The sequence below is a fragment of the Solea solea genome, chromosome 7 (genome assembly GCF_958295425.1).
Source record: "Solea solea chromosome 7, fSolSol10.1, whole genome shotgun sequence".
NCBI classification, from domain to species: Eukaryota; Metazoa; Chordata; class Actinopteri; order Pleuronectiformes; family Soleidae; genus Solea; species Solea solea.
In genome coordinates, this window is record NC_081140.1 from 2,349,162 (window position 1) to 2,421,250 (window position 72,089).

Here is a 72,089-nt window from a genome sequence, read left to right on the forward strand (position 1 = left end):
ACTGTGTCCCTTGTTCTGAGGGAAAGATCAGCAATACAACTAGTGAGTGTAAAGTTTTAAACAACACAGTTCAGAGATGTTATATAAACATGTATCTCATCACTTTCCCTCTTTTCTCAGACTCCATGGAGTGCACCAGTTGTCCAGAAGATTTCTGGTCCAGCCCCCAGCGTGACCACTGTGTTCCTAAGAAAACAGAGTTCCTCTCCTACCATGAGCCTCTGGGTATCTGTTTGACAACCACCTCACTGTTGGGCACATGTATCTGTGTTGTTGTTCTGGGCATCTTCATCCATCATCACAGGACACCTATAGTTCGTGCCAACAATTCAGAACTCAGTTTTCTTCTCTTGGTGTCACTCAAGTTCTGTTTCCTCTGCTCGTTGCTCTTCATTGGACGACCCAGATTATGGACTTGCCAACTAAGACATGCAGCATTTGGCATCAGCTTTGTGCTCTGTGTCTCATGTATCCTGGTGAAAACCATGGTGGTTCTTGCTGTGTTCAGGGCCTCCAAACCAGGAAGTGAGTCCAGTCTCAAGTGGTTTGGTGCTGTGCAGCAGAGAGGGACAGTTCTAGTTCTGACTACTCTTCAAGCAGGAATCTGCACTGCCTGGCTTGTCTCTGCTTCACCAGTGCCTCATAAAAACACACAGTATCACAGTGACAAGATAGTTTATGAGTGTGCAGTTGGATCCACAGTTGGTTTTTCAGTTTTACTTGGTTATATTGGTTTACTGGCTGTCCTCAGTTGTTTGTTAGCTTTTCTAGCAAGGAATCTTCCAGACAGTTTCAATGAGGCCAAACTCATCACTTTCAGCATGTTGATCTTCTGTGCAGTGTGGGTGGCCTTTGTCCCTGCTTACATCAGCTCACCAGGCAAATATGCAGATGCAGTGGAGGTATTTGCCATCCTGGCCTCCAGTTCTGGTCTCTTGGGAGCTCTGTTTGGACCCAAATGTTATATAATCCTGTTGAGACCAGAGAGAAACACAAAGAAAGCTATCATGGGTCGAGACACCACAAAGTAACAAAGTTAATACTACTGTCTTTCTGTCTGATCCACCCTGTGTTTTTTAAATGGTTGGTGTAGTGGTTAGCACTTTTGCCTTTGCAATAATAAGACGCAACAGGAAGAAGGGCCTTTCTGCATGGAGTTTGCATGTTCTACCCCCGTGTGTGCATGGGTTCTTTGGTTTCCTTCGAGATTCAAAAATATGCAGATTTAGAGATTAGGCAAATTGGACAGTGACAGACACTGAGAGTGCACGGTTGTTTGTCTCTACATGGCCCTGTGATGGACTGGGGACTTGTCCAGGGTATACCCCCACCTTTCACCCTATGTCAGCTAGGAGTGGCCCCCCATGATCCTCATGAGGAGGATAAAGTGGTAGAAGATGGATGAATGGATGGATGATGCAGGCAATAAAAATATGTTAACAAATATTCTTCTTTCGGCACATAGCACATCTACAGTAGATAGGTCACTATCCCTCCTCTGCATGTGACCAAACAATCTCAACCTTGCCTTGCTTACTTTATTTCCACACCGTTCAATTTGAGCTGTCCCTCAAATATGCTAATTTCTTATCCTGTTCATCCTGGTCTCTCTGAACAAAAATCTCAGCATCTTCAGCTCTGCCTCCTGTCTTTTAGACAGTGCCACTGTCTCCAAGTCACACATAATAGCAGGTCTCATGGCCATACTGAAGATCTTCTATTTTACATTTGTCACACCCAATCCACCCTGCCTGCACTCTCTTCTTCACCCCTCTTGTGAACTGTCTATTGTTTTGAATGGTTGACCCCAGGCATTTAAACCCATCCACTATGTCTACCTCTACTACTTGCATCTTCACTGTAGCACCACCTGTCTCATTGTCATTCACACGCAGGTATTTTTTTTGTCTCTTACTAGCCTTCATTCCTCTTCTGTTCAGTGCAGACCACCACCTCTCCAGTTTATCTTCTATCTGTCCCCTACTCTCACTACCGAGTACAATATAATCTGCAAACAACATAGTCCACAGAGACTCCCATCTGACCTCATCTGTCAGCCTGTCCATCACCATAGTTGTTACAGAGTGAATGTGGTGTCACTGATTGTTTCCCTCTCCGGAACCTTTGTGGTATAGGTCCTTTGTTCTCGGGCTGATTTGTGTGTGACACTGTGTGTTATTCGGCTCCGTTGTGGCTGCTAGTAAGTATATGTAACTGCTGAGAAGTTTCAGTAAAGAGTATCAACTGTCCTCAACGTCTGCGTGCCTTATTAACTGTAAGTTACACCACTCGAGTTACTACATTGGCAACGAGGATTAAAACCGGGTTTTGGAAGGCGCAAAATTGCTGTGTAAAGTCGAAGAATTTACCGCAAAGTTACTTACGATGGCTACTGTCGGTTTACTCAGTGAGTTTGTTGAGAAGGATGGTGACTGGGTGGAGTATGTCGGGAGACTGGAGCACTTTTTCATCGATGAGGGAAAGCAGCGGTCAAGTCTCCTGAGTGTGTGCAGGGCCAGGACGTATACATTTATACGCAATATGACAACGCCCCGGAGACGGGGAGACATCATTTTCAAAGAACTGGTAACATTGGTGCAGGACCACCACAACTCCAAGCCATCTGTGATTGTTCAGCATTTCAAATTCCACACTCATTCATGCAAGCCGGGAGTGACGGTGGCTGCGTTCGTGGCGGAGCTGCAGCAATTATCGGAGTACTGTGAGTTTGGAGCGGTACTGGAGGACATGCTGCGAGACAGGTTAGTCTGTGGGATAATTGACGACACATGCAGCGCCGGTTGTTGGGAGAAACCAATTTGGCTTTTTTCACACAAACATTTATTGGAAAAAACTTTTTAATGGGTTACAACTGTCGTATCACATTTTATTTTATTTTAGCCTTATAACGTTTTGTCCTAGGCCCCCTAGACAGGGGCATAACATGATTGAGGGCTCGTCCGCTTTCTTGTCTCGCTTGTTTTTCGAATAGATTCGGTGAATATTTGTTTGTTCCTCTGGTTGGCGGGTTTTTTTTTTGGTGTGTGGGGGGAATTATGGAATTTTCACTGGATGAGTTTGTGATCAGTCCATCTTTGGCAAAACTTGAAAAATGTAAGAAAGCAGACTTGTTGATTGTGGCAAGTTGTTATAATGTGCATGTGCCTTACAGTATCAGGAAAGCAGAGCTCAAGCAGTTGCTGTGGTCAAAGTTAGTGGAGCAGGGCGTCCTACCTAGACCGGCTGGTGATGCGACTGACACTGCTGCTGCGGGTGACACGGCAGGGGGCGGACGTGAAAGTGGCGGAGGTTGCTGCCATGCTCGCTCCTGGTGTGGAGCCTGGGCTGGTCACAGATTCTCTTATGGGAGGTGGCATGACCACAGAGGATCTCCGCATAGCCCTCCAAATAAAGGAGGTCGAGAATAGAAACAAGCAGCTAGAGGTGCAAGCCATGCATCTGCGCATCAGGGTGCTTGAGCTGGAGAAAGGAGCCCCTGTAGCCTCCACCCCGGTGTCTCCTTTTGGCCGTAGCTCTGTTTCTGGACCTGCTTTTGATATTAGTAAGCACATTGCTTTAGTCCCTCCGTTTCGTGAGTCAGAGGTGGACTCGTACTTCTGCGCTTTCGAGCGGATAGCTGCCGCCCTTAGTTGGCCCAAAGAGTTCTGGTCACTTCTCCTCCAGTGTAAAATAGTGGGGAAGGCCCAGGAGGTCTGTGCCAGTCTGTCCGTTGAGGATAGTCTTGATTATGATAAATTAAAAAAGACTGTGTTGCAGGCTTATGAGCTTGTCCCAGAAGCTTATCGTCAAAAATTTAGAAATGGTGCCAACCAGACATACGTAGAGTTTGTGCGTGACAAGAGCATTTTGTTTGACAAATGGTGCCAGGCGTGTAATGTTAAATCTGTGGCGGAAATGAGAGAGCTAATTTTGCTCGAGGAGTTTAAAAAGTGTTTGCTGGAACGAATTGTCGTTTATTTAAATGAACAAAAAGTTGTGTCGGTAACCAAAGCAGCTGTATTGGCTGATGAATTCCTTCTAACACACAAAAGCGTTTTTTCTATGCCGACAGCACCTCGCGCCTCAAATGTAGTGCCTGAGCGCAGAAACCGATCTCCAAGGCTGATGCATAAAAGCCCCTCACCAGCTGCGGGTGAGAGCCGCGAGTGTTTCTACTGCCATGAGCCAGGTCATTTGATCGCTGTCTGTCCGGCTCTTAGAAAAAAAGGACAATTTCCTACCAATGTCAGGTGGTAGGAAAGCCAAACCAACCTGTTCGTCCAGCCCCCCTGCATCCGATCCCGGTGCTTGGGGAGCCGTTTGAACGAGTGTTGGTAGATTGTGTAGGTCCGTTACCAAAAACCTAGTCTGGACATCAGTATATTTTGACGGTGATGTGTGACGCGGTACCCTGAGGCTATTCCACTGCGCTCGTTAAGAGCAAAACCGGTTGTGAAAGCTCTCACTAAGTTCTTTTTGACTTTTGGTTTGCCTAAAACTATGCAGAGTAATCAAGGCACAAATTTCATGTCCAAATTGTTTGCACAGGTAATGAAAGAGTTAAACATGTAAAATCAAGTCCTTACCACCCAGAGTCCCAAGGTACGCTTGAGAGGTTCCACCAAACATTAATTCAATTCAATTCAATCCAATTCAATTTTATTTGTATAGCGCCAAATCATAACACACATTATCTCAAGGCACTGTACATAGACAACATCAAGGATAGCAGAGAACCCCAACAGTTCACACAATGAGCAAGCACTAGGCATCAGTGGAGAGAAAAAACTCCCTCTTAACAGGAAGAAATCTCTGACAGAACCAGGCTCAGAGATGTGCGGTCATCTGCCTCGACCGGTTGGGATGAAAGGAAAAATGGGGGACAGCGGAGAGGTGGGGGACAGAAAGGGGGGGAGAGAAAGAACAAGAGGGAGATGAGGTAGAGACAGAAGAGAGAGAGAGACCAGGAGCAGATACACAACAAAGTAACATTAAAATCCATGCTGTGCAAATACTGTCTCGAGTCCAACAAAGAGTGGGATGAGGGCCTCCCACTTCTGTAATTCGCTGTGCGTGAAACTCCCCAAGAGTCCTTAGGTTTCAGCCCCTGTGATTTAGTTTTCGGCCATACGGTGCGTGGTCCCCTTCGATTCCTTAAAGAGAAGTGGCTGTCAGAATAGCCCGGGCAGATATCATAGCTTTGATTAAAGGTGACACAGACCGGAAGCTCCAATTAACGCTGTGTTTGTGTGTGTGTATCTGCGTCATTACCTCGTTTATGAAACCCTAACGTTTCAGAACAAAAGGTTCAGCCACTGCTGAGAAAATAGGGTTTTATTGTTTTCCTGGGCTCTGCGAAGCGGATCGGCACTTTCGTAATTTGATGTCGTCATCAGAAATCCTCACCACTCCTCTCACCACCGTAGCGCCTCCTGGTGCGGCACTAGTCCAGGCACATCCGGTTGCGTACATGTATTCAACAGCAGAAGAAGAAGAACTAGCTGTGTATCTGAGAGCTGGCCTATCTATTACGTTACTTCCAGGTACCTGGCCAATCACAGGACAGTGGAAAAGCTCTCGTTGGCTGGCCAATCACAACACAGTACACGTTCTGGGGGTGTGGTTTTGGTCTGAAACAGCGCGGCTGACGAGAGCGTCAGTGAGGAGATATTTTGATCGGCTCGTTTGCAGCGACTAGTTTTTTAACCATGAAAACAAGTTAATATATGTAAGTAGACCTCCATAACTAAGATATATGTGTGATACAAGCATTCTATGTCGCCTTTAAGGATAAAATAATTTACACACTCTGTCCCTTATTTTCAGCCGTCTCTGTGAAGCTTCCCTCACATTAAACTTTGCGAAATGTGAATTTGGCAAGGCGACCGTTACGTATTTAGGTAAACAAGTAGGTCAGGGGCAGGTGCGTCCGTTAGCCGAAAAACTGCAGGAGATTATTGATTTCCCGGCCCCACAGTCCAAAAAAGACTTTTCTTGGGATGTGTGGTTATTATCGTGGTTTTTGTAAAAACTTTTCTGATGTGGCTCCACTCACAGGTCTTGTCAGTCCCTTGAAAAACTTTGTTGGGTCCCCCGCTTGCCAGGCTGCCTTTGAATCTGCCAATGCGCTTCTGTGTATCGTGCCCGTCCTCGCGGCGCCCCGCTTTACACGGCCCTTTAAACTCGAGGTTGATGCTAGTGCATGTGGCGCAGGTGCTGTGCTCCTGCAGGAAGACGAGCAGGCTATTGACCACCCGGTCTATTATTTTTCCAAAAAGTTTAACAAGCACCAGTTTAATTATAGCACTATCGAGAAAGAAGCTCTCGCCCTCTTGCTTGCCTGGCAGTATTTTGAGGTTTATCTTGGGTCTAGTTCGCAGCCTGTCCAAGTTTTTACCGACCATAATCCTTTAGTATTCATACCCCATATGCGAAACTCTAACCAACGACTTATGCGCTGGTGTCTTCTCCTGCAAGATTTTAATCTGCAGATTTCACATAAGAAGGGCATAGACAACGTAATAGCCGATGCTTTGTCCAGGTGTTCCTCAGACACTGTAGGGGTGTGTTTAATTCTTGGGTGTGGGGGTGTTACGACTGTTGTCGTTATTTTGCAGTCGAACTGCTGTGTGTGCTTCGTGTGTGCCCTGTGTTTTTTTTCTGTCATCAATCTCCTAGGAAAATTGCTGTGTGCCCTAGCCGTGCCAGGATTGGTGGAGTGGTTCTGGGCCCTGCCTCTCGATTGGCTGTACTCGATCACCACCTGATACATAAGGAGCCAATATGGTGGACGGCAAAAAGGCAAAGGGGCAGCATGGCAGATGGCAGCACGGCAGCACGGCAGCACGCAGCACGCAGCACGCAGCACGCAGCACGCAGCACGCACTACGCAGCACGCACTTCCTCATCCTCATCCTCCTCTTCTCCCAACTGGCCACACTTCAGCTGTAGTTTAGTGTTTTTGTGTAGTTTAGTTGTTGTTTCAGTAGTAGGGGTGGACTGCCAGTTTTGTTACAGCGTTTTGTCCTGTTTAATTAGTTAGGGAGGTAAGTTCCTGTCATTTGGTTTGTTTAAGGTTGCTTAGGTAAGGTTTATTGTTTTCAAGACAGGGACCTTTTTTGTTTGTTATTTTGGCCTTAGTCCACCCTGAAGCCTAGACCTCAGTTCATCTATTTTTTGTCATTAACCCTACTTTTGTAAATAAATCATTCTTTTTTTGGATATAAAGCTAAAAATCGTTTGTGGTCACTTGGGACTTGGGGAAGATGAGGCCTTATCACGTTATGTCCAAGGCCCCCTAGACTGGGGCATAACAAATGTCAAAGTACAAAATATGTCTGAAGCTGTTGAACACTTAATGGAATGTGTGACAATTGAAATCTGTGTGACGAAAGGCAGAAATATAGTGCTAGGCTGTGTTTACAGAGCACCAGACTCAAGAATAGAAGATTTCAATGAATGTGTGGTAAGAATGTTCTCGGGGACTAGCCAAAAGAGGGTTTTTATCTGTGGTGATGTGAATATTAAATTGCTCAACCCAAAACAAAATACGATGATTGATGACTTCACTAATATGATGCATACGATGGGCTTACAACCCCTCATTACACGACCGAGCAGGTTCACAACACATAGTGCTACCCTACCCTCCAGCTAGCTTGCTAAGCAAGTACCCCGGTGGAAGACAATTGAAACGGTAACCGTCTCAGCAACAATCTGCTCTAAAATATGATTTTGGCAAGTAATATTAAAATACCAATTAAGTTTACTGACCTTAAGCCGCTGTTCCTTCACGAATGTAATGTGCCTCTTTCCGTTAATTGAGCAGGAAATCACTTGGACGTAATGTAAATCCTGACGTCATTGTGGTGGGACGGTTGGAGGACATGAACTGAGGATGGAACATTAACTTGTTAATAAAAGATTTTTGAAACAAAACATTTACCATCTTAAAATTAATGAAATAACATATAATTGGCTAAATTGTGTGTTAAAATAATAAGTACAAACAATCGCATGAGTGCCCCGCCCCCCACCCCCATCCACCTCAGGGTCATCAGCCAGCTACAACAATATCGCCGCGCAAACCTGGCGCAAGCGGTGCACCTGCAAAGACGGTTTGGCATCATGGCAGCATGGAGGTGTATGATATGTTTCGTCTTTGTTGCTCAAAGTCTTAAAGTCCTACTAAGCCACATTAATGCAAGCCACAGTCGCAGTCCGGATTATTGGGTTTACTGTGGTATTGATGGATGTGAACAGGACTTTAGAGTTTTCAACTCCTTCTTTCGCCACATTAAACGGACGCACCTTCAGTATTTTAGGACTGTATGCCCACCAAGTGGATGAGGTACGACGCCTTCATCTCGCTCTTTGGGACAGGAAACATTTGGTGTGTTAGTTTTTGCCAGCTGTAGCACTCCTGCAGCGGACAGGACTGTGGCTGTCCCACCTGGTGCCTCTCTACCTGAACCGTCACGGCAGCCTGACACTGTCGGCCGCCTTGAATCCGTAAGTTTCCACATTCGTTTTGACCTCTGAGGGTCTATCACGCCAGTGAATTTGCTCTCTGTGTGATGCTGACTTGTGTAAAGGGTTTTATTTTATTTTATTTCCCACATATAATGGTGTATTCAAAGCGTGGCTTCCTTGAATCTATACCGGGATTGCTGGCGTTAATCATGCAGGATTTGAGTAGCCTATATGACACACTTTCTCTTTCATATACAGTAATCGTCTCCAGTGAATGCTAAGTTACCTCCGTAACACGACGTTTTTCAAGTCAAAACAGGCAACAACACTCGCAATGCATGTCCAATTTAATAAATTAATGATGTGCATTTTGCGCGCAGCTGGAGCTGTCCGCAAAACGCATTGAACGAACTCTTAACACTTACCTTGGATATAGACAATAGAGCTGCTCAGGTCCAAGTCCAGTGAAGCAAATGTGGGATTAAAATTATTAAAATTATGTCCTGTTCCTCATCAATAAGTTCGTCCTGCATTATGGCACGCTATTCTCCATAAGGAGAAATGGGGCAAAATGTTTTCAACTACTGTAACGTTATACAGAGGGCAATAACTGTGTGGAAACATTTTCTCATAAACTGTATTATGTATGTGCTTTAGTTATTCATTTAGTTTTTAGTTGTAAACAAAATAGTACCCAGTAAAGTTAAAGTTACCTTAATTAATTAATTAATTAATTAATTAATTAGAGCTGGGTAATTAGAGCTGGGTACTTTGCTGAATAATAACACTGCTGTCTGAGTCAATTTTACACACCAACCTCATTGTTTGTTGTAGTCTAATTTATAATCTTGAAAATACACTTTTCACTGTAAGAAAAAACAAAAAAACAACATTTCAAATCAACCCTGATTGTGTCTATCTACTCTTACTTATCACTTTCTGAAGGAGGAGGCTGTTGCTGTGACATCCAGAGCCAGACCTGATATTGGCAGATCTGCAGCGGCATTCGCCATCAGTGTCTGGGAACAGTGCCACTTGTCACAGGTAAATTTGTCTTGATGGACAAATGCTTTAATAGTACTCTTGATATCATATTTGTGAATAATGCCTTGATACAATGTCTATAACAATATAATTACCATAATAATTCCTTTCTATATTTTAATATTAACTATGGGCCTGTTAGCGATAATTATATGAGGGGAATATATATATATATATTTTTTTTATATATATTTTCACAGAGAACTGTCAACAGTGTCATCTCAGGGGTGAAACAGTACCAAGCTGCTCTTCTTGACACGCTAGGGGAGAATCAGAAGGGTGTTTGAAAAGAATCCAGAGACAACTGCTCAGCTCCAAGATGAGGCTTTGGCTACATTTGATACCTTCATGGATCCTTTCTCAACCACTGCATATGGACAGGATAAAACCATCCAGGAGTCTTTGTGACATTATTGCCCACAGACTTTAATCTGGAGGAACAATAAGTATGTATGGGTGTATCATGTATTGGGTGACCCAGTTTGCCTGTTTTGTGTTTCCTTTGCCAGTTTGCTGAACATCATCTGCTTGATACTAGAAATATAAACTATGGTTTTCAGATGATTTTTGTGTGAATCTTGAATCAAGCAAGTTGAGTTTGTAACTGAATCTTAAAACAAGATTTATTTGATGAGACTTTGGGGGAGAGGTGTAATATATCTTATTTAAACAGTTATTTAGCTCATTTTAAGATCTCCTTCCTATTTGAGACAAAAAAGATAAGATTCGCTTGATATAAGATTATAGTGTAAAGTTGAACACTTAAAATAAGAAATTAACTCTTAAAACAAGACAAATTATCTAACACTTCTAAATCCAAGTTTTTTTTTCTTGGTAAGAACCAAATGATTTGCAGTGTGATTATGAATCGGTTGGTGGTCGTCTGACTCTGTGGCTCCAGTTTGTGCAGATGAGCACTGGCACACAACCCTTCTTCTAATTAAAAATAAAGAAATGTCTATAGTGCTATATACATATATATCTAGCCTTTGGACTGAGGCTGGTATGCTTAGGTTAGGCTGGTGTCAGCCCAAGAGCCTGACAGAAAGCTTTCCATACTTGGGACATTACCTGCAGACCTTGTTCACACTGCAAAAACATACCAGCTAGATTTAAGAAATAAAGACTTGAGATAAGAAGATAAAGACTATAAACAAGTGAAATTATCTGCCAGTGCAGTAAGATAATTTCACTTGTTAAGATTTCTTAAAATAAGAAAAATAATTTAGGCTTTAGATAAGTGCAAAAACTCTTAGAATAAGTGCCATGCAACTCATTCTGAGAACTTTTTTTAGTTAAAAAAACTCAAAACTAGCTTGCCAATATTTGTTTTCCTTTTGTTTTGGTCTTAATTTGGGTGATCTTTAAACGAGATTTAAAAATAAGATGATTTTTCTTGATTCAAGATAGATGTTCTACCTTAAAATGAGACAAAGCATCTATGCTAGATAAAAAAACAAGCATTGATTAATTGCCAGAAATTATTTATTATACCTGCAAACAGTAGGTACATTTACGCTGTACACAGCACTTACAATTACTTTTTGATCCTCCCATCACTAGCAACATCATTTAGAACCACATCCACTTTAAGGGCTGCTGTAGAAAGCCAGCATCTTCTATGAACCACAAAAGAACGTAAACCTATCACAAACTTCGGAAGGGACATCCTCAAAAGCTGGGGGAACAAAAAATACCCCAGACAAACAATTATTGCCACCCTGAGCAACCTACTTCCCAATAAAATCCATCCATTCTGTCATGGTTCTTTTATATGAGGCTGTAGCGTCTCGCTCATGGATGGCGTCTTGTAATATTTCTGTCTGAATGACAGACAGAAGAGTGGCCACACACTTTGGATAATTAAGATGCATGGTGTAGTAGTAAGCCATCAGATAAAGCAGACCTTCACTGAGATTTTCCTTTGGGAATGTGGTGTACAGTGTTCCAATGGCAACAACACAGCAGGACCCATCAAAGAGTAAAACAGGGCTGGAGAGAGATCTCTTTTGGAGGAAAATGGCGGGATCTTCCGTTGGCTAAAGCATAAAGGGAAAACATTTTTTAATATCTTCATGAAAAAAAATTACTAGATTGGTTCTACAGTTGAAAATGTTGAAAACCACTGTGTGCATTAATTTATCTGCAAGTACAGACATTGTTAAAGTGTTTAGACCACACACACTTGTAAGACAGGATAGACTATTGAAATGTGAACAAACTCTCACCTGAAGGACATGGAGCAATGCCTCACTGGCGTGTCCCAGCTTTTTGGGTGGTGCCGCTGGTGATGGAAAGAGTGTGGGAAGTGCCCTGTAGAGCGCTATGACAGATTCCGCTACAACAGAATAAATCAATTATTAGTTCAAACTAAGTTACCTGTCCTAACCATGATTATTGAATAAATATATCTAAAAAGTCTAATAACATTGGCTTATTTTGTCACTCTGAAGGGAATAATCAGTGTTGGTTCCACAACTGTGGAAAGAGCTTGAGAGTGTATTTGTGACAAATGACTTACTGGCATCCAGAGTCATGGGTGGCTTCATAGCTTGATCAAGGACATGATCAAAAACTACACCCCAGCCCGCCCACTTCACTCTGCATCGGCAAACCGGCTCGCTGCCCCCTCACTGAGAGGATCGCAGAGGCATTCACAGAACTCGAGACTGTTCACTGTCCTCGCCCCCCAATGGTGGAACGAGCTCCCCATCGACATCAGGACAGCAGAAAGCCCCCACATCTTCCGCCGCCGACCAAAAACACATTTCTTCCGACTCTACCTCGACTAAAACGATGACGACGACGACGAAAAAAAAAACAAAACAAAAAAAAAACCGTATACATCGCACTTACGACTAGCACTTCATAGTTTGGTTTACTTGAAGCTCTTACTTACTTCTAGCTCTTATTTGTACCCAAATGTTTAAATGCACTTATTGTAAGTCGCTCTGGATAAAAGCGTCTGCTAAATGACATGTAATGTAATAATGTAATAGCTTTCTTCCAAACTGCGTAAAATTGCACCTTGGTTCAGAAGTCTTCCCATCTCTTCTTAACTTCCTCAATGAATTTGTTGTTACCATTGGCCATGATCCTCTGCAGCTCACCCATTACCTACAATACAGGCAATTAATTGTTAAAACCAGCAACCTTCTTTGCTTTGTGAATGTGTCTTGTTACCAAGCTAATCACTTACATGATGAAGATCTTTGAAACATGGATAGGCATCCAGGATCTTTGTTGGCCTGTCCTCTTCTTTTAGGGCACTGTCAATAAAGGCTCCGCGTGATTGAAACTCAAGATCAAGGATCTGGGAGACAGCATCTTGGTTGGGTTTTGGTTTCTTGTACATGTCCTGCAGAGTCTTGTAATGTCTGGCTTGAACTATGGGACTATCCTTGTCCGCTGAAATGACAGAAATTAGTAAAAGATATCAGACATGTTTATATGAATATATATGAATTTCAGCCAGCATGTGTAACATGAAACCATATCTAACATTCTTGGAGAACAGTATTACTAAAAAGATAAGATGACAATCTGCAAAATATATTAACATAGAGTAGTGTATGTTATTAGACATTGAGCCAAGTGTGGTCTTGGCCAAATGAAGATCTGTCACATCACAAAAAGTCCCTAATAAAAGCTGTAAAATATCTGTATTCTTACTTTCACTTCCATCATTATTGTCAAAACAACATGTTACTCTATACACTTACGTGAACAGTGGCCATCATCAGAACTGCTCCCAGTTTGATGCAAAATAATGGTTGATCCACCACTCGAGTCTGCATCATCTTCTTCCTGGTCAATTGTTGAGAAGTCAATGGACCGTCTTTTCTTAGTCTGGCCCCTCTCTGGTGTTGGCCCCTGCCTCTTTTGTGGGGACTTGATATTCTGCAGCCTCTTGTGAAGATTATTGTATATGGTCATCTGTAGAAAATAAAGTCACAAATAAACATCAGTCTTAATACAATAAATACATTTAGATTAGGCTTCTATAATAATCTTAAGAAAAAATATACCACACATTTTAGTCACTTACATGTTTTACAGTGTTGCCTTTATCCTGTAGCATAGGATAGTACTCCACAAGTCTTCTAGCCATTGCAGTTAGTTCATGCTTGGAAGGGTACCTGACCTCCTCTCCCTGCTGGCTTGCTCTCAAGATAGAAATCATACTGGTGACAGTGTTCCTCACTAGCCTGCATCTTAGCTCTTTGGACATCACACATTCTCCCTCTTTGCCAGCTTGGACCATCTCAACGTAGTGTTTACGAGCTTGCTCCAACTCACTGTCTGTGTAGACCACATATTCTGGTGGACTGGGAAGTTGTAGTGTCTTCTTTGGGCTTTTCTTCACCAAAGTAGTTGATGTGTGGGGGCTAATTGGTGACGCCCCTCTAGTTGAATGCAAAGTTGTTTCGCCACTTTTAGCTGGTAGGGTAGGATTCTCATCCTAAAGAAAGAAATTAGTTTAACAACATACATGATTGGAAACAACATGACTTCTGCAAGTTGTTTTCAGAGCAAAAAAGAAGACAAATTACCTCGAGGCTAATAAGAGCCCATACTTGTTTCCTCCTGAGAAAGTTTCTGGTCCAGGAAGAAGGTCTCTCAAGTCGTCACGACTAAGGGTGTGGAGCAAGGCCTCATTTATGTTGGCAGCTATACAGATAGTCAAATAAAAACATGTTTACATTTACACTTAGATGGGCTTCTTGCAATTTTATCTTTGTCCATGTATAAAATATTAACACATTAAATTGTATATGTTTGGTGTCAATATGTACAACAATTTTAATTTAATTAGTTGACAAATAATATGCAGCTTTTTAACATATAAACATGACATACCATTCAAGACAGATACTGTAAGATCATCCAGCTCATCCATAATAGTAGTTTGCACTCCTTTAACTGTCAGGCAGAGAGAAAAACATCAAGACCAAATTAGTATAAGTTGGCCCTGCTGACTCAGAAATCAGTTTACAGTCCCCTCCTCTGAGATGCACCTTACACCAATTAAAATAGTAACACTATCTAAAACTACTGATGGAACCACCAGCAGAAGCACAACTTGGAATGAGGGCCTTGTACAGTATAGATGGTTGCAGGTGCAGATACAAAAAGCAAAAAAATAGCATAATAACTAATAATTGCTACTTTAACTCTGTACAATGTCTACATGCAGGGCTGAGCTGGTCCTACGGAAAATATTACCATTATTTAATATCCTGAAGAAATATCACATTCATGCCGAGCAAAATTCAACCACAACTTAAGCTAGCTTGGAAAAAAACGAGCTAACCGTTAGCATTAGCTTAAATAGCAGGCCTATGTGCTGAAGCCGTCACCTTTTTTTCAGAGTAGAAACTTAGTTTCTAAGTTGTAATTAGTTAGTTAGTTAGTTTAGCTAACCGTTAATTCGTACAAGCTTGCCTTTTTTTATTTAGAAATCTTTATTTTAGATAACGAACAAGCAGACGTTCAGCAAAAAATAGTGCTGAAGCCATCACACACTTGCTGGACTACTGAGGGTTTCACGAAACAAGAAAATGCATGGTTTAGAAAATATGCAATATAATGTTACATTTGAAAAAACATACCTTATCTTGCAGACTCGTATCCCACGTTGCTGTAACTGAAAGCCCTCCTCACGTCCTCTGCCAGGTAACGTTAGTGGACGCGATCAAATGACTGCTGTAAGCGGGGGTGGATTTGTGTATGAAATGTTAGTCTACGTGTAATTAGTGGCAGTTAAATAAATCATCGGTGGATATAAAATAAAACTGCAAACTTATTTAAATGGTAAATCGTTTTTTTTTTTGCCATTCTTTAATGTGCGTTATTTTGTATGTCAAATTGACAAAGTAAACGGCCACCCCTTCTTGGTTTGGTATGCCCCAACCGATGCGCTTGCTGCTGGTGCCCGCCAGAAAGTAACTTTCCGGTCAAGTTTTATGTAAGTGGTAACTTACGTTTTGCGGTTCGGACTGATTACTTTTTCACTTTTAGTTTGATTGCGTTGTGTAAGCAACACTTGATTTCACCATCGGTGGAGATTTTCATCGCACTAAAAGGTTTACTGTCAACTTCCACCTGTGTTACTTTTTTTTTTTTTTAAACCATGGCCTGTTGGAGGTGTGTGATTTGCTTTGTTTTTGTTGCTTTGACATTGAAATCTCTCTTGAGCCATATTAACACAACACATAGTTGCAATCCAGACTTCCGTGTGTTAACCTTTCCTGTTTTTGTCTCCTGACCGTGGTCGGGGAACGCAGGGGAGATATTCTCCAGGGCCGGAGGTAGTGTTCTTTTCCGGGGTTAACTCCCGAGACTTCTTACTCCACAGTTGTTATGTGGTGGCACACAAAATGACAGGCCGTTTGTTTGTTGAAGAGAATCCAAGTTTATTATCTGATTGCACGGTTACATCCAACTCTCTCTCCCTCTCTGCTCCGGTCGCCGTCTTCACCATTCATTCAGCGGCACACACGTAAAATGTAAACAATAACACACCCGTCTTCCGCTTCGCGTGCTCGCTCAGTATGCGCGGCCGCGCGCACATACTCACATTCACACACTGAGCTGCCTGGGTTAGTGTTAGACACATCCAACAGCACGTGTTATATGTGGAATTGATGGTTGCACTGGAGAATACAGAGTCTTCAACTCATTTTACTACCATATCAAACGCACGCATCCTCTGTATCTGGCAAGTGGGCGCCCTCCCACTGGATGGATGACAGCCGCTACGCCCGAGCCATCTAGGGTTGGAGGTCAACATTTTGATATTCCAATTTTTTCTGACTGTGCCACGCAAACACGGGGGATACAACGGACCAGCAGTGAAGTCAACACACCTGTCACCCCAAATGAAGAGTCGCAGCAGGACCTCGAGGGTCTCCCGAATCAACGTCCTGAACATCAGGTAAGATTTAGTGTTGGACAATGTATGTTAATATCAATTTCTGTGACTACTGCTATCTGGTGGCTCTTGTATCTACAAAAGAGACTGGTTGTTTTGGTCTCAATTTTGCACACATTACCATATATCCGCTTTAAAATATGAAGCTTACTGGCCATTATTTAAGGCCCGGCGTCAAAATCCCTTATTCCCTTAAAATAAAGCTGGTATGCAAAGGGTGTTTGATGTACAACTTGAGGCCAGGGAGGAAACACAAGTAAGAAAAATGTATTTGTGTTTATTAATGTTCCTGCCAGATAAGCATTATACATTAAAATCATTTTGATAAAGTGTTGATGTTTTTTTTTAAATATATATAGATACCTATGTTAAGAGTTAATGTTATCTACCAGAGAAAAGGTGTAACAAAACACTTTAATTAACTAGTTGACTAATTGTATATTTCTATGTAATAACTACAGGAGGATGCTGGGGAAAATCTTTCCAAAAGTGCAGCTGTGTCCGGGAAAAATGCCACCTGTCCCAGGTATTGCACTACTAAAACTTAATGTCAATAATATTGCTGTTTTGTTTTAATTGTATGGTAACTTTTCTTCCAATATTTGAACAGGACAAAACTAATCTAATCCAACTAACATTTCTTAAGCTTCCATTATTCTTTGAGTGAAACCTAATACAATTCGACCCTTTGAACAAAAAAATCTCTCAGTTGAATCTTGAAAAGCGTATAGACAAACAGGATGTATTATATTCTTTTCTCTATTTCTTTATTCATTTATGTTTTTATTACTATTGTGTTTCAGAGGAGTGTCAACAGTATCGTCTCGGGAGTCCAGCAGTATCAAACCTCTCTTCTGAATACCTTGAAGGACACTATGAAGAAGATCATCGAAAGACAGTCAGAAAATGTGGAACAGGTCCAACAGGAGACACTGGCTGCATTGAATAATTTTCAGGATCCTTTCGCCATCATGGCCACTACATACATGCAGGACAGCACCATTGAGAAGCTCTTTAAACCAGTTAAACCACAGGAGATAGTGATTTCCCAAAGGATTTGTAGAGTTAAGAAAGGACAATCTAGGGTTATGGCAATCAGAAACAAATGTTTCTACTATATACCCCTAATTAAGAGTCTTGAACAGTTGCTATCTAATTCCAGAATCTTTGATATGATCAACACCACTCCACAGTACTGCAAAGATGAGTTTTCATATGACATTATTGATGGCAGCCTTTTCAAACTCCACTCTCTGTTTTCAGAGAAACCCACTGCTTTGCAGATAATTTTGTACACTGTTATGGGAATTATGTACCTCATGTAATACATGAAGACAAATGTTCAATGCAACCTATGTGATGTGACCTGAGACCATTGACCCTTTGTATTGTTAATGTAACTGTTTGATGCGACTTGTGACCAGTGACCATTTGTATTGTTTTAGGAACTGTTTGATGTGACTTGTGAATAGAGACTTAGGGCAAGGTGATAACAGACCCACAGAGGCAGGGGTCTGCACCTTTTGGCAGGGTGATAGCAGACCCATTGAGACAGATAAATACCTTGCGATTCCTACAAGACAGGGAGTCTTCACTTTGTAACTGGCCTGTGTGTGTTGCTTTGTGAATGCTCCTCTTGTACAAGATTAAACCCTTGTTTGGACACTGAGCTGACTCCGATCTCCTTCCTATGGATCTCAATTCTTTTGTCATACACTGATGAAATAGAAATATGCAATCCCCTAGGGTCACATGCTTCAGTAAACAAATTACTTATGGTTTATTATACCTTAGGAAATATAGATCCCAAGTTTAGGTCAAAGCTTGCTGCAATTAGGCTACTTGCCATAGATAAAGCTAATGATATAGATGAGTGTGGTGTGGACGTTATATTAAAAAGAATTAATGAAAACTTACAGTTGCTGTATAACGGTGTAAAGATCCAAACACAGAGAGGTGAGGTAGTTTTATTTGGTGCTATGGTTTCAATATGTGGTGACACATTAGCACAGCATGAGCTTGCTGGTTTCAAGGAAGGAGTTGGTTTTGCCTACAGCAAGTGTAGGCATTGTGAATGTACTTTTGAAGAAATGCAAAGGAATTTTGATGAACTAAGTTTTACTAAAAGGACATTGGAAAAACACATGCGACAATGCCTTGAAATCGAGAGAGCCAGCACAGACTTTTTGAAATCAGCCCTTAAACCACCTATGGTATAAACAGGAGAAGCAGGTTGGTTGATTTTCCAGCCTTTGACCTCATTCAGCAAATGCCACAGGATATAATGCACATCATTCTTGAGGGTGTTGCACCCATGGAAATTAAGTGTGTTTTAAAATATCTTGTTCTCTCTGGACAGATGGAACTGGACATGTTTAATTCAGCCATGCAGAGTTTTCCTTTTTCACCACTGGACATTCGTGACAAGCCCTGTCCTATCAGTGTCAGTACTTTGGCCTCTAATGATAACAGACTTAAACAGTCCGCTGGGCAAATGCTCATATTGTTGAAGATCATGCCATTTCTGCTGAGCAATATAGAGAACAATGTTTATGTTCAGTTTGTTTTGGACTTGGTTGAGATAGTTTAGTTACTATTTGCCCCTGTTTTATCTGTCCATACTGTATTAAGACTGAAAAAAATGATAATATAATTCCTAAGCAACATTACATGGTACATCTCCCTGGTCAAATTCTTTCTCTGGGACCTTTAGTAAGACACATGTGCATGAGATTTGAGTCAAAGCACTGTTTTTTCAAACAGTGGGCTTCTAAATTGAACTTCAAAAATGTCTGTAAGTCACTAGTAAATCATAATCAGCTTTATGAATGTTGTCAAAATGAAACAGGCGCTGACCAAAAAAAGATTAGAGATTTTTTGGGGATTGATGGCATACAACATGTAGTCTCAGTAAAGTGGCTTATTCTAAATGGTAACAAGTACATCAGTCAAAGGTCTCTAATAATCACCAATGCGAATGAGACGGAACCTGTCTTTGGACTTGTAAAGAAAAGAAGACAGTAGACAGTTCATTGTATTGTTTTGAATGTCAAATTTTTCAGACTCTGGGTTTGAATAGAACTTTTTTGGCATATGAAATTGAGATAATAGATGCTGAAAAGCTTATTGATCATACATCGTATTACCAAGTGAGTTACAATAACAGTGTGTATGTTTTGATAAAGTATAACCTTGAAGATGTCATTACACTTAAAAATGGAAATGAATAATCTCAATGCATGAGGTGTGGAAGGACTGTGTTAAATTTAATCTGGTGATGTGTCTTGTTTAGCTGCAAATAAATGTTTTGATGTTGACACAACAATGGTAGAATTGTGTGATTTAACATATGACTTTGATGCTGGGTAGTCTTGAAACAAGTTTTTATGGATAGAAATAGTCTTAAAGGACACATTCTGGCTTGAATGGTTTCTCTGAAGATTATTTATCTTGATGTGCTGATAAAAAAACTAAATTTAAGATTTTCTAACTTAATAATTATAAAAAGATGAATATTCTTAAAACAATCTTACTAATCTTACACAATTTGCCCTTACATAGTATATTACTCTCAAAACAAGGACATTAAGATTGTTCGATATAAGATTGAAAGTCTTGCTTAGATTGGGAGTTTTTGCAGTGCAGAGAAAATGTCCCAGGCAATGCTGTGGAGTCTAGCAGAGGAGAGTTTAGGGAAAGCAACAAAGTGCACAGACTTGGAAAACCAGTCGATGATGGTTAAAATGTGTCGTTACCTTCAGATGTAGGTAGTCCAGTGACAAAGTCCACAATGACATGGGATCAAGGCTGCGAGGCCACTGGAAGGGGGCGCAGAAGACCAGAGGGAGGTAGGTGACTCGCTTTGCTGCGAGCACAGATGGAGCAGGAGGACACAAAGGCCCATGTGTCGGCGTCTATGGAGGGCCACCAGAAACGCCACCTGTTAATTGTGTGATTAGTGCTGGGATGATAGGTGAGTCTCAACAAATGACCCCACTGGAGAACCTGTGAGCCAAAACTGTCAGTCACAAATGGGTAGTTAGTTGGGCCATTACCTGGGTTGGGTTTGTCCTGTTGGGCGCATCAGACCAAGGTCTCAATGGGCCAGGAAGCAGCCCCCAGGATACAAGGAGGAGGGAGGATGGGTTCTAGGTCCAAGTCCGACTTCTCCTGATCAGTTTGGCCAGAGAGGCATCTGGCTTGATGTTGCAAGAGACCGGACTGTAGGTGAGGGTTAATCAACATACGGAAGACAGACTTAGAGGATGAGGAAACAGTTCGGCTCACTGGTGATCCTCTGTTTACTGATGAGCTCAGGCTTTTGACACTACGAGCCGTTATCTTTTGTTTTTCATTTTAATGTGTGATTTGTTTTTGTTGCTATTTTCTGCTGCTGAAGCTGTTCCCAGACAATTGCTAGTTCTCTTGGTATTGTTGTGAGTGAGAGACTCCTACTGGCAGAAATTCATACTGTGAGATATGTTTTAGGCCCTGCCTCCACTTCCTCTGCACTGATGAGTGGGATGCAAAAATAAACAACACTGCAAATGCATAAAATATAGTGACATTGTGATAATCTTGCACTTAGACAGGGATGAACCTGACTAAAGTCATGAGGACATTTTTAAAAAACAACTTGCTCTTCCTAATGTTGTTCTCCTGCTTCTCCTATGATGTCTCCTCCTCAGTTTATTCCTCCTCTTGTCAGTTACAGGGGCAGTTTCATCTAAATGGGATGCACAAACCTGGAGATGTGATTCTAGGTGGGATTTTCAGATCCCATTTCTTTCCTGCTGATCCTGACCTGTCTTTTACCTCAGAGCCACAACAGCCTACCTGCTATGGGTGAGTCTGTGAGGAATATGGAAAAAAGAGAAATGCTGAAAAATGTATGTTTTTTTAAATTATTATTATTGTGTTACTAGTGACCTTATTGAAGCATTGAAGTTTCATTGTGGGTGTTGATGTTTACATCACTATTTACAGTATCTGAAGTCATGAAAGGTATAGCTGTACACAGTTACTGTATAAAGTATTTTAATTAATAAACACTTGCATATTTGTGTTAGTTTTGATGTCATAGGATTCAGAAAAGCTCAGACCATGGCCTTTGCAATTGATGAGATCAATAGAAACTCCAACCTGCTGCCTAATGTGACTGTGGGATACAGTCTGTATGATAACTGCCTTCAAGTGGGGGTTGGATTTCGTGCAGCACTGACCTTAGTCAGTGGTCAAGAAGGGCAAGTTACGTTAGAGGAGAACTGTGTAGGAACTCCTCCAGTCCTAGGGATTGTGGGTGATTCTTCTTCTACACGTACTATTGCAATATCCACAGTCTTAGGTTCGTACAGAGTGCCTCTGGTAAGTTGTCAATTCAGTTGTGATGTAATGTAAATTAAGTAATTAATGGAAAATTAATGTCATAAAAGTGTGGTCATTGAAGAATAAAAAATGCGCCAACACTTTTCTTTTTGAGTACATGCTCTGTTGTTTTGCAGGTGAGTTATTTTGCTACATGTTCCTGCCTGAGTGATCGACAAAGGTTTCCATCTTTCTTTAGGACAATCCCGAGTGATGCTTTTCAGGTGAAAATAAATTTGCTAAATCAAAAGGCATGAAACAAATCATGTGCAACAACATTCCATATATACTGCAGTAAAAAATAATCACTATTTGTCATTTGAGAAATGTTGATAGTAGTCAAATAAAAAAAACAATCCACAGAGGTGTTAAGTCTTTAGTGTGACCTACCCTTATACTTGAACAATATCATGACCCAGAGTCTCTTAAACCTGGTGAACGAAGTGAACCATCGTTAATGTTACTGTTATAAATAAAATAAAAATAAATGATTCCAGCCTGTGCACTAATCACTCTGTTCTGTGTCCACATAGGTGAATGCTATGATTCAGATTTTAAAACATTTTGGTTGGACTTGGGCAGGTCTGCTCATCAGTGATAATGATTATGGATTCCACGCTGCCCGATCATTTCACTCTGATCTGGGTACAGCTGCTGGAGGTTGTCTGGCTTACACTGAGATTTTGCCCCGTGTTTACGACCCTGCTGAACTAAAGAGAATAGTGGATGTGATGAGAAAATCTACAGCTCGAGTGGTAATTGCGTTTGCAAGTCAGAGTCGCATGCTCAACCTTATGAAAGAGGTAGGTGTTAAAATTATACATCCTTTGTAGAACTGAATATTATTTTTACAAAACCAATAAAGATTCTGACTTGTTAAAGGTTCTACCAGGTGTTTTGTAGAGTTGGAATGTTTATGCATCACTCTGCTTGTGTTATTGAAATCTTTGTTTCTCTTCTGGTATCTCTGCCTGGATTGAGTAGTTTGACTGCATTGTTTTACAAGAGTACCTGACGGGACAAGATATGGCGGACCCCTGCACCTTTGTCCAATTTAGTCTTCATGACCCAAGCTCACATAAGCAATAGTCATTTACTACTTTTGTGCATTTAGAGTAGATTAACGGTCTATGTCTTATACACAGACCAACTTCTGGCACAGAGGTGTGGAGGTACAGATTTCCGCAATTTTGTCTACAATGAGGGTTTCTGTTTTTGTGTGTTGTATGGAAACTGTCCATCCATCCATCCTCTACCACTTTATCCTCCACATGAGAGGAGGGAGTGGAAGTGCTAGTGCCAATCGCAGCTGTGTTTTTTTTAATGCAATGTACAGGTGGTGAGGCAGAATGTGACGGGCCTGCAGTGGATTGCCAGTGAAGGCTGGACATCAAGCACTTCACTTCAGACTCCTCACCTCATGTCATACCTGGGTGGAACACTGGGCTTCGCAATTCGTCGAGGAGAAATGCCACAACTCAGGGACTTCCTGTTACAAATACGTCCTGACCTACATCACAACAACACTGATGGAAATAGCCTGGTGAGAATTAAATGTTTCAATCTGATGTGGCGCTGGCAACATGAACTAGTGTCATTACTTAAAAAAATGTTCAACTTTCTTTTCAGGTGAATCAGTTTTGGGAACACACATTTCAGTGTAGATTTGCACCACCTCCTGCAGGTTGGGTGGAAGCTGGAGGAGAGTTTTGCACTGGACAGGAAGTTATAGAGAATGTGGAGACTGATTTCCTGGATGTTTCAAACCTCAGACCAGAGTATAATGTGTATAAGGCTGTGTACGCTCTGGCGTATGCTCTTGATGACATGCTGCAGTGTGAGCCAGGGAGAGGACCTTTCAGCAACAACACCTGTGCACATTTACAAAGACTGGAGCCATGGCAGGTGAGATATCAGTTTACACTCAACTCTTCATTTCTTTTTTACATTACATTAAATGTCATTTAGCAGATGCTTTTATCCAAAGCGACTTACAGTTCAATTGAAGTGTTAATAACTGAATAATATCCTTACCTTCGATGTATGTGTTTTACCTAGCTGATGAATTTGTTGTTGAATTTGACAATGATCAGTATTTTATAAAAAGTACTCTTACTTATTTGTATTACAGTTGTTAGAACCATTAAGTATGCAGTGATATATTGATGTGAAGTGATAATATTGTCAGTTGACATGGTTCTTTGGAATCTGAGGGTCTTGTCAACAAATGCATCTTTACTGCTATTAATGGGGAGGGTCAAACATGTATCGTGTTGATGACACAAATGACGTATTTCCACCGGCTCTACTTGCCTCGCCTCAGCACGACACGGCACGATTAGGTTGCATCTCCACTACAAAAAAGTACCTACTTAACGTGGGCGGAGTCATCACTGCACGGCTGAGTGAAACTGTGGTGACTTCGTTTTATACGCGACACGCACACATGAGTGACTAGTGACTTTACAACAGACTTCTGTAGTTGTTGGAGATTAACCCACGTTTTTAGGATTGTTTAGTAGTTTTAAGTGATCTACAGTTCGGCACTGTTCGGCTTGATTTGTGTGTGGGACGTCTCTTTCTGTTACGGGACTCTGGCCAGTCAGTGGCTGGCAGTCTGACCAATCATCGCATAGTACCTACTTAGCACACTTGGAACCTCGCCGGAGCAGGTACTAAGAATAGTACCTGGTACCAGGTACTATGCTAGTGGAAACGCTACTTAAACCGTGCCGTGGAATGGCGAGGCGAGGCGAGTAGAGCCGGTGGAAATGCACATTATAATAATGCTGACTTAAAACCATGGACATTTTTTCCCGTTTTTTCTTCTTTGTCTAATTCTATTATCCTAAGCTTCTCCATTACTTGGAAAAAGTCAATTTCACAACAACATTTGGTGATCGAGTGTCGTTTGATGAAAATGGTGATGCCTTACCAATATATGACATCATGAACTGGGTGTGGCTCCCTGATGGAATAACTAAAGTTCAGAGAGTAGGTGAGGTCAAGAGGTCAGCCTTCAAAGGTGAAGAACTCACACTGGATGAAGACAAAATCTTCTGGAACTTTGAATCCAAACAGGTAACTTATTAACTTTAAGACTACCATCTCTTTGCCTTAATCAGATAAATCTAACAGATACTGATTTTTCTCCACACAGCCTCCTCGGTCAGTGTGCAGTGAGAGTTGTCCTCCAGGTACCCGCATGGCCAGAAAGAAGGGGGAACCTGAGTGTTGTTTTGACTGTATCCCTTGTTCTGAGGGAAAGATCAGCAATACAACTGGTGAGTGTAAAGTTTTAAACACCACAGTTCACAGATGTTGTATAAACATGTTTCTCATCACTTTCCCTCTTTTCTCAGACTCCATGGAGTGCACCAGTTGTCCAGAAGATTTTTGGTCCAGCCCCCAGCGTGACCACTGTGTTCCTAAGAAAACAGAGTTCCTCTCCTACCATGAGCCTCTGGGTATCTGTTTGACAACCACCTCACTGTTGGGCACATGTATCTGTGGTGTTGTTCTGGGCATCTTCATCCATCATCACAGCACACCTATAGTTCGTGCCAACAATTCAGAACTCAGTTTTCTTCTCTTGGTGTCGCTCAAATTGTGTTTCTTGTGTTCATTGCTCTTCATTGGACGACCCAGAAGGTGGACTTGCCAACTAAGACATGCAGCATTTGGAATCAGCTTTGTGCTTTGTGTCTCATGTATCCTAATGAAAACCATGGTGGTTTTGGCTGTGTTCAGGGCTTCCAAACCAGGAGGTGAGTCCAGTCTCAAGTGGTTTGGTGCTGTGCAGCAGAGAGGGACAGTTCTGGTTCTGACTTCTGTTCAAGCAGCAATCTGCACTGCCTGGCTTGTCTCCGCTTCACCAGTGCCTCATAAAAACACCCAGTATCACAGAGACAAGATAGTTTATGAGTGTGCAGTTGGGTCCACAGTTGGTTTTGCAGTTTTGCTTGGTTATATTGGTTTACTGGCTGTCCTCAGTTGTTTGTTAGCTTTTCTAGCAAGGAATCTTCCAGACAGTTTCAATGAGGCCAAACTCATCACTTTCAGCATGTTGATCTTCTGTGCAGTGTGGGTGGCCTTTGTCCCTGCTTACATCAGCTCACCGGGCAAATATGCAGATGCAGTGGAGGTTTTTGCCATCCTGGCCTCAAGTTTTGGCCTCTTGGTGGCGCTGTTTGGACCCAAATGTTACATAATCCTGTTGAGACCAGAGAGAAACACAAAGAAAGCCATCATGGGGCGAGATGCTGAGTCATGAAAACAGCACATTATACAATTATCTTTTAATAATCCAATAATCCAAATACATTGTATTGTGTTTGTGAATGTTATGTGATTAAGGAAGTAGTTTGATGGTTAAATCATGATATACATTGCAACAAAGTCATCACAGTGCATTTAATCCAGGTTATAACAATTTGACTGGTAGACATTTCAGGCCACACTTGACATTTAATTAGGTTCATGACAAAAATCCTAAACAATTTTTTAGGGGATTTTTTTGCCAATTCTTTTCAAAATTTTTTGAGGGGAACTATTGTGTTTGCTTTGAATCCTGAGGTATGAAACAGGTTTTTGTATCACTCCCTTAATAAAGTAATTTTCATCATTCGTTTCCTGTTTATCTTTTGCAGTGGGGATATAGAGAAAGACCTATATGCTGATGTCAATAAAACATTGTAATTGCATATATCTAATGTAAATGGGAGAAATATGGAAAATAATACTCAAATATTTGGTTAGATACATGGTTATACAATAATTTTACCCTCATAAACTACATTAGTTATCTCACCTGCAGGCTACATCAAAAGATAGGCTATTTATCTATAATATCAATCCTGCTTTCCTCTAATCTGTAGAAAAAACAAAATTCATTCAAACACACTTGCAAAGACCACACCACAATAATGACTGGTTACTTTCTTGTCTGCCATAAAGCATGTAGAAAATGTGCTATCACATTTGATATTTTGCACAACACTGAATATACAGCTATAATCATCCATCGATTTTCTACCGCTTTATCCTCCTCGCAGGGGTGAGGGTGTCAATCTCAGCTGACATAGGGCAATAGCCGGGGTCTCACTCTGGAAGGTTCTCCATCGCAGGGCCACATTTAGAGACAAACAACCATTGAACCATTCACTCTCACATTCACACCTACGGTCAATTTAGAGTGAATCTATAATAACAACAATAATTAAAGCTGCAAGCAGCGTTGTACGGGACCTCGCAGCCGCCACCCTCTACCGGCATGTCATGTATAACGTGGGCTCTGGCCGGGTTACTTATCTCGCATGTGAAGTTTAGTGCAGATTGGTCGACGTATGGCAATGTTACGGGTCACTTCCTGTCTGGGAAAACCTACTTCCTGTGTGCAGGTCATGGTTTGCAAACATGTTCAGGGCGGGCCCTTGGTCTCACATATCAAGTTTTGGGCCGATTGGTCAATGTTTGGCGGAGTTAAAGGGCACTTCCTGTTTCGGGCGACCTACTTTCTGTGTGCAGGTGATGTCTTGCAGATGTGTTCAGGGTGGGCCCTTGGTCTCACATATCAAGTTTTGGGCTGATTGGTCAATTTTTTGGTGAAGTTACAGGGCACTTCCTGTTTAGTGGCGAAACGCGCAATTCAAAATAGCCGACATCGCGTTGGGGTCAAGTTCGCATTTGTAGACGTGTTCAGGGGCGGTGTCTCGTGTCACATATAAAGTTTCGTGCCGATCGGCGAATGTGTGGCGAAGTTATAGCACACGTGTTGTATCGTGGCGAGCCGCCGAAATTCACCAAAATTCCGATGGCTGCCGTGGCCACGCCCTTTTGAATCTGCAAAAGTTTCCAATAACTTTTGATCTTGGATGTGTCTAGAATAATTTGACGCGCTTTCCGTGTTGCTACGATGACCGCCCTCAGACAAGTTCGTTTAGTTACGAAACTTGTAAAACGCCATGGTGGACGCCAAGTCCAAGATGGCCGACTTCCTGTTGACTCGAGGTCATGGTGTCAAATGGATTTTTTGTTCCGCTTGCGCCGAACCATCACCCCACCAAATTTCGGGAAATTCAGTGCAACTAAATGTTGATTGGTCAATGTACGGGCAAATGGCCTGGCACTTCCTGTTTTGGGCGACCTACTTCCTGTGTGCAGGTCATACTTTGCAGACGTGTTCAGGGCGGGCCCTTGGCCGCACGTATCAAGTTTTGGGCCGATTGGTCAATGTTTGGTGAAGTTAAAGGGCACTTCCTTTTTCAGAGGATCTACTTCCTGTGTGCAGGTGATGTCTTGCATATGTGTTCAGGGCGGGCACATGGTCTCACATATCAAGTTTTGGGCCAATCTGTACATTTTTGGGCGAGTTACAGGGCACTTCCTGTTTAGCGGTAAAACGCGTAATTCAAAATGGCCGACATCGCGTTGGGGTCAAGTTCGAATTCGTAGACGTGTTCAGGGGCGGGGTCTCGTGTCACGTATGAAGTTTAGTGCGGATAGGCCAAAGTATGGCAAAGTTATAGCGCACTTCCTGTTTCATGGCGAGCAGCCGAAATTTGCCAAAATTCCGATGGCTGCCGTGGCCACGCCCTTTTGAATCTGCGAAAGTTTCCAATAACTTTAGATCTTGGATGGGTCTGGAACAATTTGACGCATTTTTCGCGTTGCTACGATGAACGCCCTCAGACAAGTTTGTTCAGTTACGAAACTTGTAAAACACCAAGATGGACGCCAAATCCAAGATGGCCGACTTCCTGTTGAGTCGGGGTCATGGTGTCAAAAGGATTTTTTGTTCGGCTTGCGCCGAACAATCGCCTGCTCCATAGGCACGTGACCTGTGGGGGCGCTACTGAGCCGTTTTGCATTGGTTTTTCGCAATTCCATTATTTTATCGAATTTTTCGGCAGTTCTGGTGTGCGTGCCAATTTTCGTCTGTTTTCACGGTGGTTCAGGGGGTCAAATTTGAGATCCCGTGGCATGAAAGAAAATAATAATAATTCCTAGAATAACAATATAATTCCTAGAATAACAATATGTCTACGCGCACTGTGTGCGTGCCCGGTCCTCGGTCCTTGCACACTACTGTGTGAGTGCTCGGTCCTAGGTCCTTGCACACTGCTGTGTGAGTGCTCGGTCCATGTTGCTAGAATTACAATAGGTCCTCGCACACTGTGTGAGTGCTCGGTCCCTAATAATTCCTTCAATTACAATATGTCCTTGCACACTGTGTTAGTGCTCGGTCCTAGGTCCTTGCACACTGCTGTGTGAGTGCTCGGTCCATGTTGCTACAATTACAATAGGTCCTTGCACACTGTGTGAGTGCTCGGTCCCTAATAATAGTTAAAGCATGAGCATGAGAAAGGAAATTGTATTACTCATGGATCATGAATGCTGTAGACTGAGCACAGCCTTTGACACAATCTCACTGATAGATTTGCCTCAATTTGTAGATCAGAAAGACTGGTTTATCTCCTACAGTTGTGTGCAAAGGTGTTTGCCCCTTCCTGATTTCTTATTTTTTAGCATGTTAAATGTTTCAGATTATCAAACAAATTTAAATATTAGACAAAGACAACCCAAGTTAACACAAAATGCAGTTTTTAAAGGGATAGTCCACCCATTTGCACGTGGCTTTGTATTGCTAGAATAGCAGTAGTATTTTCCTTACAAATTTGCTTCCCTCCCTCAGTTTTCTACTGTGTTTTTTTTCCCTTTCCAATTTTGCCCTCTGCTGAGTCAAATGACACGAAACGCGTCATTTGACTCAGCGGAGGGCAAACATCATTCAAGGTTTGAAACTACAATGCCAGTTCTGCACTGTTTTGACTCACCCATAGGGGACGAGACTTCATTCCCAGAATGTAAACACGGTGTCCTCCATCTTTGTTTACAGTTATGCTAACGACAATGACCAATGTAGTTTTCAAACTAATATGGCTGCAAGGGAAAATAACTACATTTCTGTAAAAACAAGAAGCCAGCTGATGGCAGCAGCCGGTGCCGATGCCCCCGTCATGGTGCGCACTGGTCGCAGGTGGGGATGAGCAGGGGCACCTGCTAAATAAACGGACGTCTGAGTACAAAGTGAGTGTTTTGTTTTGTATTTTTAGGGTTCGAGCAACAAGGTTGCAAGAACCCTATTGAAACCGTAAGGATTATTAGGGCTCGAGCAACAAGGTTGCAAGAACCCTATTGAAACTGAAAGAGTTATTAGGGTTCGAGCAACAAGGTTGTGCAAGAACCCTATTGAAACTGCAAAAGTTATTAGGGTTTGTGCAACAAGGTTGCAAGAACCCTATTGAAACCGCAAGGATTATTAGGGTTCGAGCAACAAGGTTGCAAGAACCCTATTGAAATCGTAGGGATTGTTCTTCTTCTTCTTCTTCTTCACTAAAGTAAATCGCGTTTTTGAGGCCCAGAACATGCCCCAAAACTCACCAATTTTTTGCAACCACATCAGACCTGGTGTAAATTACGTATATAAGTGTTTCGGGGAATGTGTGTCAAAAAATGAAAGTGGGCAGAGCTAAAAACTGACTGATTAGGTCATCTGCTGTCGGGTTTAACGTACATGAACGAAAGTACAGACGTTCATTAGGTGGGGACGGTCAAAAAAGTCTATGACGACTTCCCTGTGAATCCTACAGGAAGGCCGCCATCTTGGATTGGCCATTTTGCACCAATGGTATTTGAACAAACTTGTCCTAGAGCTTTCATGGGATCACCTTCAAACTTGGTGAGGTCACTGTGGACCAGTTGAGGATGTAAAGGTATCAAAAACTTTTCAATAAGTATCATGGCGTACAAGAAAGGGGGCGGCAAAGTTGGTGAAAATTCCGAATTTCTCGCAACACACAACAAAGCTTTTATAACTTTGCAAAGGAAGGTCTGATCTTCACCAAAATTGTGGTGATCGATGATGGGCCCTTGCTGAAGATGCCTATGCAAAAACTTTGCAAGTTTGTAAACAGGCAGAAAACAAAAAATAAGTTACTTTACGCTTTCGGGAACAACTTTTACAGAGATTATCATATCCAACTCAAAATTGGTGTACACTCTAAACAAATGGTAGATGATGCGTGCTTAACATGATGGCGTATCGTTATATGATGTTGCCATGGTAATGATGCAAAGTCGGACTTTTGCGACAAAAAAACAAACTGCTACAACTTTGCGAATCCTGGTCCCATCTGAATTAAACTTACTAGGATTGATGATAGTCCGGCCCTGAAGTCGCCTATATGAAAATGTTCACTTTCAAAAACAGCGCCCCCTGGTGATGGCACACAATATGACGTCTGGTATTTGAATGAACTTGTCCTAGAGCTTTTGTGCGATCACCTTCAAACTTAGTGAGGTCACTGTGGACAAGTTGAGGAGCCTAAATCATCAAAGTTGTTCTAAAATGTTGCATGGTATACGAGATGGGGGCGCCAAAGTTGGTGATAATTAAAATTTTTCACAACAGACAGTGAAACTCCTATAACATCACGATGGAAGGTCTGATCCCAACCAAACTTCCTATGATTGATGATAGGTAGTTGCTGAAGACGACTATGTTGCTGAAAACGGTACATTTCGAAAACAGCGCCTCCAGGTGGTGGTAGAAAATACTAAAAAAACAAACTGTCACAACTTCTCTAATCCTGGTCCAATCTGAACCAAACCTGCTAGGACTGATGACAGTCCGGCCCTGAAGACATCCACATGAAAATATTAAATTTCAAAAACAGAGCCCCCTGGTAACAGGAGACAGAATTACACTTACAGTTTGTGATACTGCTCAAACAGGGATTGTTGTATCCACTTGAAAGTTGATATGTGGTACCTCAGACCCGTCCTGAACATGTCTGTAAAAGATGACCTTCCCCACAGGAAGTAGAATGCCCGAAACAGGAAGTAAAGTCTAACATTGTCCGATCTGCACAAAACTTGATATATGAGTCAAGTGGCCTGCCCTGAACACGTTTATGGACACGCCTTCCACCCAACAGGAAGTCGGCTATTTTAAAGAGGAAGTGCCCTTTAACTGGGCTGTACATTGTCCGATCCGCACAAAACTTGATTTGTGAGTAAAGGGACCTTCCCTGAACACGTTTACGGACACGCCTTTCACCCAACAGGAAGTCGGCCATTTCAAACAGGAAACGCCCTCTAACTTTGCACAGGGACGCCGCTGAAAAAGCTAGGACTGAAAATAACTAGTACCGCATGAGGTGAATGAACGGGAGATGAGCTAGAGGACTCGTGTGGCGACGTGGACACACAGAGCCTCGCGAGCCCTCAAGCTCGAACCTGTTCAGAACCGCTTGCGGTACTACTTATTATTATTGTAGTAGTATCAATAAAAATTTAAATTCATATTGGTTGTGGTTTCTTTTCTTGCCATTAGAGTATTATTAGATGAAAAGTGATTGATTTAGGAGGAAACGGTTGATAAACACTTCAGAAAGAGAGCGACTTTGTTTACTGATGACAACTGCATCATTTTTATTGTGTAAATCTAACTTGTGTAGTATAATAAGTAATATAACAACAAAATCAGTAACTATTCAGCCTCCTTCCAAGAGTCTTTACTGTTGAACTGTGGTGTACACATGAATGCAGGGTAATAAAACAAAATAAAGCTCTATTATTCACAAAGGAAAATGTTTTAATATAAAGTAAACAAGAAGACAAATCAAAAAGAATGTCTAACACAATATGCAAACCAAAAAGAAATTATGAAACATGTGCAGTGGCAAAAGAATCTGATGTATATCACTGGCAGCACTCAGTTTATTCAAATAAAAACATTCACATCTTATGCAACTTACCAAATCCAAAAATCAGCAGCCTCTCCCCAGCCATTGACAACTCCTCAGTTTACCCCTTCTCCCAGGTTAAAAGCTGTCATTTCAATATCATATCAATTATGCCACTTGTTCAGCATACTTCCATCTCTGTCCATCCCTAACACCAAACAGTACTGCTGTTCTAGTTCACAATGTGTTCACATTTTTCCTCAACTATTGCAACCCCCTTCTGTTTAGTTTATCTGATTAGTCCATCAATGAACTGCAACCTGTCCAAAACTCTGCCATCCACATCAGATTCAGAAACTGTTATTGGTCTCAGAGAGGCAAGTCGTCTGAAGCTTCCCACACACAGTATGTTCTGACATACTCATTCATAACAGCACATCAAGGCATTTGCTGTCAGACAAAAGGGACATAGATGAAATGACAGTAAAATTGACCCCGATCATAGTTGAGTTGTCTGATAGCTGGGGTAACAAAATATTTAGAGTATCTATCTGTTCTGCTCAAGGGCAAAATAAACTGGCAACCTGAGAGTAGAAACTTGAACTCAGATGCCAAGAATGTGATCTGATTTTTAATAATGTTTTTGGACCTTTTACTTTATAACCACCTGACCTGACCCCAACGTAAGCACAGGTCTCTATGCCTGACCCCAGAGCCTGTGTCTGTAATGGTGCTCCGTGTGAGGCTCTCAAGTATACCAACTTTGTCACAACTGTACATGTACAAAACACCAGATTGATCTTTGACACATCCCTTTATCAGGTGGTTAAACAAAACCAACACAATAACTGGCATGGACGACTTTCCCCCGTGCACAGCCCAGCCACCGAGAGCTGCAACTGTCTATTTATTCAGACCAGGTCGAGCTTTCCCTGTGCCTAGCCCAGTTCACAGGAACTGTGGCATCTTGTAAGTCATGGGACGATTTTCCCCGTGCATAGTCCCAGCCTACAAAGATAGCTGACACCATTTATAGGCCCCTGGTCAACTCTCCCTATCCTGGACCTACTTGGACAACTGGTGCCACAGAAGTGATAAGCTTCTTCTACAATTAGCCGAAGAGCAACAGAACCCAGTCCAGGGTGACAAACCTTTCTGTACAGCCCAACTAGACGGTGTTGCATGCTGAGTTTGCCAAGCTAGCCAGCCGGAACCAAAAGAGCAAGGTAAGTATGCCAAGCAGCAGGAAGCTGGAGTTGCTACAACTGAAGTGGAGGACTGGATCCATCAGTTTAGGCTTCTTTGCCAGACATGTGTGGTAAGCCCAACATCTGCCAAAGAAGCCTGGACACTGATGTGCACTAGGCCAAACTCCGCCTCACTCAGCCACAAAGCTGGACTTTGTCGGCGTGTTTGCTAAATGCTCACCTTAAGCAAACCTCTGCAGACCGAATATTGTAGTCTCAGCATCATGGGCTACACACAGGACAAGTCATTGATCACAGAGCATTTGTGAAGTGACTTGACAGTTGACCTTGATGCACACCGTTCACATCTGTGTTTCCGACAGATTCTCTGAATCCAGATGTGCCTCAAGGTTGCTCAGACACAACACTCTTACTTAAACTGCTTTTAGACCTCACGACGGTCTAATTCCAGCTCCCATTCCCTATTAGTGGGTGAACAATCCAACGCTTGATGAATTCTGCTTCACAATGATATGTTAAAAACACCATAGAGACTGTGTCTGTCCCTCGACCTACTAAAGTAAAAACTAAAGTAAATAAATAAATAACAAACAGAAGAAATAAAATAAAATAGAGTCAAATAATAATACCACTTAAATATAAGGTCACTCTCCTCAAAATCTGTTTTAATAAATGATCTAATTTCTGACAATTGTATTGATTTATTCTGTGTAACTGAAACTTGGTTACATGAAGAAGATTACATTACACAGTCTAAATGAGTCAACTCCACCCACTCATGCTAATACCCATATTCCTAGAAGCTCAGGCTGAGGAGGAGGTGTAGCAGCCATTTTTAATACTAGATTATTAATCAATCCCAAGCCCAAACCAGGATATTCATCATTTGAAAGCCTAATTCTTAATCTATCTCATCCTATTTGGAAATCACAGAAACCAATTATGATAGTCAAAGTTTATCGTCCACCTGCACCTTATTCAGAGTTCTTATCTGAGTTAGTGCTTAAGCAGATAAAATCATAATTGTAGGGGATTTCAACATCCATGTAGATGTTGACCGTGATAGTCTTAGCTGCACATTTAACTCGCTGTTGGAATCAATTGGTTTTGTGTAACACGTTAATAAATCAACTCATTGCATTAGTCACACCCTCGATCTTGTTTTAACTTATAGTATTAATATTGATAACTTAAACATAGTTCCTCAAAACCCTCTCCTTACTGATCATTATTTACTCACATTTAATTGTACAATAATGAACTACAATAACATAAATAAGAAATACAGCTACAGCCGGTGCCTGTCTGATAATAATACGAATACATTTAAAGAGGCAGTGCAACCTTTATTTAACTCAGTGCCATATGTCAGTACATCTGAAGGTACCTTTTGTGATTTTACTCCCGCCCTCATAGATAACCTTGTTGATAGTACAGCAGCCTCACTGCGTACTACATTAGATTGTGTTGCCCCTCTGAAAAAGAAAGTGATGAATCAGATGAGACGAGCACCATGGGTTAACTCCAATACTCGTACTCTTAAACAGGCGTTACCTAGATTAGAAAGAAAATGGCTTTCCAATAACCTAGAGGAATTTTATATAGCCTGGAAAGATAGTTTTGTAGCTTACAAAAAAGCCCTACACAAAGCTAGAGTTGCCTATTATTCTTCTTTAATTGAAGAAAATAAGAATAATCATAGATTTCTTTTCAGCACTGTAGCCAGGCTGACACAGAGCTACAGCTCCACTAAACCATCTATTCCTTTAACACTGAGCAGTGATGACTTGATCAATTGATCATCTCCTCCCTCATATTGGGACTGACTCATCTTTTAGCACAAGAGCTTTAGAAGCACCAGGTGCACAGTTAGACAGTTTCTCCCCATAGATCTCCCTGAGTTAACATCATTAGTTTCATCATCCAAACCATCAACCTGTCAGTTAGATCCTATCCCCACCAAACTGTGTAAAGATGTGTTTCCTTTAATTAACAGCTCTATATGGAATCAAATTAATCTATCCTTATTAACTGGATATGTGCCCCAAACGTTTAAAATAGCAGTTATTAAACCCCTTCTCAAAAAAGCGACCCTTGACCCAGATATTTTAGCTAATTACCGACCTATATCTAATCTTCCCTTTGTTTCTAAAATCTTAGAAAAGGCAGTTGCTAATCAATTATGTGAATATTTGCACATTAATGGCCTGTTTGAAGATTTTCAGTCAGGTTTTAGATTAAACCATAGCACAGAAACAGCACTAGTTAAAGTTAATAACGATCTTCTCTTGGCTTCATATAATGGTCTAGTTTCTTTACTTGTCCTGTTAGATCTTAGTGCTGCATTTGACACCATTGAACATAATATTCTACTGCAGAGATGGGAGCAGACTCTTGGGATCACAGGTGCTGCCCTCTGCTGGTTTAAATCATACTTATCTGATAGATTCCAGTTTGTTCATGTTAATGATAAAGCCTCACTACAAACAAAAGTAAATTGTGGAGTTCCACAAGGCTCATTGCTTGGGCCTATACTTTTTACCTTATGTATGCTTCCTCTAGGGAACATTATTAGGAAGCACAACATACACTTTCATTGTTATGCAGATGACACACAGCTATATTTATCAATGAGGCCGGATGAAATAAATCAGGTTGTTTAACTCCAGGAATGTCTCAGAGACATTAAGTCCTGGATGACCTGTAACTTTCTACTTTTAAACAAAGAAAAAACTGAGGTCATTATACTCTGCCCTAAACACCTCAGAGAAAAACTTTCTGATCACATTTTCACTTTAGATGACATCACCATGGCTTCCAGTTCTACTGTGAGGAACCTTGGAGTTACTTTTGACCAGGAAATGTCATTTGATTTACACATAAAACTAAATTCCAGAACAGCCTTCTTCCACCTGCGGAACATTATGAAAATTAGAAACATTCTGTCCTTACAGGACGCTGAAAAACTAGTTCATGCTTTTGTTACATCTAGATTAAATTACTGAAACTCCTTATTATCAGGATGTTCCAACAAGTCTGTTAGAACCCTTCAGTTAATTCAAAATGCTGCAGCACGAGTTCTGACATAGTCAATTACAATGATTATTTAGACTGATTTTAATTAATATTGTCTTTTCCCTGTGGTGCCCCGATATAAAATTAATTAATATTTAATACATTTTTCAAAATATTTTTATTATTTTTATCAGTCAAATTATTGCCAATGACTGTTGATCCCCAACACCACATTATGGTTCATGGTTAAATCTCAGCTCAGTCGGACTGACATACAAGTCTGTGTATTTACATTAGCTACTACATGTAAGCATCCTCAGATGTGGCAAAAGACTCTGCTCTGACCCACCCCGTAAAGAGAAGCAGCATGGTCAGTCCAGCCCAAACTCAGTCTGATATTGTTTTGATTGTTATGATAGAGAGACCCCTATTGGCAGAAACGACATACTGTGTGCTTCAATAAACAAACTAATAGCTCAGTCAAAAACATGATTCAGGCCTGGCCCTAGAGCTTCTTCCTCTGCACTGATGGGTGGTGTGCAAAAATAAACAACACTGCAAATACATAAAATGTGGTGATACTGTGATGAGCCTGCAATTGGAAAGGGACAAATTAGAGCAAAGTCATGAGGACATTTTTAGACACCAGTCTCCTCTCGTTAATGTTGTTCTCCTGCTTTAACTCTGATGTGTCCTCCTCTCTTTATTCTTCCTCTTGTCAGTTACAGAAACAGTTTGATCTAAATGGGATGAACAAACCTGGAGATGTGATTCTTGGTGGAATTTTCAAACTTCACTTCTTCCCAGTTTATCCTGACCTGTCTTTTACCTCAGAGCCACAACAACCTTCCTGCTATGGGTGAGTCTGACAGGGAAACATACAAATTAAGAAGCTGCTGGAAAGTAAGCCAATTAGTATGAACGTTTCCTGAATATTATGTTATTCATGTAAAATAACAATGAATAATATGATCTTATTGAAGCATTTAAGTTGTATTATGGATGTTGAGTCTAAAGTCACTATTTCCAGTATCTGACGTTATGAAAGGTTTAAATTTGTACAGTGACTGTATGATGTATTTAAATGGTAAAACCTGTCGTTTTTTGTGTTAGCTTTAGTGTTGTAGGATTCAGGCTGGCTCAGACCATGACCTTTGCTATTGATGAGATCAACAGAAACTCCAACCTGCTGCCTAATGTGACTCTGGGATACAGTCTGTATGATAACTGTGTCCAACTAGGAATTTCATTTCGTGCAGCACTGACCTTAGTCAGTGGTCAAGAAGAGCAAGTTACATTAGAGGAGAACTGTGTAGGAACTCCTCCAGTCCTAGGGATTGTGGGTGAATCTTCCTCGACTCGTACTATTGCAATATCCACAGTCTTAAGTTCGTACAGAGTGCCTCTGGTAAGTTTTTTTTTTTGTATTTCATCTCACTCATTATTGTGATGTATTTTAAAATGTAATTAATAAAATAAATGAAGGTGTGGTCATTGAAGAATGAACCTTCACATTTCAGCCAACACTTTTCTTTTTGAATACATGCTCTGTTGTTTTGCAGGTGAGTTATTTTGCCACATGTTCCTGCCTGAGTGATCGACAAAAGTTTCCATCTTTCTTTAGGACGATCCCGAGTGATGCTTTTCAGGTGAAAATAACTTTGCTGAATCAAAATGCATAAAACAAATCATGTGCAACAACAGTCCATATACACTGCAGTGAAAAGGATTTCTAGTGTAACCTGGTTAAGAATCCTTACTAAAATAAATAATAAGGAATTCATGGTTTAAAAAAGGTTCATATTTGGTTAAAAGTGTATTAAAAATGTAAAAGAAATAGTTCACAAAGGTTCAAATAGTTTGATAAAAGAGTATAAGATTGAAATGACACAAATGTACGTGGTTGAATATTTTATTTTGAAGAAATTCGTAGGGAGAGAGGAAGTACTGATGGAGAAGAAGTGTGATCCTGGTCATTGATTTGATTAAGGTGTGATTGACAGGTTCAGACCGGAGGTGAGCGAGTGGAGAGTGTGTGGTTTTTGAAGGGAACTTGACAGAGCGAGTGAGAGAGGGACGACGGCGTGAGGGCACAACGGAGATGTATGGTGCGAGTGTTACCTTTTTATAGATTTAATCATTCAAGTGTGTAGTTTTCAGCGTTTAAGAGACTGTCTGCTCGGCACTGGAGCTACTGTTGTTTTGGAGTACAGTTCAAGAAGTTTCAACGCGGGACTTCTGGCGAAGCTGCATAGTTTTAGCTTAGCCCAGCTACTGAGCTAACTCGAGCGTGTTGTTAGCAATCGCTATCAAAGCGAACGTATTTAGCCGCGAGGAGTTAAACCAGCTTCTGATATCGGCTGTGCCTTGTGGTCTCAACGCGGGAGCATAAGGATTCGGCATCGGACGCTGGCAGTGTGTGTGAGTGTGTGTGTGTGTGTGTGTGTGTGAGAGAGAGTGAGACTCGTCGTCGTTGGACAACGTCCCGGGCTGCGAGGGTTGCTCCATCTCTGTTCACCGGTTTGTCTTCAGTCTACCTGTAGTGTCGTCTGCTTGGAGGTGACACTTTCCCTTTACTTTTCCTGGATCATTCGGAGCAGTTGGATTTCCGCGCACTCAGAAGTCACCATATCAGGCCTTCAACGGGGTTATTTTGTTTGCCGGCTGTGTGTGTGTGAGTGTGGGCCCACTGAGTTTTGTTTGAGTTTATTAATGAAAGTTACTGAAATCTGAATATTTAGGGGTTGAATGTAATTTGATTAATATGAAAGTATTTTTGCATACCTGCAGTTAAAGTGTTTTGTTCGAATACATTTAAAATTATGAATGAATGAATTAAATAATGAATTAAATAATTGATTTGTTTATTTTTCCTAACAAAAGTCTTGTGATAATTCTTCAAAGTCACCATAGTAAACGTTTAGATTACGGACAGTTAGATAAAACATTATATTCAAAGTTCTATGGCAAAAAGGTAAATTAATCTAGGTGTATCAGTTGAGTGTGCATTAACAAACGAAATCCAAATAACTTACTTAAAAATTAGGGTTAAAATACGGTAAATGAACCCAGAAGCCTGCCCTTAGTATAAGGTCTATTGAGGGGAGTGCTACACTAGTAAAGATGATTCCAGCCTCTGCACTAATCCCTCTGCTCTGTGTCCACATAGGTGAATGCTATGATTCAGATTCTAAAACACTTTGGTTGGACTTGGGCAGGTCTGATCATCAGTGATAATGATTATGGAGTCCACGCTGCCCGATCCCTTCACTCTGATCTGGGTCCAGCTGGTGGAGGTTGTCTGGCTTACACAGAGATTTTGCCCCGCGTTTACAACCCTGATGAACTAAAGAGAATAGTGGATGTGATGAGAAAATCTACAGCTCGAGTTGTTATTTTGTTTGCACATGAGAGTCACGTGATTAACCTCATGAAAGAGGTAGGTGTTGATGTATATTCAATAAATACAACAGTTTTCTCTGTAAATCTACTGCTATGTTTACATTTACTTAGTTTCTGTCAAATAGATTTAAATGATGATATAACACAAATCCATTAAAATAAATTATTCAGATTTTACTCTCACAAAACAAAATGATTATGTTGAATAAAACATCACTTCAGGAACTGTTTGGATTTTTGCCAAACGCTTGATGCTTGAAGTTGCAGTGCAGCTGTGTGAGGTGCTCAGTATGAAGAGCCTCTCAATCGCTCACACCGAACTTCAACAGGTGGACAGAGAAAGGCGACAAACTGACAGCTCTGTTGTTCATAAAAGGGGGAGGAGTCTTTGACAATGAGCTAAGCGCTGGTTGGACAAGAAGGAGTACCAGGGACAAAGTGTGGACTAAGACAACAATGACGGTAGATGGTATTTGACCAGAGAAGCAATTGACGAGAAACAGTGTATCTACTGCTTCTCTCATCAAATAACATCCGGATCAGCAAATAGCATTACTAGATACACATATACACTGATTTACACCAGAGGAAATAGTTTTGGGGTTTAGATACGTTTTAAAAATGATCCACCATGTGGTTGGTTTGCCTGGATTGAATTGCTTTCCAAGAGAACCTGACTGGAAACAAAATATGGTGGACATCTGCACCTCCATACCATAAGTCAGTCCTCATGACTCAAACTGGTATAAGCAATAGTCATTTGCATTTTTAAATAGTAGAGTTTAATGTCTTTTAACACTTAGATCAACTTCTGTCACAGAGGTCAGCCATTTTGTCTACAGTCAGGTCCTTCTCTTTTATTATGGTGCATACCTGTGTATGTCATCGACTGTGGAAACTAAAATATACTTTATTGGTTAAAGAAAAAGAACTATTGATATACTTGTTCACTTATTCAATGTCCAGGTGGTGAGGCAGAATGTGACAGGCCTACAGTGGATGGCCAGTGAAGGCTGGACATCAGCTTATGTGCTCCAGACTCCTCACCTCATGCCTTACCTGGGTGGAACACTGGGCATTGCCATCCGTCGAGGAGAAATACCAGGTCTCAGGGATTTTATGTTACAAATACGCCCTAATCTACATCACAACAAAACCCATGGAAATAGCATGGTGAGAATTAAATATTTCAATCTGACATGGAACTAGCAAAAAATAAATTGTGTCATTATTTCAAGAAAACCTTTTTCTTTTGCTTTTGCTTTTTTCCAGGTGAATCAGTTTTGGGAACACACATTTCAGTGTAGATTTGCACCACCTCCAGCAGGTTGGGTGGAAGCTGGAAGAGAATTATGCACTGGACAGGAAGTTATAGAGAATGTGGAGACTGAGTTCCTGGATGTTTCAAACCTCAGACCAGAGTATAATGTGTATAAGGCTGTGTACGCTCTGGCGTATGCTCTTGATGACATGCTGCAGTGTGAGCCAGGGAGAGGACCTTTCAGCAACAACACCTGTGCTCATTTACAAAGACTGGAGCCATGGCAGGTGAGATATCAGTTAACACTCACTCTTTATTGCACTTAATCCTTTGCATGCATTCAGGGCTCAATGAATGGTAAATGGTATGTAATTATATAGCACTTGTCTTGATGACCACTCAAAGGCTTTGGTTGTTAGGGGGTGAGCCTGGGCTGGGTCTAGGGTATGGGTGAGATTGGGATTTGGAGTACAGGTGCTGTGGTGCTGTGCTGACCTGGGCATGGTTTCTACTGGAATGTGGAAGTTTTGCCTCTGACAGGCTCAGGGACCTGCCCATCTTCTGTCCCCCTAGGGGTTTCAGTCTGTCACTGAAGGAGCTGCCCAGTGCACTGATGTATTCTGCAGGGTGTGGGACAGATTATCCAACATGAAGGTGTCCAACACAGCTTGGCTGACTTGTGGAGAAGCTGGCAAATACTGGCGAGCCCAGTTGAGTGAGGCCATGGAGCAAGACTTTAGGTCATCTCTAAAGTAAACCAACTGATGACTCGGGGGAGGAAGTGGCTTCCTGTCCAAATTGTGTAAAGTGGAGCTTGAGAGTTGTTGAACTTAACTTGGCAAATAGTCTGTCAGTAAAAGAAATACTGAGAGGATCTCCTCAATCCAATCAACATATGTTATCCCAGGGATTTAAGTCAAACAAGTTAAACAACTCCGCAGTGGCTGACCCCCAGGGGAGGATGGATACAATATGATTTCTTCCGAGATGTTCTGGTGCTGTCCCGGTTGACATGCCTTCTGCAACATTGTGTGGACATTGGGGGAAAGTGCATCTGGAGTGGCAGACTAAGGTGGTGGTCCACATTTTTAAGAAATGGGACCAAGGTATCAAAGTACTCAGCCTCTATGTAAAGGTCTATGTCAGGGTGCTGGAGAGAAGACTTAGAGTGATAGTTGAACCTCGGATACAAGAAGAGAAATGTTTTTTTCCTGATAGTTCTCACTTCGTTATCTTGCACCGACTACATTTGCTGTTAGCACGGGGGACACATGGAGATACATAGAGACTGACTGACGGATTCGCTCAATATGTGTCTATGTATCTGCACTGAACAAATCACTTTCACCCTGTCCACTGCCGCTGTCTCACTTGAGTCGCAGTAGAGCTCAACAGAGCTCAGTTGAACTGTGAGACGAACACATCATTTCAGTAAGTGATTCAGTTCAGTTTGTTCACCCAAATGATGCGTTCAAAATAATTAATCGTTTGAAAGAATGACACAACACTAATTTACAACTCTGTTCAAACTGGTAACAATGCGTCTATGATCCACCTCCTGAAGTGGCTTATATTTACCCCTGTATTTACAACTGGTCAGGTGTTATCTGATTGCAATCTGATCACAAAGCGCATTTTAATATCAGGTGTAAAGAGGGCCCTTACGTTAACTTAGTATCAGATACTATACTGTTTTGCTTTACTTCTTTAATAATTACCATCAGCTATAAATACATCAGTTATGTAGAGAATCATCAGCATACTAATTTGTACTCCTTTTGTCCCAGTATAGATCAATTATCAATTTTCTCTGCTCCATTATCAGGATAAAATCAAAGTTCCTGTGTTGTGTTTGCTTAAGAATGTGTTGTTAAATTTTACAATGGTCAATGTTGTATAAAAAGCACTCCAGAAATTTTTTGTTACAACCATGACCTATGCAGTAATATTTTTATACATTGTCAGTTGACATGGTTGTTTGGCATCAGATGTTACTTCGCAACAAATGCATTTTTTTCCTGCTGTTAATGACAAGACTCATGAAGCTAATTTTGTTATCCACACTGATAAAGTTGACTTAAACCTCCCACCCATAGAGCTCCGGATATCATATGACTGACACTCCCACTGGCAGGAAAGAACACAGCTCAACCCAGACTTATACAGTCAACAGCACATATATCAGGCAATGTCTCAGAAAACGTGAGTCTTCGCCAGCTGGTTTCATCATAAAATTAAATATTGTAGATAGCTATTGTGCCCCAGGATGCCCAAACAGTCAGAGAGAGGCTAATGGGAGAACATTTGTCCATTTTACAGAGCTAAATCACTGCTAAGAAACGCACTCACAGTGAGCAGAAGACACTGCAATGTGAGGATCAAACACAAGCAACAGCTTTCATGGTTAAATCTTAGTAAATAATGGGCTCAGTCTAACGGACATACAAGTGGAAAAAGCAGCCTATTGTCTGATATATCACAAAACTTGACACAGTAAATATATCTGATACCCAGTGTGCTTTTTATGAGTTTAGAAACAGTGGACTGACATTATTGGTGGACCTGCAATATCCTCACATCTTCAACTTCCTAGAGAGTCACTTAAAGTTAATAAGAGCCTGGAGGGAATCTCTGGAGTCTACCACCTAAAGAAAGCTTTGTTGTTGCTGGACAGGAACATGTCACATTAGCATACCATTAGCATTAGCTACTGACAGTGTAACCTAAATAATTGCTGTGTTAACGTTGCTATGCAGACTTGTATGTTAGTTAGACTGAGTCCATTATTTATCAAGCGTTAACCATAAAATCCATTGCTTGTGTTTGCTTCTATTGCTTTGTCTTCTTCTAGTCACTGAGAGCACGTTTCATAGTCGTGATTCACTTCTCTCTGGATCTGTGGGGATCCAGTGAAATGTTCTCCCGTTAGCCTGAAAACAGCTAACTGATTTAGCTGAGCTGATTTATGTGCTGTCTCCTGTCACCACGTTCTGTCCTGCCAGTTGGCGTGTCAGAGGCTTTGCGTTGGTTGTGTGAAGTCACCTGCCAGAGCTCTATAGGAACCCCAGATGCATCTGAGAACTATTACATTTTGTAACATCATCAGGAAATACACTCTTGGATCCTTTAATGGCCTTTTAATGGTTTATCTTATGTTTCTAATTCTGATCATTCTATACATCTGATTCATTTATCCAAAGCTTATGCATTACTTGGAAAAAGTCAATTTCACAACAACATTTGGTGATCGAGTGTCATTTGATGAAAATGGTGATGCCTTACCTGTATATGACATCATGAACTGGGTGTGGCTCCCTGATGGAAGAACTAAAGTTCAGAGAGTGGGTGAGGTTAAGAGGTTAGCCTTCAAAGGTGAAGAACTCACACTGGATGAAGGCAAAATCTTCTGGAACTTTGAATCCAAACAGGTAACTTATTAACTTTCAGACTACCATCACTTTGCCCTAATCAGATGAATCTAACAGACACTGATATTTCTCCACACAGCCTCCTCAGTCAGTGTGCAGTGAGAGTTGTCCTCCAGGTACCCGCATGGCCAGAAAGAAGGGGGAACCTGAGTGTTGTTTTGACTGTGTCCCTTGTTCTGAGGGAAAGATCAGCAATACAACTGGTGAGTGTAAACTTTTAAACGCCACAGTTCAGAGATGTTGTATAAACATGTTTCTCATCACTTTCCCTCTTTTCTCAGACTCCATGGAGTGCACCAGTTGTCCAGAAGATTTCTGGTCCAGCCCGCAGCGTGACCACTGTGTTCCTAAGAAAACAGAGTTCCTCTCCTACCATGAACCTCTGGGTATCTGCTTGACAACCACTTCACTGTTGGGCACATTTATCTGTGTTGTTGTTCTGGGCATCTTCATCCATCATCACAGGACACCTATAGTTCGTGCCAACAATTCAGAACTCAGTTTTCTTCTCTTGGTTTCACTCAAATTGTGTTTCCTATGCTCGTTGCTCTTCATTGGACGACCCAGATTATGGACTTGCCAAATAAGACATGCAGCATTTGGCGTCAGCTTTGTGCTTTGTGTCTCATGTATCCTGGTGAAAACCATGGTGGTTCTTGCTGTGTTCAGGGCCTCCAAACCAGGAGTTGAGTCCAGTCTCAAGTGGTTTGGTGCTGTGCAGCAGAGAGGGACAGTTCTGGTTCTGACTTCTGTTCAAGCAGCAATCTGCACTGCCTGGCTTGTCTCTGCTTCACCAATGCCTCATAAAAACACCCAGTATCACAGTGACAAGATAGTCTATGAGTGTGCAGTTGGGTCCACAGTTGGTTTTGCAGTTTTACTTGGTTATATTGGTTTACTGGCTGTCCTCAGTTGTTTGTTAGCTTTTCTAGCAAGGAATCTTCCAGACAGTTTCAATGAGGCCAAACTCATCACTTTCAGCATGTTGATCTTCTGTGCAGTGTGGGTGGCCTTTGTCCCTGCTTACGTCAGCTCACCAGGCAAATATGCAGATGCAGTGGAGGTATTTGCCATCCTGGCCTCCAGTTTTGGCCTCTTGACGGCACTGTTTGGACCCAAATGTTACATAATCCTGTTGAGACCAGAGAGAAACACAAAGAAAGCCATTATGGGTCGAGGCACTGACACTTAAAACCAGCAAAATAGAGAAAGTTTTCACAAAACAATAATTCAGGTGTAGAATCTTTTAATTATGATGTTAATGTTATGTGAAAAAACGTGAGTGTAAATACAGTAACTGATAGTGACTACTTTATGTACACATTTAATGTAGAGTTACATTAGAGCCAGACATCTTAGTCTAGACTTGGCATGTATTTTTAATCCATGACAAAGTCAAAAAGAGAGTCCACAATTTTTTATCTCAATGTGAATTCTATTAAACCTAAACTTTTTCCATTGTGTCTGTGTGATATTGATCCATACAAGCGCGTTGGGTGAAGATGACTATTGTCCTTGGTTTTAATGCTGATAGAGATTATTGTGCCAATGCCTTAATAAAGTAATTTTTCTTATTCATCAATGTTCTGCTTTTTGTTCAATGGCAATTACTCAGAGGCAGAATACAGATGACAAAAAGCAATGAAAGGGGGCTGGGGGGGGTCAGGATGACATTGCAGGTAGATGTGAAGATTTTTAACTGAAGACAGACAATGGACCCACAAAGCAGACTCAGGGGCAGGAATGCAAATCACACGCAACATGAATCTTGGGTTATCGAAAGGTAACAACACACTGACAAGGAATACAACAGAAAACAGTTGAACTTTCACACTGGGGTAAAGAAGATCTAGCACTGAAGGGAGACAGAGCTTAAATACACTGGGAAGGGGAAGACAGTGAGAAACAGTTGCAGCACAATAGGGCAGGGCAATCAGTCAAGGCAGGCATGTAGTACTAGATGGTACAATCCTTATGAAAGCACGTACTGGGGATGTGAATGAGAATACTTGAGACAAATGCCTTGTTGTTTATGAGCAGAGAAGTAGGAAACAGTTGGAGAGAATAGAGTAGACTTTAGTTTAGTTGCCCCCCAGCAACAGAATGGAACTGGAGGGTTCTATATAACGTGTACACGTGGTGCAAAACCCTGCATGTTTTCATTGGACGGTTCTATTGTAATTATCTTCTTCTTAATTCAGTTCAGTACGTCGTTGAGCATCGTCTCGTAGACATCATGTAAGTTATGCCGTTTTTGTCTTCATAACAGCAAATACCTCAGCATAATACAGCGTAATGTTCTGTGTGATTATATTTCTTTACTGTTGTTGCTAATTTATTGAAATAATTCGACAAATATTCCAACGTAATATACTTTCGCTGTGTGTGTGTGTGTGAGTGAGTGAGACGGGACATGCAAATACTGTGTTCGGACGACGGTTTTATATTCTATAGACTCGAACGAATTTCGAAGTATCATCATCATCTACCGCTTTATCCTCCACCAGAGGGTCGCGGGGGGTGCTGTGCCAATCTCAGCTACATCGGGCGATAGGCGGGGTACACCCTGGACAGTTCGCCAGTCCATCGCAGGGCCACATACAGAGACAGACAAACAACCATTCACTTTTCGAAGTATAAATTTGTTATTAATGTGTGCCTGTCTACTGCACACTCACTAACTGTGTCTCTGCTGTGTGCAGAAGAGCAGCAGGAGTGGGTGTGCCGGGCGCTGTTCAAGAGGGAACCCAGCAGCGGGAAGGTGGTCCTCACCACGCCGCTCAAACTGTGGTGGCACCCACCTGGCGCCCGGCCCCTCTACACACAGCCCCCCACCAATGCTCACACCTTTTTCCAGCGCCCCTTCTTTCTGTGGATGCCCTATCAGATGTGGGCATATCGTCTGAAGTGCCCTGCTGATAGGCGGAAACTGATGGGCGCTGGACTATACAAGACCGTCCGGAGTGTCTGGGACAGGAGCGGGTGGTACTTTATGAGTGCCTTGAGTGCCCCACCTGTCATAAGAAGATTGTGAGCTGGTCACGGGACATCTGAGAGCAGCTGGATGTCGCGCACCGCGAGCAGTTTCCAGCTGTTCTCACGTACAAGTATGTCACTTTAAGGCATTCAACATTTCCTCGACAATGCATTTTTTTTTTGTTGTTGTAGTAGTAGTTAACTATATTTGTCTGCGTCTGTACACTCTCTGTTTCCACCCCAGGTTGTCCTGCGACAAGGCAGTGAACGGGCAGTTAAAGGAGCACACCCTGGGCAATGGTGTGGCTCGCCTCCGTGCCTCCCTGGTGGAGGAGCACACCAGTGAGTGGATGGCGCGGTCGGTCCCGTACCTCTCCGTGCTTCGCAAGCTGAGGGCACCTGGAGCGGCACCAAAGGAGGTGTCGATCCCAGACCTCGTGAAGGTGCCCAGACTCGCCTGGTTCGGCTGGGTGTACTTCCTGGATGCCATGACCAGGCTGGACGACACCAAGGCCAGAGTGACGTCCATTTTTGGTGACATTCTTAAGATGGACTCCACCAAGAAGGTGAGATTTCTCTCTCTCTCTCCACTGTGCCTTCACCCTGTATGACGTCGTTGTGCCGTGTGTCTAAATGTGTGTTTGTGCTGTGTCTCGCAGATCACCCAAAAGCTTGCAGGCGCTGCCGCCGGCTCGGCTGCCTGGATGGCCAACATTGGCAACGAGTACGGGCAGGTACTCGTGTCCTTCCTCACAGCAGCCGAGGGGGACGGACTGGCCAACATGGCGGCCGGCCTGATGCGGCGGTATCGCGAAGCCGGAAAGGCCCCTCCCAAGGTCATGTACGTGGACCGGGACTGCTGTGCCACCGTGGGTATGTCATCAGTCATCAGGGTGTCACCACAGACAGCCACCAGCTCTACGGCCTCTTCATGGTGAGGCTGTCCTTTGCCATCTTCCAGTGGGACGCCGGAGACGTTGCCCGCCTGAGAGAGGCCAAGCAGTCCGTGGAGGGGAAGGACGCCCACATCAAGCTGTCCGCCAAGGAGCTCGCTCTGCATCGTCGTCCGGGAGGTGCTGGACGCCTTCTGGGACATGACGGACACAATGGGTGTCCCGTTGATCGACCAGCTTTGAGGAGGAGGAGGAGGAGCCGGAGGAGATCAGTCTCCTGGTCCATCACGACACTCTCCTCCCGGAGCCCCACAGCGTGCCTGTGCGTGAGGCCTCATCATCCCAGTTGCCATTCCCCGCTCTACTGCCTGGAGGCGCCGGGTCCACGCTGAGCTGGAGCGTCATGCCCAGGAGCTAGGGAAGATCGCAAAGCCCTACAAGAAGGTTCCCCAGTTTATGTGCAGGCGCTGTGGCCAGCCAAAGACAAAGCAGTACAGCCACAGCCGCTACAAACGGGCACCTTCTGTGCCCAGGCTGAGGGGGAGACTGTGGAGCAGTGGCTGTCGACAATGAAGGACAGAGAGCGTGAGGAGGCTGCTGCCGCCGGAGCCGGAGCCGCCGACACCAACACCACCCCTAACCTTATCAGATGACACAAGGACACACTCGGCAACCTTTAAACTACTAGCAGCTCCTGCTGCAGGACAACTGGGAGCTGATAACAATGATCTAGAAAGTCCCATGATACTAACACATAGCGCAAATGAGAAACCTGTACCCAGGGCTTTAAGATCAGACAGTCAAGTCAACTCTAACTTACCTGATGGTCTTATTGTTCCACGTTGAGCTGCCACAGTATGGATCAAAGGGGTGCAGTGTGAGTCCATTCTTGATTCAGGGTCACAGGTTATGACCATTTCTGAAACATTATATGCTTCACATCTGTCTTCTTGCCTGTACGACCCATCCACTGTTTGCTTGAAATTGAATCAAGTTTTTAGGGAGGTCAGACAACTATACTCTTCTTCTCCAACAAGTAGCTTCTAGCAGCAGAAATGAAAGTAAAGTTTGCCCTGTTAAACCTCACGGGAAGAGTCCTATCTCCAGAGAGTTCAGGTTTTGGAGATGTCGGAATAGGCAAGACAAATTCCAACACTTCTTTTGTTCTTGAACCATCTGAGTTGTCCTCATTGCCTGGTGGGCTAATGCTGGAATGTGCACTTTTGAACATTTCTTGTAAAGCTGCCAGCAAGGTTCCTGTTGTCATCCAGAATATGACAGACCATACTGTCATCTTGCCGCCAAAACATGTCATTGGTGAGCTTTCTGCAGCGATGTGTCTTGGGCCTTTGGGCTCTGAACGGTCCTGCTCACCTCATTCTGGGTCCTCAGATGAGGAGCTTGATGAGGAACTTACCTTTGACCTAGACAATCCAGTTCTAGGAGAATAATGGAATGAACGCATCACAGATAAGCTTAATTCCATCCGAGATGTCTTTGCTACCGATGAGATGGCAAATGGCCACACCAATGCAGTTAAGCATCATATTCGGCAAAGGGATGACACTCTTTTTAAGGAGAGACGCAGACCTATACATCCAAGTGACAGAGAAGCTGTAAAACAACATCTAAGAGAGCTACTGGATGCTGGGATAATCAGGGAGTCTGAAAGTCCCTTCGCGTATCCTCTTGTCCTAGTTAGGAAAAAAAACGGGAAGATAAGACTAAGTCAGGGTGGCTCAACTGTCATGTGAAAATACCCCATGGTGATTAAAAGGTCCTCAGACGGAAATAGCATTCCTGAGTAAATCACAATGGATATGTAAATGTTAGTGTCTGTATTCTGGTGGGATATCTTGTATATAATGGACAGAGCTCCCATTCACCGTTGGAGTTGGACTGCTTAACAGAAGCTCCCACACCCATCAACTGTGTGTCACACAACTTGCTGGCTGTATTTTCTACTACTGGACATTTCAATAAACTGGTATGTTAACCCTTCATTTCTAATATTGCCTTGTTGAGACTTTTGTTCTAAGTAGTTAAGAATCTGTTATTGAAGATTTATTTAGTCTAGTTATATGGTGAGATTTAACACTCATACCCTCCACCTCTGAGTTGACTAGAAAAGATTGAGTATCATGTCCTGTAAACTGTTGAGTTACATTTCTGACCTCTGAATACTTCAACCTAGGTGTCTCGGCTATTCTTCCATGTTCAACAAGGGCTATACCCTTCACCTCTGAGTTGAATAGAAAAGATTGAGTATCATGTCCTGTAAACTGTTGAGTGACATTTCTGACCTCTGAATACTTCAACCTAGGCATTAGGGCTAATCTTCTATGTGGAAAAAGGTCAAAGGGTTTACATTTTAAATGATTGGTTAACTTTAATTCCCAACAATATTTAAAAGTAAAGTTAATTGTTGTTTAAATGGAGTCAGATTAAATAAATATTTACTATACTTTACTTTACTTTGGAAAACCTCTTCCTAACGCCAGAAAGACAGAATACTTCTTGGGGAGAGATTGTTACTTGGTAGTAGATATTTCCTCCCCTACAGTTTCCTAAGCTAGGCTGATGTCAGCCCGAGAGCCAGAAAGCTCTCCATACTTGGGACGTTAACTGCAGACCTTGTTCAGAGAAAATGTCCCAGGGAATGCCGTGGAGTCTAAGTCTTGGATGAGGAGGTCCACAGTCTCTAGAGCAGAGGAGAGTTTTGGGGAAAGCAACAAAGTGCACAGACTTGGAAAAAGTCCAGTGACAAAGTCCACAGCTACATGGGACCAAGGCCGCAAGGCCACTGGAAGGGAGCGCAGAAGACCAGAGGGAGGTTGGTGACTCGTTTTGCTGCGAGCACAGATGGAGCATGAGGACACAAAGGCCCATGTGTCGGCCTCTATGGAGGGCCACCAGAAACGCCACCTGTTAATTGTGCGATGAGTGCCGGGATGATAGGTGAGTCTCAATGAATGACCCCACTGGAGAACCTGTGAGCCAAAACTGTCAGGCACAAATGGATAGTTAGCTGGGCCATTACCTGGGTCGGGTTTATCCTGTTGGTCTCATCGGACCAAGCAGCCCCCAGGATACGAGAAGGAGGTAGGATGGGTTCTTGGTCCAAGTCCGACTTCTCCTGGTCAGTTTGGCCAGAGAGTGAAATCAGGCTTGATGTTGCAAGAGACCGGACTGTAGGTGAGGGTTAATCAAAATACGGGAGACAGACTTAGAGGATGAGGAAACAGTTTGGCTCACCGGTGATCCTCCGTTCACTGATGAGCTCAGGCTTTTTGGCACTACGAGTTGTCTTTTGTTTTTCCTTTTATTGTGTGATTTGTTTTTGTTGCTATTTGTTGTGAGTTCTGCTGCTGAAGCTGTTCCCAGACAATTGCTAGTTCTCTTGGTATTGTTGTGAGTGAGAGACTCCTACTGGCAGAAATTCATACTGTGAGATATGTTTTAGGCCCTGCATCCACTTCCTCTGCACTGATGGATGGCAAGCAAAAAAAATGGTGACATTGTGATAATCTTGCACTTAGACAGGGATGAACCTGACTAAAGTCATGAGGACATTTTTAAACAACAACTTGCTCTTCCTAATGTTGTTCTCCTGCTTCTCCTCTGATGTCTCCTCCTCTTTTTTCCTGCTGATCCTGACCTATCTTTTACCTCAGAGCCACAACAGCCTATACCTGCTATTGGTGAGTCTGTGAGGAATATGGAAATAAGATAAAATGCCGAAAAATTCATCCATATGATATTTTTTTATTATTATTATCTTGTTACTAGTAACCTTATTGAAGCATTGAAGTTTCATTGTGGGTGTTGATGTTTACAGTACATCACTATTTATAGTATCTGAAGTCATGAAAGGTATAGCTGTACACAGTTACTGTATGAAGTATTTTAATTCATAAACACTCATATTTTTGTTAGTTTTGATGTCTTAGGATTCAGAAAAGCTCAGACCATGGCCTTTGCTATTGATGAGATCAATTAATTAAATGTGTCATAAAATAATTAATTTAATGTGTCATTAAATAATTAATTAAATGTGTCATTAAATAATTAATTAAATGTGTCATAAAATAATTAAATGTGTCATAAAATAATTAAATGTGTCATTAATTAATTTAATGTGTAATGCAGTATCTTTTTGAGTCTGTCCCAAGCCCGGATAAATGCAGAGGATTGCGTCAGGAAGGGCATCCGGCGTAAAACTTGTGCCAAAACCAAATATGCGAATCAAACCTATGACTTACATACCGGATCGGTCGAGGCCCGGGTTAACAACGACCGCCATTGGTGCAGATAACCTACAGGGTAACAGTGGAAATTGGGCTACTATGGGTCGAAGTCGAAAGAGGAGAGGAGGAAGGCGGGTTCAGAAACAGAGAGAAAAGAGTTAAGGCAAGAGTCTGGGACTGAGAGTAGGGACTTTGAATATTGGGACGATGACGGGAAAAGCTAGAGAGTTGATTGACATGATGCAGAAAAGGAAGGTGGATATACTGTGTGTCCAGGAGACCAGGTGGAAAGGTAGCAAGGTGTAGGGGAGGAAATATCTACCACCAAGTAACAATCACTCCCCAATAAGTATTCTGTCTTTCCGGCAATAGGAAGAGGTTTCCAAAGTAAAGTATAGTAAATATTTATTCAATCTGACTCCATTTAAACAACAAATAACTTTGGTTAATTGTTTGGTTAATTAAAGTTAACCAATCATTGAAAATGTAAACCCTTTAAGAATTCAATCCTATTGTCAAGAAATCTGACATCGGTCTAGTTCAGGGATGGTTTATATTATACAAACCACTCAGTGACCTTTTTCCACATAGAAGATTAGCCCTAATGCCTAGGTTGAAGTATTCAGAGGTCAGAAATGTCACTCAACAGTTTACAGGACATGATACTCAATCTTTTCTATTCAACTCAGAGGTGGAGGGTATTGAAATGTCCAGTAGTAGAAAATACAGCCAGTAAGTTGTGTGACACACAGTTGATGTGTGGGAGCTTCTGTTCAGCAGACCAACTCAACGGTGAATGGGAGCTCTGTCCCTTATATCCAAGATGTCCAACCAGAACACAGACACTTAACATTTACATATCCATTGTGATTTACTCAGGAATGCTATTTTCATCTGAGGACCTTTTAATCACCATGGGGTCTTTTCACATGACAGTTGAGCCACCTTGACTTGTCTACTTCCTGCACTGAGAACATCAGACCTACACACTTCAAATGAGACAGTGTTTACACTTCAAAGTGGTGGGACTGTCCCCAACTGATGAGGTTTGAACCTAGTTGAACGTATTCATTTACAGATAATCAAACAGCAGAATATACCGAGTGATGACGTTTCGTCTATTGTCTCCAGGGTGTGGTCTCACTGTCTTACAGTGGCAAGAAGCTTAGGTGCAGGTTTTAAGTTGTTATGGTATTGATAGGAAGAGAAATGGAGTAGGGGTTATCCTAAAGGCGGAGTTTGTTAGGAATGTCCTGGAAATGAAAAGAGTGTCAGATAGACTGATGAGTCTGAAGCTTTAAATTGAAGGTGTGATGTTAAATGTTATTAGTGGCTATGCCCCACAGGTGGGATGTGAATTAGATGAGAAGGAAACATTCTGGAGTGAGTTAGATGAAGTGATGCAGAATATCCCCAGAGGTGAGAGAGTGGTAATTGGTGCAGACTTCAATGGACATGTTGGTGCAGGAAATGAAGAAGTGATGAAGAAGTGATGGGCAGGTTTGGTATCCAGGACAGTAACACAGAGGGACAGATGGTGGTAGACTTTGCAAAAAGGATGGAAATGGCTGTAGTGAATACTTTTTTCTAGAAGAGGCATGAGCATAGGGTAACTTATAAGAGTGGAGGTAGGAGCACACAGGTAGACTACATCTTGTATAGACGATGTAATCTGAAGGAGATCAGTGACTGCAAAGTAGTGGTGGGTGAGAGTGTAGCAAGTCAGTATAGGATGGTGGTTTGTAGGATGAATCTGGCAACAAGGAAGACGAAGAGGACAAAGGCAGAACAAAGGACAAAGTGGTGGAAGCTGAGAAGAGAGAACTGTTCTGTGATTTTCAGGGAGGAGTTGAAAAAGAATCTGGGTGGTCTGGGAGAGCTCCCAGATGACTGGACAACTACAGCTAATGTAATCAGGGAGACAGGTAGGAGAGTATTTGGTGTGTCGTCTGGAAGGAAAGTAGATAAGGAGACTTGGTGGTGGAATGGGGGGAGAGTGCAGGAGTATATAAAGAGAAAGAGGTTAGCAAAGAAAAAGTGGGACACTGAGGAGACTGAAGAGAGCAGACAGGGAGTACAGGGAGATGCAGCACAAGGTAAAGGTAGAGGTGGCAAAGGCCAAACAAAGGGCATATGATGACTTGTATGCTTGGTTGGAAAGTAAGGAGGGAGAGAATGATTTATACAGGTTGGCAAAACAGAGAGATAGAGATGGGAAATACGTCCAGCAGGTTCGGGTGATTAAGGATAGAGAGGGACATGTGTTGAAAGGTGCCACAGAAGTAATGGGAAGATGGAAAGAGTATTTTGAAGACCTAATGAATGAGGAAAATGAAAGAGAGCAAAGGGTAGAAGAGGTGACTACTGTGAAGGAGTGAATTATTATTATTTAATGAATTATTTAATGGTGTATTTATTTATTTAATTTTGGCCCTTTTGGTCCTCCATACTCTTTAGTGTGACCTACCCTTATACTTGAACAATATCATGACCCAGAGTCTCTTAAACCTGGAGTGAACCATCGTTAATGTTACTGTTACTGTTATAAACCTTGTCCTACTATTTCATGTCCACAAATCTTTGCTGCTTGTTTAGCAGGATTTCTAGTAAAGATGATTCCAGCCTGTGCACTAATCCCTCTGCTCTGTGTCCACATAGGTGAATGCTATAATTAAGATTCTAAAACACTTTGGTTGGACTTGGGCAGGTCTGCTCATCAGTGATAATGATTATGGATTCCACGCTGCCCGATCCTTTCACTCTGATCTGGGTACAGCTGGTGGAGGTTGTCTGGCTTACACAGAGATTTTGCCCCGGGGTGATGACCCTGCTGAACTAAAAAGAATAGTGGATGTGATGAGAAAATCTACAGCTCGAGTGGTGATTGTGTTTGCAAGTCAGAGTTGAATACTCAACCTTATGAAACAGGTAGGTGTTAAAATGATACATCCTTTGTAAAACTGAATATTATTTTTACAAAACCAAGAAAGATTGTGTTTGACTTGAAAGGTTCTACCAGGTGTACTTTAGATACTTTAGAGTTAGAATGTTTATGCATCACTCTGCTTGCGTTATTGAAATCTTTGTTTCTCTACTGGTATCGCTGCCTGGATTGAGTAGTTTGACTGCATTTTTTATTATGCTATTAGCTATTGCTATTAGAAGCGAACTTCATCTCTTCCAAAGGCTCTCAGACAGTTCTTTGTGTTGTTTGTCACACTTAAATGTTTCAGATTATCAAACAAATTTAAATATTAGACAAAGACCACCCAAGTTAACACAAAATGCAGTTTTTAAGTGATGATTTTATTAATTATGGGGAAAAAACTATCCAAACCTACATGGCCCCATGTGAAAAAGTAATTGCCCACCTTGTAAAATCATCAGGTCACTGTGGTTAGTCACATTTTTTGGAAAATTTTACTTGCCACACCCAGGCCTGATTACTGCCAGACCTATTGAATCAAGAGACGACTTAAATAGAACCGGTCAGACAAAGTGAAGTCGGCCAAAAGATCCCAAAAAAGGAAGACATCATGTCGTGATCTAACGCAATTCAGGAACAAATGAGAAACAAAGTAATTGACAGTGTCGTCGTTTTAGTCAGGCTTCCTTCTTCTTGTGAATGATAGGAAGTGATGAGTTGATGGTGTAGAAAGAAACCTCTCTGACACAAGACTCGTACCGAACAAAAGGGATTTTATTTGGTTAAGTCAAGCATCGGACCGAGCGCTGCAGCATCTCGGGAGAATGTGTTCCTGCCAAATCTCCGAACAATTCTGCCTCCCCACGAGCAGGTTCATACATTTAAAGGTTATCTGACATCATCATCCTATACTTCACATTTGTCCATTTTAGGTATTCTATCTTCAGTCTAGAAGCCCCCTAGTGATAGACAGAGAAGTCCAAGGACAGCTGCTCAAAGCATACTGTTCAATGTACACATATCGTAAATGTGAACCCAAACTCCATCCCATCCTGAGGAAGCTTCTGCTCCTCAATGCAATGAAGTGTACATCTTAAACATATTTGAGACAGAATATAGCTGTGTTAATGTGTTCATCTACGTCAGATACTTCAACAGCTATCAGTCTGAAAAAGGTTACAAAGACCTTTCTATTGTTGGGCTGACCGGGTTCTGGAGAGACTGAAATTTTGTTCTGACCTCATGTCTTAATGTGTGTTGGAATGACAATAAAGAAATCTTGAATCTTGAATCTTGAATCTAAAGCTTTGGGACTCCAGAGATCCACGGTGAGGGCCATTATTCACAAATGGAGAAAACATGGAACAGTGGGCAACCTTCCCATGAGTGGCCAGCCGACAAGAATTACCCCAATAGCGCAGCAACGACTCATCTAAGAGGTCACAAAACAACATCTAAAGAACTGCAGGCCTCACTTGCCTCAGTTAAGGTCAGTGTTCATGACTCCACCATAAGAAAGAGACTGGGCAAAAATGGCCTGCATGTCAGAGTTCCAAGACAAAAACCACTGTTGGGGCAAAAAGAACTGTAAGGCTTGTTTCAATTTTGCCAAAAAAACATCTTGATGATCCCCAAGACTTTTGGGAAAATATTCTGTGGACTGACGAGACAAAAGTTGAACTTTTTGGAAGGTGTGTGTCCCATTACATCTGGCATAAAAGTAACACCACATTTCAGAAAAACAACATCATACCAACAGTCAAATATGGTGGTGGTAGTGTGATAGTGTGGGGCTGTTTTGCTGCTCCAGGACCTGGCAGACTTGCTGTGATAAAAGGAACCATGAATTCTGCTGTCTACCAAAAAATCCTGAAAGAGAATGTGCGGCCATCTGTTTGTGACCTCAGGCTGAAGCGAACTTGGGGTCTGCAGCAGGACAATGATCCGAAGCACACCAGCAAGTCCACGTCTGAATGGCTAAAGAAAAACTAAATTAAGACTTTGGAGTGGCCTAGGCCTGTGGCATGACCTTAAAAAGGCAGTTCATGCCCGAAAACCCTCTACTGTGGCTGAATTACAACAATACTGCAAAGATGAGTGGGCCAAAATTCCTCCACAGTGTTGTAAAAGACTCATTGCAAGTTATTGCAGTTGTTGCTGCAAACGGCGGCCCAACCAGTTAGTAGATTTAGGGGGCAAACACTTTTTCCCACAGGGCCATGTAGGTTTAGATTTTTTTCCCTCCCTTAATAATAAAAACCTTCATTTAAAAAAATGAATTGTGTTTACTTGTGTTGTCTTTGACAAACATTTAAATTTGTTTGATGATCTGAAACTTTTAAGTGTGACAAACATGCTAAAAAATAAGAAATCAGGAAGGGGGCAAACACTTTTGCACACAACTGTATATCTCTGGCATCACTCAGTTTATTCAATTAAAAACATTCACATCTTATGCAACTTAACAATTCCAAAAATCAGCAGCCTCTCCCCTGCCATTGACAACTCCTCAGTTTACCCCTTCTCCCAGGTTAAAAACTGTCATTTCAATATCATATCAATGATGCCACTTGTTCAGCATACTGCCATCTCTGTCCATCCCTGTCACCAAACAGTACTGCTGTTCTAGTTCACAATGTGTTCACATTTTTCCTCAACTATTGCAACCCCCTTCTGTTTGGTTTATCTGATTAGTCTATCAATGAACTGCAACCTGTCTAAAACTCCATCCACATCAGATTCAGAAACTGTTATTGGTCTCAGAGAGGCAAGTCATCTGAAGCTTCCCACACACACTATGTTCTGACATACTCATTCACAACAGCACATCAAGGCATTGGCTGTCAGACAAAAGGGACATAGATGAAATCACGCTAAAATTGACCCTGATCAGAGTTGAGTTGTCTGATAGCTGGGGGAACAAAATATTTAGAGTATCTATCTGTTCTGCTCAAGGGCAAAATAAACTGGCAACCTGAGGGTAGAAACTTGAACTCAGATGTCAAGAATGTGATCTGATTTTTAATAATGTTTTTAGACCTCTTACTTTTTAACCACCTGATCTCCCCAATATAAGCACAAGTCTCTATGCCTGACCCCAGTGATTTTGTGGCAGATGTTTACAATTGTTGGGGCCACAGCCTGCATCTGTAATGGTGCTCCGTGTGAGGCTCTGACAACTGTACATGTACAAAACACCAGATTGATCTTTGACACACCCCTTTATCAGGTGGTTAAACATAACCAACACAATAACTGGCATCTTATAAGTCATGGACGACAGTTCAGGGGTTTACCTTGATGCACCTCGTTTACATCTGTGTTTCCGACAGATTCTCTGCACATTGGTAAGGACCTCCTCAATGGCTTCTCTGCTTGTGACTGCTGACCAAGTGACATCTTAGCTCAGGTAACTGTGCCTTAGCCCTTGATCCAGTCAGCATTTTGTTCGTCGCAAATGACAAAGACTTTGGTTGTTTAGTTCTCTCAGGTACATCTCTCATGCAGTCAGTGGAATCCCTATCTATAAAAACCTACAGGTTGAAGATAGGATCTTTACTGAACCTTTAATCATTAAACGAGAGTATATTCATTTACAGATACACCCAAACAACAGACCAGGCTGGACACTTTTGGCTGGTGCACAGTGCCCACCAAAACAGCCCGAAACACTTTTGGCTACTATTAACCCCTTTGAGGTTGAGCCAATCCATTCTCTTGGTGCCCCGTGTTGGACTTACAGCAAGAACCCAAGGACTGAATCCAGATGCGCATCAAGGTTGCTCAGACACAACCCTCTTACTTAAACCACTTTTGAACTGTAAACCCTCTGAACTGTTTTGGACTATGAACTGTGCTCACTCTCAACTCTAGGAACTGATGGACTTATGTTTTTCACTGACCCCTGGAGTATGGACTGTGCCATTCAAAACTTAATACAATATTTAATACATTTTTCAAAATATTTTTATTATTTTTATCAGTCAAATTATTGCCACTGACTGTTGATCCCCAACACAACATTATGTTTCATGGTTAAAGCTTAGTAAATAATGGGCTCAGTCTGACTGACAAACAAGTCTGTGTATTTACATTAGCTACTACATGTAAGCATCCTCAGATGTGGCAAAAGACTCTGCTTTGACCCTCCCCGTAAAGAGCAGCAGCATCGTCAGTCCAGCCCAAACTCAGTCTGATATTGTTTTGATTGAGAGACCCTTATTGGCAGAAACAACATACTGTGTATTTTAATTAATAAATTAATAACTCAGTCAGAAACATGATTCAGGCCTGGCCCTACAGCTTCTGCCTCTGCACTGATGGGTGGTGTGCAAAAATAAACAACACTGCAAATACATAAAATGTGGTGATATTGTGATGAGCCTGCACTTAGACAGGGACAAACCAGAGCAAAGTCATGAGAACATTTTTAGACACCAAACTACTCTCATTAATGTTGTTCTCCTGCTTTAACCCTGATGTGTCCTCCTCTCTTTATTCTTCCTCTTGTCAGTTACAGAAACAGTTTGATCTAAATGGGATGAACAAACCTGGAAATGTGATTCTTGGTGGAATTTTCCAACTTCACTTATTCCCAGCTTATCCTGACCTGTCTTTTACCTCAGAGCCACAACAGCCTACATGCTATAGGTGAGTCTGACAGGGAAACATACAAATTAAAAAACTGCTGGAAAGTAAGCCAATTAGTATGAATCTTTCCTGAATATTTTGTTATTCATGTCAAATAACAATGAATAATATGATCTTATTGAAGCATTTAAGTTGTATTATGGGTATTGAATCTATAGTCACTATTTCCAGTATCTGACGTTATGAAAAGTGAGCTTTGTACAGTGACTGTATGATGTATTTAATTAGTAAAAACGTGTATTTTTTGTGCTAGCTTTAATGTTGTAGGATTCAGGCTGGCTCAGACCATGACCTTTGCTATTGATGAGATCAACAGAAACTCCAACCTGCTGCCTAATGTGACTCTGGGATACAGTCTGTATGATAACTGTGTCCAACTAGGAATTTCATTTCGTGCAGCACTGACCTTAGTCAGTGGTCAAGAAGAGCAAGTTACATTAGAGGAGAACTGTGTAGGAACTCTTCCAGTCCTAGGGATTGTGGGAGATTCTTCCTCGACTCGTACTATTGCCATATCCACAGTCCTGGGTTTGTACAGAGTGCCTCTGGTAAGGTTGCTTTTTTGTATTTCATCTCACTCATTATTGTGATGTATTTTAAAATGTAATTCAAGTAATTAATGGAAATTAAAATGAATGAAGGTATGGTCATTGAAGAATCAACCTTCACATTTCAGCTGACACTTTTCCTTTTGAATACATGCTCTGTTGTTTTGCAGGTGAGTTATTTTGCCACATGTTCCTGTCTGAGTGATCGACAAAAGTTTCCATCTTTCTTTAGGACGATCCCAAGTGATGCTTTTCAGGTGAAAATAACTTTACTGAATCAAAATGCATAAAACAAATCATGTGCAACAACAGTCCATATATACTGCATTGAAAAATAATCACTATCTGTTATTTGAGAAAAAAAAAAACAATCCACAGAAGTGTCAAGTCTTTAGTGTGACCTACCCTTATACTTGAACAAAATCATGACCCAGAGTCTCTTAAACCTGGAGTGAACCACAGTTAATGTTACTGTTAAAAAACCTGTTTGTCCTAGCAGGATTTCTAGTAAAGATGATTCCAGCCTGTGCACTAATCCCTCTGCTCTGTGTCCATATAGGTGAATGCTATGATTCAGATTCTAAAACACTTTGGTTGGACCTGGGCAGGTCTGATCATCAGTGATAATGATTATGGATTCCACACTGCGCGATCCTTTCACTCTGATCTGGGTCCAGCTGGTGGAGGTTGTCTGGCTTACACAGAGATTTTGCCCCGCATTTACAACCCTGTTGAACTAAAGAGAATAGTGGATGTGATGAGGACATCTACAGCTCGGGTGGTGATTGTGTTTGCATATGAGAGTCACATGATTAACCTCATGAAAGAGGTAGGTGTTGATGTATATTCAATAAATACAACAGTTTTCTCTGTAAATCTGACTGCTATGTTTATGTTACCGGCCTCAGGCCTAGGGGAACCTGGGCCAGCAGCAAACAAGCTGTAGCACTGCAGTACAACGAAGAAAGGAACAGAAAGAGACAGTTGTCAGCTCCGTACACAGATTTATTCTGAAGTCCATACAATTTCACAACATACTCTAACCTTTAAAGCCCACATAGACCGGAAGCTCCAATTAACGCTGCGTGTGTGTGTGTGTGTGTGTATCTGCGTCATTACCTCGTTTATGAAACCCTAAAGTTTCAGAACAAACAGTTCAGCCACTGCTGAGAAAATAGTGTTGTATTGTTTTCCTGGGCTCTGCGAAGCGGATCGGCACTTCCTTAGTTTGATGTCGTCATCAGAAATCCTCACCACTCCTCTCACCACCGTAGCGCCGCCCGGTGCTGGCACTAGTCCGGGCACATCCGGTTGCGTACATTAAACCGCAGAAGAAGAAGAACTACTCTCGTTGTAGCTGCTGAGATGCAGAGCCTCCACCGTGCCAGAGGGGGAGCTGTGTATCAGAGAGCTGGCCTATCTATTACGACACTTCCAGGTACCTGGCCAATCACAGGACAGTGGGAAAGCTCTCGTTGGCTGGCCAATCACAACACAGTCCACATTCTGGGGGTGTGGTTTTGGTCTGAAACAGCGCGGCTGACGAGAGCGTCAGTGAGGAGATATTTTGATCGGCTCGTTGGCAGCGATTAGGAGGTTTTTAATCATGAAAACAAGTTAATATATGTAAGTAGACCTCCATAACTAACATATATGTGTGATACAAGCATTCTATGTCACCTTTAATACACATGTGCAATAAAGTAAGTCTTTTACTTTCCTTGACACAAGAAATGTTTATACTGTGACAACTGATCACAATTAATTCCACACAACATAAATTAACTTCAATCAATCAATGATACAGTTATAACTAAATCAATTATACAGTTACAACTCAGGTTAAAAGGACACAAACTGACCCTTCACATTAAACTCTGTATTCAACATGTGCGACAATAGATGCATTTTGGACATATTTACATACCTGCAGTGCAACAAAGAAAGGAACAGAAAGAGACTGTTGTCAGCTCCGTAAACAGATTTATTGAGCAGTGAGCAGCACCGGAGCTTAATACTTCCTTCATTGTCTGTGTTTATAGTTCCACCTGCTGTTCGGGTGGTGTAATGTGTATTATTTTTAACCAAAATAAACATTAACAGTTTATAGTATATAGAATAACCTTTTTTAATTCAGCACAATATACTCAAAAATCAATTAGGGGGTGTCTGATTTACTTAAGGCACATTTTCCAGCCCTCTACATTTACATTTACTCGATTTAAATGATGATGTAACACCTCTGACATGTCAAAAGTTCTACTTTAAAAGTTTAAAACACTCAAAGTCATCATGAAGACTTGTAAAAGATAAAGGACTTTTCTAGTCTTAATGGCCACTCAAAACTGCTTGAGTGTTACACAAATCCATTAAAATAAATTATTCAGATTTTACTCTAAAAAAAAAAAAAATTATTATGTTGAATTATGTTGAATAAAACATCACTTCAGGAACTGTTTGGATTTTTGCCAAATGCTTGATGCTTAAAGTTGCAGTGCATCTGTGTGAGGTGCTCAGTGTTAGGAGCCTCTTAATCACTCACACCGAACTTCAGCAGGTTGACAGAGAAAGGTGATAAACTGACAGCTCTGCTGTTCATAAAAGGGGGAGGAGTCTGTGACAATGAGCTAAGCGCTGGTTGGACAAGATGGTGAAGAAGGAGTACCAGTGACAAAAGCGTGGACTAAGACATCCAGTGACGTTAGCTAGTTTTTGACCACAGAAGCAATTGATGAGAAACGGTGTATCTACTGCTTCTTTCATCAAATAACATCCAGATCAGCAAACAGCATTTCTAGATACACGTATACACTGATTTACACCAGAGAAAATGGTTTAGAGGTTTAGATACATTTTAAAAATGACCCACCATGTGGTTGGTTTGCCTGGATTTAATTGCTTTCCAAGAGAACCTGACTGGAAACAAAATACGGTGGACATCTGCACCTCCATTACTCAAACTGATATAAGCAATAGTCATTTGCCATTTCTGTGCATCTAGAGTAGATTTTGATATGGAAACTAAATTATCGATAGATAATAGTAGAACTAACGATATACTTGTTCACTTATTCAATGTCTAGGTGGTGAGGCAGAATGTGACAGGCCTGCAGTGGATGGCCAGTGAAGGCTGGACATCGGCTGATGTGCTCCAGACTCCTCACCTCATGCCGTACCTGGGTGGAACACTTGGCATCGCCATCCGTCGAGGAGAAATACCAGGTCTCAGGGACTTTATGTTACAAATACGTCCTGATCTACATCACAACAAAACCCATGGAAATAGCATGGTGAGAATTAAATATTTCAATCTGACATTGAACTACCAAAAAATTATTATTTCAAGAAAACCTTTTTGTTTTGTTTTGTTTTTCCAGGTGAATCAGTTTTGGGAACACACATTTCAGTGTAGATTTGCACCACCTCCAGCAGATTGGGTGGAATCTGGAGGAGAATTATGCACTGGACAGGAAATTATAGAGAATGTAGAGACTAATTTCCTGGATGTTTCAAACCTCAGACCAGAGTATAATGTGTATAAGGCTGTGTACGCTCTGGCGTATGCTCTTGATGACATGCTGCAGTGTGAGCCAGGGAGAGGACCTTTCAGCAACAACACCTGTGCTCATTTACAAAGGCTGGAGCCATGGCAGGTGAAATATCACTTTACACTCAACTCTTCACTGCACCTAATCCTTTGCAAGCATTTAGGGCTCAATGAATGGTAAATGGTATGTAATTATATAGCACCTTTCTAGTCTTGAGGACCACTCAAAGGCTTTGGTTGTTAGGGGGGTGAGCCTGGGCTGGGGCTAGGGTATGGGTGGGATTGAGATTTGGAGTCCAGGTGCTGTGGTGCTGTTCTGACCTAGGCATGGTTTCTACTGGAATGTGGAAGGCACTGCTAGTCAGGAAGCTGACACCCAGGCTCAGGGACCAGCCCATTTCCTGTCCCCCTAGGAGTTTCAGTCTGTCACTGAAGGAGCTGCCCAGTGCACTGATGGTTTCCTGCAAGGGTGTGGGACAGATTATCCAACATGAATGTGTCCAACACAGTTTGACTGGCTTGTGGAGAAGCTGGTAAATACTGGCGAGCCCAACGACATGCAGCTTCAGCAGTTGCTGAGGCAAAATCTTAGAAGTGAAAAGAGTAGAGTGAGGCCATGGAGCAAGACTTTAGGTCTTCTCTGAAGTAAACCAACTGATAACTCGGGGGAGGAAGTGGCTTCCTGTCCAAATTGTGTAAAGTGGAGCTTGAGAGTTGTTGAACTTGACTGGGGAAATAGTCGGTCAGTAAAAGAAATACTGAGAGGATCACCTCAATCCAACCAACATATGTTATCTCAGGGATTTAAGTCAAACAAGTTAAACAACTCCGCAGTGGCCGACCCCCAGGGCAGGATGAGATACAATATGATTTCTTCCGAGATGTTCTGGTGCTGTACTCGTTGACACGCCTTCTGCAACGTTGTGTGGACATTGGGGGAAAGTAAATCTGGAGTGACAGACTGAGGTGGTGGTCCACATTATTAAGAAATGGGACCAAGGGTGTTCTACCTACCGGGGATTGAAGTACTCAGCCTCTATTGGCCCATTTCCACAGGCTCTACTCGCCTCGCCTCGCCACAGCACGGTTTAAGTAGCGTTTCCACTAGCCTAGTACCTGGTACCAGGTACTATTTTTAGTACCTGCTCCAGCAAGGTTCCAAACGTGCTATGCGATGATTGGTCAGACTGCCGGCCGCTGAGTCCCGTCGCAGGAAGAGATGTCCCACACACAAATCAAGCTGAACAGCGCCGAACTGTAGATCACTTAAAACTACTTAACAATTCTAACAACGTAGGTTAATCTCCAACAACTACCAGGGAAACCTCTGTATTCTGCCAACGTTAAGTAGGTATTTTTTTTGTAGTGGAGATGCAACCTAATCGTGCCGTGTCGTGCCAAGGCGAGGCGAGAAGAGCCGGTGGAAATGCGCCATATGTGAAGGTCTTTGTCAGGGTGCTGGAGAGAAGACTTAGAGTGATAGTTGAACCTCGGATACAAGAAGAAAAATGTTTTTGTCCTGATAGTGCTCACTTCATTATCTTGCAACGACTACATTTGCTGTTAGCACGGGGGACACATGGAGATACATAGAGACTGACTGACGGATTCGCTCAATATATGTCTATGTATCTGCAGTGAACAAATCACTTTCACCCCGTCCACTGCCACTGTCTCACTTGAGTCGCAGCAGAGCTCAGTTGAACTGTGAGATGAACAAATCCTTTCAGTAAGGATTCAGTCAAATTTGTTCACCCAAATGATGTGTTTGAAATAATTAATAGTTTGAAGGGATGACATGACACTAATTTATAACTCTGTTCAAACTGGTAATAATGCATCTCTGATCCACCTCCTGAAACGGTTTATATTTACACCTGTATTTACAAGTGGTCAGGTGTTATCCGATGGCAATCTGATCACAAAATGCATTTTAATGCCAGGTGTAAAGGGGGCCCTTAAGTTAACTTAGTATCAGACACTATACTGTTTTGCTTTACTTCTTCAATAATTACCATGAGCTATAAATACATCAGTTATTTAGAGAAGAAAATCATCAGCATACCAGTGTGTACTCCTTTTGTCCCAGTATAGATCATTTATCAAATCTCTCTGCAAATGGCTCCATTACCAGGATAAAATCAAAGTCTTGTCAGTGTTTCATAAAAAGTAGTCCAGAAATTGAATTGTTCTTTTTTGTTACAACCATGACCTATGCAGTAATATTTTTATACATTGTCAGTTGACATGGTTGTTACTTGCATTTTTACAGCTGTTAATGACAAGACCCATGAAGCTAATTTTGTTATCCACACTGATAAAGTTGACTTAAACCTCCCACCCATAGGCCCACTGGCAGGAAAGAACACACACAGCTCAACCCAGACTTATACAGTAGACAGCACATATATCAGGCAATGTCTCAGAAAATGTGAGTCTTCGCCAGCTGGTTTCATCATAAAATTGAATATTGTAGATAGCTATTGTGCCCCAGGACGCCCAAACAGTCAGAGACAGGCTAATAGGAGAACATTTGTCCATTTTACAGAGCTAAATCACTGCTAAGAAATGCACTCACAGTGAGCAGAAGACACTGCAATGTGAGGATCAAACACAAGCAACAGCTTTCATGGTTAAATCTTAGTAAATAATGGGCTCAGTCTAACTGACATACAAGTGGAAAAAGCAGTGCTGGATTTAACCTGTCAGAGTTCACTGCAGACTTGAAACCTATTGTCTGATATATCACAAAACTTGAGTAAATATATCTTATACCCAGTGTGCTTTTTTACGAGTTTAGAAACTGACATTATTGGTGGACCTGCAATATCCTCACATCTTCAACTTCCTGATTCCTTTCCCTTCATCTTACTCTAGAGAGTCACTAAAAGTTTATAAGAGCCTGGAGGGAAACTCTGAAGTTTACCACCTAAAGAAACCTTTGTTATTGCTGGACAGGAACATGTTGCGTTAGCATACCATTTGCATTAGCAACAGACAGTGTAATCTAAATAATTATTGTTTTAACGTTGCCATGCAGACTTGTATGTTAGTTAGACTGACATACAAGTCAGACTGTTAGTTATTTATCGAGCGTTAACCACAAAATCCTTGCTTGTGTTTGTTTCCATTGCTCTCCCGTTAGCCTGAAAACAGCTTATTGATTTAGCTGAGCGGATTTATGTGCTGTCTCCGGTAAAAACCAATAGGATGAGCCACGTTCTGTCCTGCCAGTTGGCGTGTCAGAGGCTTTGCGTTGGTTGTGTGAAGTCACCTGCCAGAGCGCTATAGGAACCCCAAATGCATCTGAGAACTATTATTAAATTTTCTATCATCAGGAAATACACTCTTGGATCCTTTAATGCCTTTTTAATGGTTTATCTTCTATTTCTAATTCTGATCATTCTATACATCTGATTCATTTATCCAAAGCTTATGCATTACTTGGAAAAAGTCAATTTCGCAACAACATTTGGTCATCGAGTGTCATTTGATGAAAATGGTGATGCCTTACCTGAATATGACATCATGAACTGGGTGTGGCTCCCTGATGGAACAACTAAAGTTCAGAGAGTAGGTGAAGTTAAGAGGTCAGCCTTCAAAGGGGAAGAAGTCACACTGGATGAAGACAAAATCTTCTGGAACTTTGAATCCAAACAGGTAACTTCTTACTTTCTTAGACAACCATGGATTTGTCTTAATCATTATAGATGATATAGATTAATCTAACAGATACTGATGTTTTTCCACACAGCCTCCTCGGTCAGTGTGCAGTGAGAGTTGTCCTCCAGGTACCCGCATGGCCAGAAAGAAGGGGGTACCTGAGTGTTGTTTTGACTGTGTCCCTTGTTCTGAGGGAAAGATCAGCAATACAACTGGTGAGTGTAAACTTTTAAACGCCACAGTTCAGAGATGTTGTAAAGACATTTATCTCATCACTTTCCCTCTTTTCTCAGACTCCATGGAGTGCACCAGTTGTCCAGAAGATTTCTGGTCCAGCCCCCAGCGTGACCACTGTATTCCTAAGAAAACAGAGTTCCTCTCCTACCATGAGCCTCTGGGTATCTGCTTGACAACCATCTCACTGTTGGGCACATGTATCTGTGGTGTTGTTCTGGGCATCTTCATCCATCATCACAGCACACCCATAGTTCGTGCCAACAATTCAGAACTCAGTTTCCTTCTCTTGGTGTCGCTCAAATTGTGTTTCCTCTGCTCATTGCTCTTCATTGGACAACCCAGATTATGGACTTGCCAACTAAGACATGCAGCATTTGGCATCAGCTTTGTGCTTTGTGTCTCATGTATCCTGGTGAAAACCATGGTGGTTCTGGCTGTTTTCAGGGCCTCCAAACCAGGAGGTGAGTCCAGTCTCAAGTGGTTTGGTGCTGTGCAGCAGAGAGGGACAGTTGTGGTTCTGACTTCTGTTCAAGCAGCAATCTGCACTGTCTGGCTTGTCTCTGCTTCACCAGTGCCTCATAAAAACACCCAGTATCACAGTGGCAAGATAGTTTATGAGTGTGCAGTTGGGTCCACAGTTGGTTTTGCAGTTTTACTTGGTTATATTGGTTTACTGGCTGTCCTCAGTTGTTTGTTAGCTTTTCTAGCAAGGAATCTTCCAGACAGTTTCAATGAGGCCAAACTCATCACTTTCAGCATGTTGATCTTCTGTGCAGTGTGGGTGGCCTTTGTCCCTGCTTACATCAGCTCACCAGGCAAATATGCAGATGCAGTGGAGGTATTTGCCATCCTGGCCTCCAGTTTTGGCCTCTTGACGGCGCTGTTTGGACCCAAATGTTACATAATCCTGTTGAGACCAGAGAGAAACACAAAGAAAGCTATCATGGGTCGAGGCAGTGACACTTAAAACTAGCAAAATACAGAAATAATCAATTGTTTTCGTATAACAATAATTCAGGTGTAGAATCTGTTAATTATGATATTAATGTTATGTGAAAAAAGGTGAGTGTAAATACAGTAATTGATAGTGATGTACTGTATGTAGTGAACAGAGATAGATACGTTTAACACATTTAATGTAGAGTTACGAAAATTATAATGGGCAGATATTTTAGGCTAGACTTGACATGTTTTTTCAATCTATGACAAAGTCCAAAAGAGAGTCCACAATCTTTAATCTCAATGTGAATTCTATTAAACCTAAACTTTTTCCATTGTGTGTGTGATATTGATACATACAGGCGCGGTGGGTGAATATGGCTATTGTCCTTGGTTTGAATGCTAATAGAGATTATCGTGCCAAAGCCTTAATAAACTAATTTTTCTTGTTTATCAACATTCGGCCTTTTCTCCAATGGCAATTATTCAGAAGCAGAATACAGATGACAGAAACCAATGAAAGGGGTCTGTTGCAAAATTCTTGTTGATGAGTAATTACAGAGATGCGGGGGTCAGGATGACATGCAGGTAGATGTGAAGATTTTCTGACTGAAGATGGACCCACAAAGCAGACTCAGGGGCAAGAATCCAAATCACAGGCAACATGAATCTTTGGTTATCGATAGGTAACAATACACTGACAAGGAATACAACAGAAAACACTGGAACTTTCACACTGATGTAAAGAAGATCTAGCACTGAAGGGAAGGGAGACAGATAAATACACTGGGAAGGGGAAGACAATGAGAAACATTTGCAGCACAATTGGGCAGGGCAGTTCAGTTCATATGTTGGACTAGATGGTACAATCCTTATTAAAGCACGTACTGGGGAAGATATGAGTGAGAATACTTGAGACGAATGCCTTTTTGGTGTTTGTGGACAGAGAAGAAGGAAACAGTTGGAGAGGACAGAGTAGGCTTTATTGGGGTCTTCAGGTGGGCCTCCTCCTTTATAGCTGTTTCGATGATAGGCCCACTACACCTCCAGAGGGTTCATCACAGATAATTGGCGTCCCAGTTGTGACCCCCTCTCTCATTGCACTCACCCAGTCCTCCCTCTTGATCCAGAACCACCGACTCACCTGCTCTTTGGCACTGGAGAGGGCTTTGATGGTTTGACGATGGACTTGTCCTTGAACTCCCATGTCCTTTAGAAGCCTGACAGTTGACAAACCCTCTGCAGCAAACGTCAACTGGGCAAACCCTGGTGTAACTGGTGGAACTCAGAGTCTCATGGCTCTTCTGTAAATTGAACAAATATGGAAATTGGACACTTTGAGTATTTAAGCATCTGGTTCAATGATAAATTCACATTTTTATACATGGTCATTTAATGCAACTGACATTTATTTTGATACACCGGAAATAGGAAGTACGTCATGACATGCTAGGATGTAAACAAACAATAAAGTGTGGCTAGCAGAAGCTCCCAAGGAAACTGCGTGTATCTGAATTTATTGACGACATAACAAGTCACAACAGTCATAAATCCTCCTTTTCTCTAATCTGAAGAACAAACATAATTAAAGCAACCACACTTGAGATTCATTGATAGCTACCACAACCATCAGCACTCCCTGTACTCCAAAAGACATTAGTCTCTGAGTCTGCTCTGACCCACCACGTAAAGAACAGCAGCATTGTCAGTCCAGCACAAACTCAGTCTGATATTGTTTTGATTGTTTTGATTGAGAGACCCCTATTGGCAGAAACAACATACTGTGCGTTTTAATTAGTTATATAATTAATAACTCAGTCAGAAACATGATTCAGGCCTGGCCCTACAGCTTCTGCCTCTGCACTGATGGGTGGTGTGCAAAAATAAACAACACTGCAAATACATAAAATGTGATGATATTGTGATGAGCCTGCACTTAGACAGGGATGAACCAGAGCAAAGTCATGAAGGGATTTTTAGACACCAATCTAATCTTAATGTTGTTCTCCTGCTTTAACTCTGCTGTGTCCTCCTCTCTTGATTCTTCCTCTTGTCAGTTACAGAAACAGTTTGATCTAAATGGGATGAACAAACCTGGAGATGTGATTCTTGGTGGACTTTTCAAACTTCACTTCTTCCCAGCTTATCCTGACCTGTCTTTTACCTCAGAGCCACAACAACCTCCCTGCTATGGGTGAGTCTGACAGGGAAACATACAAATTAAGAAGCTGCTGGAAAGTAAGCCAATTAGTATGAATCTTTCCTGATTATTTTGTTATTCATGTAAAATAACAATCGATAAAATTATCTTATTGAAGCATTTAAGTTTTTTTATGGGTGTTGAAGCTTAAGTCACTATTTCCAGTATCTGACGTTATGAAAGGTGTAGCTTTGCCCAGTGACTGTATGATGTATTTAAAAACTTTTACCATGGTATTTTTTTTGTTAGTTTTAATATTATAGGATTCAGTGCATCTCAGACCATGGCCTTTGCTATCGATGAAATCAACAAAAAGTCCAACATGCTGCCTAATGTGACTCTCGGATACAGTTTGTATGATAATTGCAACCAACTAGGAACTGCATT

At 41.8% G+C, this 72,089-nt stretch overlaps 4 protein-coding genes across 4 annotated transcripts in view; all 4 read left to right on the forward strand.

The window, feature by feature from the left end:
• The window catches only part of LOC131463039 (extracellular calcium-sensing receptor-like), a 9,167-nt gene extending 6,918 nt beyond the window's left edge, over positions 1 to 2,249 (forward strand). Inside the window, exons 8-9 of the mRNA XM_058634685.1 lie at positions 1 to 42; positions 121 to 2,249. The exon at positions 1 to 42 is cut by the window's left edge and continues 82 nt beyond it. Coding sequence (XP_058490668.1) covers positions 1 to 42; positions 121 to 1,031 — 953 coding nt within the window. The 3' untranslated portion in view covers positions 1,032 to 2,249. The remainder of the gene's footprint in view (positions 43 to 120) is intronic.
• An 18,849-nt stretch (positions 2,250 to 21,098) lies between these two features.
• Positions 21,099 to 26,087, forward strand: LOC131462844 (extracellular calcium-sensing receptor-like). Its single transcript, XM_058634376.1, has 9 exons — positions 21,099 to 21,295; positions 21,520 to 21,814; positions 21,952 to 22,038; positions 22,348 to 22,617; positions 23,151 to 23,357; positions 23,444 to 23,719; positions 24,668 to 24,895; positions 24,975 to 25,098; positions 25,177 to 26,087. The coding sequence occupies exons 1-9, from the start codon at positions 21,099 to 21,101 to the stop codon at positions 26,085 to 26,087; spliced, it is 2,595 nt and encodes an 864-aa protein (XP_058490359.1).
• An 11,324-nt stretch (positions 26,088 to 37,411) lies between these two features.
• LOC131462845 (extracellular calcium-sensing receptor-like) lies at positions 37,412 to 46,454 on the forward strand. The gene is made up of 8 exons (XM_058634378.1): positions 37,412 to 37,644; positions 37,899 to 38,193; positions 38,348 to 38,434; positions 39,955 to 40,224; positions 41,460 to 41,735; positions 44,649 to 44,876; positions 44,956 to 45,079; positions 45,158 to 46,454. The coding sequence occupies exons 1-8, from the start codon at positions 37,412 to 37,414 to the stop codon at positions 46,066 to 46,068; spliced, it is 2,424 nt and encodes an 807-aa protein (XP_058490361.1). The 3' UTR covers positions 46,069 to 46,454.
• A 25,045-nt stretch (positions 46,455 to 71,499) lies between these two features.
• The window catches only part of LOC131462846 (extracellular calcium-sensing receptor-like), a 7,995-nt gene continuing 7,405 nt past the window's right edge, over positions 71,500 to 72,089 (forward strand). Inside the window, exons 1-2 of the mRNA XM_058634379.1 lie at positions 71,500 to 71,696; positions 71,952 to 72,089. The exon at positions 71,952 to 72,089 is cut by the window's right edge and continues 157 nt beyond it. Coding sequence (XP_058490362.1) covers positions 71,500 to 71,696; positions 71,952 to 72,089 — 335 coding nt within the window. The remainder of the gene's footprint in view (positions 71,697 to 71,951) is intronic.

Bases quoted from the DNA above. Each gene is read 5' to 3' on its own strand.
- LOC131462844 (XM_058634376.1), top strand. From the start codon at position 21,099: ATGTTGTTCTCCTGCTTCTCCTATGATGTCTCCTCCTCAGTTTATTCC. The intron at 21,815-21,951 runs GTAAGTTGTCAA...GTTGTTTTGCAG, and splicing joins GTTCGTACAGAGTGCCTCTG to GTGAGTTATTTTGCTACATG. The intron at 22,039-22,347 runs GTGAAAATAAAT...GTGTCCACATAG, and splicing joins TCCCGAGTGATGCTTTTCAG to GTGAATGCTATGATTCAGAT.
- LOC131462845 (XM_058634378.1), top strand. From the start codon at position 37,412: ATGAGGACATTTTTAGACACCAGTCTCCTCTCGTTAATGTTGTTCTCC. The intron at 38,435-39,954 runs GTGAAAATAACT...GTGTCCACATAG, and splicing joins TCCCGAGTGATGCTTTTCAG to GTGAATGCTATGATTCAGAT. The intron at 41,736-44,648 runs GTGAGATATCAG...ATTTATCCAAAG, and splicing joins AAAGACTGGAGCCATGGCAG to CTTATGCATTACTTGGAAAA.